This window comes from Gallinula chloropus (assembly GCF_964237585.1).
Source record: "Gallinula chloropus genome assembly, chromosome: 2".
Lineage (NCBI taxonomy): Eukaryota > Metazoa > Chordata > Aves > Gruiformes > Rallidae > Gallinula > Gallinula chloropus.
The window spans coordinates 94,040,280-94,111,959 of NC_140086.1; the positions used below are offsets into that span (position 1 = coordinate 94,040,280).

At 45.5% G+C, this 71,680-nt stretch overlaps 1 protein-coding gene across 1 annotated transcript; it reads right to left on the reverse strand.

Moving 5' to 3' along the window:
* Positions 1-6,376: 6,376 nt before the first annotated feature.
* On the reverse strand, positions 6,377-40,307 carry ADTRP (androgen dependent TFPI regulating protein; the record flags this gene model as incomplete). The annotated part of the gene is made up of 6 exons (XM_084260017.1): positions 6,377-6,420; positions 12,919-13,070; positions 17,891-18,006; positions 31,050-31,151; positions 32,581-32,715; positions 40,155-40,307. The coding sequence occupies 6 exons, from the start codon at positions 40,305-40,307 to the stop codon at positions 6,377-6,379; spliced, it is 702 nt and encodes a 233-aa protein (XP_084116143.1).
* Between the last annotated feature and the right edge of the window lie 31,373 nt (positions 40,308-71,680).

Below are 71,680 nucleotides of genomic sequence, written 5' to 3' on the forward strand. Positions count from 1 at the left end.
AACAATGACTATTGTTTGGCAGAGAGCAACGAGGAGGCTGCTCTAACGATGTAATGGTTTAGAGCCTGGGGGTTTTTCCTCAAAAAGCTGCGATCCCTGTGAGGTATGTGTGATTCAAGATCAAAACTATTTGGCAACATCCGTTTTAAAAAGACCCAACAACCAAACAAAAGAGACAAAACCCCAACGCAACCACAAACTTAAAAAAAAAACCCACCCCACAAAAACCCCCCAAAACGCCAAGCCGGAGACTGGGGATAAAAATAATGTGTTTTATTGACCTTTTTGTTCCCCCTTTCCTCTTGTACCCGCTTCTTGCACCCGCTGGGCAGCGTGACCAGCTTTCTCTTTACTCTGCCCGTGATTCCGCGTTCAGTCCGTGGCGGTGGTTGGCTGTGGGGTGACACGTCGGGCCTGAGCGTGGGTTTTCCTTTGGGCTGGGGCTGGTTCGGACCCACCGGCGTGCGAGTGAACCAGCGCCTGTGCCGAAAGCCCCCGCCCGGTGCTGCAGGACTAACGGCCGGCGTGTCTGTGCCGTTGATTAACGCGGTTTATGGGGGTGAAGCGACCCCCGGGTTGCGGCATCCCCGGACGCCGCTGGGGAATGCTGAAATAACCCGCAGCCGCATTTAGTGCTGTGCCGACCTCCCAAGGGAGCGTGTTGGGGCGGGGGGGGGGGGGAAACCTTTCCGGACTGAGACCCGGCCCCTCCTGACGCGGAGGGGCGGGAGTTTGGCGTGGGAGCTCCCACGCTCGTGTGCGCGGCGCTGCGCGGGGGCGCGCGTAGGCGGTAGCGCCCGCTCGCCCCACCAGGTGGCGCTGTGGCTCCGCGGGGGCCGGGCTGCCCTCACGCACCCCCCCACACACACACACCCCCATACCCCCTGTACCCTCTTATACCCCCCGTACCCTCTTACACACCCCGCCCAAGTCCCCGGGAGCTAAAAAGTTAGACTGCCCAAAACGTCGGGACCTTCGGTGCAGCCGGATGCTGAACTCCGGCCCGTTCCTCTGCGGGGCGGGAGCCGAAGGGGGCTGCTTCCCTTTGGAAGGCACGGTCCCAAAATGCTCCTCTTCCTCCAGAGATAGAAAAGCCTGACGGGCATAAACGCTTCAGCCTGAAGCTCCTCTTACTTACAGGCCTTAGTGCTCTCCACAACTAACTGAAAGGAGGTTGTGGTGAGCTGGGGGTCAGCCTCCTCCCGCAGATAAGTAGCGATAGGACATGAGGGAATGGCTGTAAGTTGCACCAGGGAACGTTGAGGTTAGAAATTAGGAGACATTTCTTGTCAGAAAGAGTGGTTGGGCATTGCAACGGGTTGCCCAGGGAGGTGGTGGAGTGAACGTCCCTCGGGGTGTTCAAGGAAAGGCTGGATGAGGTACTTAGTGGACACGGTTTAGTTCACAATATAGGTGGTAGGGGGATGGTTGGACTAGATGATCTTGGAGGTCTTTTCCAGCCTTGATGATTCTGTGATTCTATACGTGTGTCCCCATCTCCCACGTTGGCACCGACAGTTGGTCACGCGGAACCCTGCTGCGGCAGTGCCACGGTGCGCAGAGCTGTCATGTGCCCACAGCCCCTGCCATTTCTGACTCGGAAGCTGAAGCTGTTGCCATGATTTTGTGGAGTTCCCAAAGCTAGCCAAGGTGATCTGTGGGCCTGGCCAGGAGCAACCTGAGATCTTGCAAACCTCTGGGCAAGAGCTCCATCAGCAAGGCAGGGAGGTCTGCTGCCTGCTCAGTTGCTTTTGCTGTGGTACCCATCACCTCTGAGCCACTAAGCTGGGTGCCTGGAGGTGTGAACCCCCATCTGGAGCACTGTGTGTGTAAACTGGGGGGAATCTTCACAGATGGACCCTTTTCTCGTGTGCATGTACTGCACAGTGCACCCCTCAGCTGTGTCAGAGCCAGTGGATGCTGCTACCAGAGCTTTTGGTCCTGATGTGGAGGAAAAGCAGCAGGAGGAAAAATCAGTGTTTCCAAACACAGGCAGAAGCTGAGATGTGTCGTAGCGGGCAAACTTATAGTAGACTAAGTGACAAATGTGTCTTTCACCTGCCAGCCAGCGATGGCACCGTCACTTAGCGGCTCCACACTGCAAACCTGAATGAATACCTCAGAACAAAAAGCTGAGCATGTGTTGGTATATGTAGGTTTCCAAATGTGTCTCCTCCTTGAAGAGCACACTCCTCCCTGGCAGTGAAGCTAGTTAGTCCTAAAGTACTCCAAGGAGATGGTTCTGTTTGTCTTGGGTGCAGAAAAAGGCCTTGTTTTCTTACACACGCACTGGTCCTCTGGCTAGTGAGGAGAAGTAACTGCTCAAAGTGAAAGGAGCTCAAAGGTTTGCTCAGCGTTTTGGAAGTGTTTGATAGAAGATGGCATTGAAATACCAAGTAGTAGCAGTAAATTTTATAGCTATGAACTATTATTGGGCTATATCCTAGAGGTTTTACTCAAATGCACGTTGTCAAACCTGAGTGTGTCGAGTTTAAACTGAAGTGTATTGACATTAAATGTCTTTGAATATTAGGCTTGCTTTTCAGAAACATCAAACTCCTTCCAGGGTCAGGCCTCTAAAGACCTTTAAAAGGCAACAGTTTCACTTTAGGAGCTTTTGACCGCTGGTCAGGAGGCCTGGACTGTGGTAATTGCACTTGGGTTTTACCTGCTGTTTTTTCCAAAAAGGTAACTCAGTCACAAACTCCTTAGTTGTAAGCAGCAGCTCCAGTTCAAGAGCAGAATTTGACATTGGGGTTATTCACATGAACCTTCATAGCCAATAATTTCTTCCTCTGAGGTAACCAGATGATCAGTAAGGCTACATGCTAACAAAAATTATTATGAACCCGTATCGGAATGCAATTTCCCCCCCCCCCCAATATTTACTGGACAAGTTGCCTGGGAAATGGGTCTTAGTTTGACTCTCATGGTTGATTCTCTAAGCCTCCTCTTACCAATACCCCTGAGACTCTCTGGTTAATTTTGTGGCACAAAATATTTAATTATGCACTCTGCCAAGTGAATACAAGGTCTCAAATTGAATTTCAACCTCCCTGGGCAACTATTTTAGACACTTCGGCCTAATCTAAATGTGTATTTTTTGCATGCCAGATCCCAGCCTCATATCCATGAAAGTAAATTTTCAGTAGTTCCGCTGAAGGCTTGGAACAATCCTTAGTTATGTTGTTGAGGTCAGATTGTGACCCTGAAGTTCTGGCAGGGACCCAGACCAAGAAATTTGTGTGGGAAATTGGGGAGGGAATAAATTAGCACTTGCCTATGCTTTTTTTGTGGGAATAAACTGTTACAAAGGTGTGAGCTAAGATTAAAGCTCCTCATCATGGTGGATATGGCTTTCCAGCTGTTTCTGCTGGAAAAAGTTTGCTCAGTCTGTGTATGGGATGAGTCTCTGTCTCAACAATTTTTACTTTCCCTGACTGTGTGGCATTCCCCCTGTCCTCCTTCTCCCCCCACCCCCACCCCGCAAAGGAAAATCACTTAATGATATAAAAAGAAAGTCCAGGGGTAGGTTCTAGTCCAGGATTTTTTTTTTTTTTCTTTTCCCTCTGGTTAATTTAAACCTTCATTTTTCTCTCTGCCAAACAAAAGTGGCATGTCAAAATAGTAATAAGTAATTGTCGTTGTCATGCTGCACATTGTATCGTGGAAAAAGAAAAATAATTGGTGTTTTTTTGCCTGAGGGTTTAAGCATCAGTCCCTTGGTCTGGCTGGGAGCGTGTCATTTTCCTCCCGATGGAGACTGCGTACCGTCGAGCAGCATGAAAGGATTCCTGTACAGCTGCACTGGGTGAGTGGGCGGGCATCTCATTCAGTAATAACCTCTAATTTATACACCCATGAAAATCTACAGCTATAAATAAACAGTTCTGACTGACTTTGCATACTTAACTCAAAATAAAATGAGAGAGACAGGCTGAAAAGAGAAATATAGTATAAATGTGTAAAGGCCAGATCCTTACTCAGTGTACCTCAGTAAAAGCTTTTAGAAAAGACAGAGGAAAATGTCATTTTGTGATCAGTGATGTATGCTTTCTTCCTAACAGAGCTTCAGGCTTACAGGAGCAAAGCAAACCCAAGATCCCAGCAGTCGTGTTTGGGAATAGGCGTTCCCTATTGCTTTCCCAAAGTGCAAGACTTGGGCCCAGCTTCTCTGTGCAGGACATAGCAGAGAGCAGCAGTGCCTTTTTTGAGTCCTTTTTAAAGAAAAAAACCACCCACATGCACCCCCAACACAATTATCCTCAACCCCCTGAGGTCCAGCAGGACAGTCACCGTGCCAGATCCCGAAGGCAATATTGGAAAAAGCAGGACCCAAGGGCGAGATCTGCTGTTCCACTCCTCTGGTGGGATCAATCACAGAATGTCCTGTGTTAGAAGGGACCCATAAGGACCATCAAGTCCAACTCCTGGCTCCACACAGGGCCAGCCAAGTCAGAGCATGGGACTGAGGGCATCGTCCAGTCGCTTCTGGAACTCTGTCAAGCTGGGTGCTGTGACCACTTCCCTGGTGAGCCTGTTCCAGTGCCTGACCACCCTCTCAGTAAAGAACCTCTTCCTAACATACAACCTAAACCTCTCCTGTAACACCTTCATGCCATTCCCTCTGATTCTGTCACTGGTCACCAAAGAGAGGAGATCGGCACATGCCCCTTTGTTCCCCTCATCAGGAAGCCATGGACTGTGATGAGGTCTCCCCTCAGCCTCCTCTTCTTCAGGCTGTAGAGACCAAGGACTTCAGCCTCTTCTCCTAAGACTTCCCCTCCAGGCCCTTCACCATCGATCAGCCCCTCTGCATCAGGGCTTTGGAGCTGCTGACCTTAAAGCTGTACAAAATAATTTAAAATTTAAAAAAAAAAAAGGGAGGGGCGGAGGGAAAAGTACCCAACAAACCTGTACAGGGAGTCTCACAAACTTTTTCCTCTTTCTAATTCCTTTCAAGACGTATTTTCATTTGTCCAGCATCTTTCAACTGAATTCTTTCCACGTTCTTCTCTAGCTTCTTCACCAGAAAAGGTGTGTTTGTGTGTGCATGTAATCGCTCACGTTGCCCTTGAGAAGTGAGCTGGAGCGAATTACCCAGATAAGACAGGAGTTATTGAAGGCCCGCACGTCTTTCATGGAGTTAACTTAGTTTACAGTCCAGCCCTGGTACAATAACTTCCCAGGCTAGAATTTTATCAGGTGTTTAACACGTGAGAAGAACACTCTTATGTACGCACGGCTGCATTGTTGGGTTTGTGTTGGGTTGTTCGGGTTCTTTTGAATCGCTCACAGGCAGCTTACAACGTGTTTCATTTCTACTAAGCTCCAGCAGCATTCGTAAGAGGAAAATAACACCCCGGTGAACTGTGTGCACAGTAGCTCTAAGCTCAGGGGTTTTGGCAGTGAGGACTTGGGAGTTGGACACGCAAGAGCGGCAGCTAGTTTCAAATCCTTATTTACCCACCAGGCTAATAACAGGGATCCTTCTTTTTCGTGTTGACCCTTAAGGAACGCTCGCACCACTGCCGGGTTTGCCTGTTTATTGGAGTTTGCAAAGCAGATCTCCAGTGTTTGAGATGTTAACAAGATGTTGAGGCTAATAACAGAAATCAGCTATATTGAGCAAGATTAGTAAACATGTGAATGGAGTGTAATTATATGGCAGGCAGCTTTATGTTAAACAGTGCTTTAAATTAACATGCTTTCTGTCAAAGCAATCATACAGTCAGTATAATTAGGTTACTTTCGCTGCAAGATTAACTGAAACCAAGAAAAAGGAAGCGAGTGTTGCGTTCAGAATTCCTGTTAAAATGGAGGGGAGAGATTTTGCATATTAATACTCCAGAATGTTTCTCATTAGAACAACTTGGCTTCACGCTGAACTCTCTGAGCAGCCATTCCTAATTGCAGTCCTCGTTAGCCCAATTTGTTATCTATCTAGCTTCGAAGTCACAGCACTGTTAAAATTACCCCTCCTCTTAATTTTTTCCAGACTTGATGAAGGGCAATCCAAACAAGAGCTGGCTTGCATTCGTGGGTCTCTTACAGAGTGGTGCCAAGCTCATGAGGGAGTTCATTTACCAGTGATGAGTTTTAACCCTGGACACATCCTCACGTACGTTGTGCAGGAGATGAGAAATCTGTGTAAACAGATGAACACAGATTTTTCTTACTCGTAGCAGTTGTGGAGTTATCATGTAAGAGGCAAATATTTCATACTTTCTACCAGTTTTCCATATGTCTGATGACATAATGGCTTCACCAGAAGCTGCAATGCATTGGAGAAAGGATTTATCACAGCTGCATTTATTTTCCTCTACTTCATGGCTTCAGCATTCACGGGGAGATTGTTTGGCTTGAAGAGGAGGATTCACTTGCCTTTCCGCCTGTAGTCCAGCACTACTATCGAATCTCCTGTTTGGAGGCAGAGAGAAGAGATTATTGAGAGAAAAAAAGAATTAAAAAGACATAATAGAGAAGTCCTCTCACAGACTGAGCTTGCAGTTGGGAGGAAGATGTGAACGTGGCCCCAGCCTTCCAACATCCCCTGGGGACTGAACCCATCCGGGAGTAGGGGTAAGTTATGAGTGCATGGCTTGGTCCAGCTGCTAATGCTGAAGTGCTGTGGAAGTCGAATGAGCCTGGAATGTCCCAGGCAAGTAAGGGGGTTGAGTGACTGCTGAGGAATGATTTGAAATCTGCCATGGTCCACGTCCCTTGAAACGAACGGTACTTTGCTAGTGGGGGAAAAAGTGTCTGCCACCAAACAAGCCTAGCTTGGTGCAAAAGTATGTGAAAAGCTTTAAAAATAAAGCTAGCCTGAAAAGGCAGCAGATGGTTAATCCTGCAGCTAAGATGTCTGGAGCACCCTCAAATGTCTGGCCAGGGTGGCAGAGGACCTGCCAAAGGCCCACAGCTTTTTAAAGTGCCAGCTAGAGACCAGATGTGCTACTGTGGGACACCAAGTGTGGCAATAACCAAATACATTTGGGTACCCATACCTAAAGCATTGTACCAGCCTCTCTTCTTCCCTGCTGTTCATCATTCACTCACAGTGAGCCCTCAGGTAAAGCTGCTTTCCTTGTCTGTATACCTCAGAGGCTCTGGAGCACTAATTGCTGCATTTTATTTGTCTCCAGCCTGCACAGCATTTGCAACTGACCTGACACAGAACAAATTCCTGGCATTTCTTCCTTCACCAATGACCTTGTAAGTATTTTGTGCTGACCATATAAATATTTTAAAGATGAGGGAGAAACCCTCCCCTCCAACACCCCCCACCTCCCACCCTCCCCCCCCAAGAAAAAAACAAACCCAACACCAAACCCTAAACCAAGCAAATAAAAAAACCCCAACAAACCCCAGCCTGTTAGACCTGGGAGAGTGTATTAGCCAGCACCTGTTAAAGTCTGGCCTCCAGTGATGAAATCGTAAGCCCTGGGTTTCCAGAGATCCTGGTACTGTCTCCCTCCAGTGGATCATCAGATAAACTTGTCAGCAAGAATAGGGCATGCGACAGATGGTGCAGGTTTCCTTTAAATAGCTTGACTTCTTTACCCGAGGGGGTAATCTGTAGCTTGAGGGAGTGACAAATATGAAGGGTATAAATATGCCATCACAGGTTTGTGGCACAACGAGGATGGATGGATGAGGGGAAAGTAAATATTTGTATTTAGCTTGTAAACTCTGGGCTGTAAGTGCTCTTACATTTGAGTTCTGTTCCTCACTGGCAATATAGTGAAATTATAGATATAAACATTATTTGTTCACTGGAAGAAATAGATATACCCTGGAGTCTCCTTGCATAAAGGTACAATAGAACAAATGAAGGTATCTTCTTAAAAGGAGGCTTAGTTCAAATATCTACTGAGGGTGCTACCTGTGTCTGAAATCTGTAATTACCTGCAGACCACAAGCAGTTTAACATTCATACACAAATGACTGCTCATAAGCCTGTACTAGTACAGCAGCAGAATGACTTCATACCCCACAGCGATGCCCTTTGCATCCCTGTGCTTGTTGCTCTGGTTTCTGCAATCCCAACAGCTGCTCAGGAGGATGAGAGCATCGAGAATTCAATCGTATTACAGCACTGCTTTGCACTGCACAGGTTCATGTGCTGTCACATAGGCTGGGTGTCCCAGTAGCTGGCTACAGGGTATTAAGGGGGCCTGGTTTCCCAAGCACGTAAAAACAAAGATAAAACCCAGGGGGAAAGCAGTTGGTTCCTGAAACATGTTATATGCCTCTGGAAAATGCATTTCATGCAAAAGGTCTTAGTAAAAAGAAGAAAAATATGGTTAAGAAGATTGCTGTCTAACTTTGGCTCAGCCTTAGGTGAGTATGTTCCAGCAATGCCTTTGCAAGGTACTCAAGAGCTTGCAAAAGATCTGGAACAGCACATCCTTTCATGTCCTGGGTGTGAGGAAGTTATTCCACCATAAGTTTCCTCTTTTTCCTGAGAGCAGTGGTTCTTATTCTTCTTGTACTGCCTCATGCCTTGCTTGGCAGTATCTTTAATGCTGCCTTTGTTCGACCCAGTGTTCCTCAGCTCGCTGCTGGGCAAAGCTTTCACTTCTGGAAGGCAGTGAGCATCCAGGCATGGGTCTGTTGGAGCTGCTACCCCCTCCGACAGCCAGCGTCCCTCCCGTTCTGCCCCGTTTCTCTCCCAGAGAGCAGTTCCACCACCTGGGTGGGAGATGGAGCATTTCTCTGGACTCAGCAGAGATCTCGTGGCTGTAAAATCTTGCAAGTGTTTTGCCAAGTGTCCCTCAGTAGGTATTTAAATCGCTGGTGGGGCAGGTAGCTGTGGCTAGCTATAGCTCCCACCTGCATTTCAAAGCACTGAAATGAAGCAGCTGCTAAACGTTGTTTTGGGCTTTGCTCCAGGTCTGCTAGACAGAAGACAAATGAATCTGCTGCATCTTTAAATGCTGGTGCCAGCAAAGAGACCTCAGCTGAAATGTTGCTCTGCCTGACGTGGAGAACTTCTATGCAAATTTCTCCTGAGGACCTGGCTGTCTCACTGGGAGCAAAACCTGAGGGAAAACTGCTTTGCTTTATTTGCGAAGGGTTCCAGTTTGACTGGTCAAAGTAACGTGAGATCAGTTGCCTGCATGATGTTTTCTGCCGACTGGGAATGGGAGAAGCTATCTCACGGTTCATCTTTGGTACTCGGACCCTGCAGCCAAATTCTTGGCCGAGGTAAATTTATGGCAGTAAAAGAATCAGCCCATTGTTTCCAATTATCCTCTTTGGAGTTTCCGTATTGCTCAACATTGTCTGGTACTCTAGAAACTCTGGGATTTAAAACAACAACAAAAAAAAAGTCATTACTGGTACTATTTTCTGTCCCTCTCAGGCTGTGCAGCTGGGTTGCCTTAGTTACCACCAATCCAACTGTGCAAGGGGAGGGAGAGGCACATGAGAGATAATACATTTTTAAAGCCTCCAATACTGTATGAAACAGTTTCTCTATAAATAATAAAACAAATTTAGGGTCTGGCATATTTTGGTTGTTCTGAAAAGGAAAAACAAGGTTATATTGTTCAGTAGCCTGGGTTATCCAGCTCTCAGGAATGACACCGCATCTTTTTGGTCAAGCGCAGGGTGTAGCTTTAAAAATCACTTGCTCTGAGATAGAAGCTGCCATCTACACACTTTGGAATAATTTGGAGCTAAATACACCCTTAAGGGTGAAAAAAGAGTAAATATTTACATAGCTGGTTTCAGTAAAAGTGGTAGTGGCCTGGAGGTATAAAGGACCGTGTCAACCCATGTGAAGCATGGTGTGCTGTGGGACAGGCTTCATTTGCAGCCTACCGTCTGCCACAGGAGGTAAGCCCAGAAGGAAACCAGGCTTGCCGCTCTTGTGGAGCTATTTGTTAATCGCTTCTTGCACCTTGAAATAAACACAATTTATCTGGCACAGATTTCAGCATGCTTTCTTCCTTCAAGTTGGGAAGGAAAGAAAAAAGTGGTAGCTACCCCGGGCCTTTTCCCTTTGGGGCGATGCCTGGTCACAGCGGCCTAGGCAGGGCCCATCCGCATCAGGCCTCGCCTCTTCATGTGTGATTTTTCTTCTCTTTGGGGCTACAGGTGTTGCTGGAGAAGGTGTATCCAGGTGTGAAACCTCCCATTGAGCCATTGCATTGCTCTCTAACTGTGCCTCTGGGAGACTGAGCAGGAAGCAAAAGAGATAGCAGAAGTGCCCTTCTGTCGTAGCGTTTCTTCTGGGGGAGGGAGGAGGTGGGAAGGGTGGTGGACACACAGGGAGATGAAGAGATCTGCCCTCTGCCACCACAGATCGTTTTGCTATGCGTGTGGTTTTTTTCGCCCCCGGGGTTATTTTAACAACATCTTCTCCTTTACTGTGATGGGAAGGTGAGACAGGAAAAGGCAGGATGAAAAAAAGTACATGGAGCCATTTTTTCTGGGAGAGGAAAGGTATGTTGGAATTGCGCCTTCATTCAGTTGCAGCTGGTTTTGCTCTGGCAGTGTGGACCCAAAGATTTGTCTCAGTCAGGAACATATTAAGACTCTGGCACACTGTAATTTGGAATAGGTTCCCTCTGGCTGTGTTTCAGTGCTTATTGGGATCTCGTTATCAATACCAGCTTAAGGAAGTCCTGCTCTTCTCTTGGGTGGACGCAGCTGGGAAATAGATGGAGGGAAATGATCCTTGTTGAAAACAACCCCTGCTTGCAAGAATCAGGCATGTGTGGTGAATAGGAAAGAGTGGGAGCAGTGGGCAGGACCTTATTGAGAAGTTATTGCTGCTAAAGCCCCCATATTATCACATCGCAGCCTCAGGCACTGCAGACCTGACAGTTATCGGGGAGCAGCTCGCAGCAGCTTTTATCCAGGTACAGCAAATCCAGGGAATGCTGCTGGCCCTGGAGGTGAAAAGCTGATGACGCATGTGAAGTGGGAAGGGTTTGCACAAACTTAGCAAACCTGTAACTCGGGGACCATGCCCTGCATGTGGATGAAAACACAGCATCATTTTAACAGCCATGATTTTGTGGCTCCTTTGGAAGAATATCAGGTACCCAGGGAGGGGCCGACCCACCGCATACAGGAGGGCCTTCATAGATTGCACAGCGAACATCAACAGAGGACATTGTGTTTATACATTTTGTCTGAAGATACATTCACTGTATCACAACTGGGGGTGCTTTTCAGCCTTTCTGTGAGCTTGCCCCAGTTTCTTAGAAGTCTCTTGAATTAACATCCCTTTCGTGAGTATAGTCAGGTTTGCAAAATGCATCTGGTTTTTGCAGTTAATTTGATCTCTTCTTGGCACAACCTTTTGTCCTATCAATTAACACCTTGGAATTCAATTTACTTTAATTCTGATTATCTCTAATGTATGCATCAGTATACTCTTGGTATGAAATTACTAATATGTACTCAGGGACAAACTAACCTGGTACCAGGATGTATCAGATATCAGATCACATGTAAAGAGCTATATACTGTCCTGTAGATGATGATGATGTCTTTGATTAGTGACAGTTAACTATTTACGTGATGCCTCTTAAACCAGAGCTAGCTCACCAAGGCTGCAGCTCTGTGTTCATTTACCAGCAAGCCTCATCTCGTATCCTGTTTACGCAAGAATAGAATTCAGCCAAAATTTCCAAACATGGACATGTAGAGCAAGCATCTGATTCGCAAAGGTATCAAGTGGTGAAGTTGGTTATTCAGCACATTTGAAAGTCAATCTGCTGCTTTTAGGTAGCTGAGTACGGATGGTGAGAGACTAGCTACAGACACTTTACTTTGGCTTGACAGGCATGTGAGACTTCACAAAATGGATCAGGCATCAAATGTTCCCTGAGAACAGAGGGAGGTTGTCTTATTTATTTTCAGAGGTGTTTCTGCAGCGTTTTTTTCTTTCATCAGAAAGCTAGCTTAAGAAATTGCAAATGTTCACACATTTGTCCTAAATAAAATACACACGTTTTCCTGACAGAAACACTTTCATCCTCAAAAACCTAATCTCGAATGAAAATGGAGAGAGGAAACCAGAAGGGAAAAATAACAATAACAACACTATCCTATGCCAAACCCCACAAAGCTGCATCATCAGTTTTCTTTCCTTCTACCCGTTGAATGTGTCCTCCTAAACTTTTCTTTTTTAACTGCCCATTTGCTCAGGGAAGCTGCCTTTCATTTTCATTCGGTCACTACTGAGTAGACTACTACTGAAGAAGGGAGATGATAAGATGAGGGGGAGTGGATTTAAATTGGAAGGTGGTAGATTTAGATTGGATACTAGAAAGAAATTCTTCATTATGATGGTAGAGAGGGCCTGGCACAGCCTGCCCAGAGAAGCTGTGGCTGCCCCCTCCCTGGCAGTGTCCAAGGCCAGGCTGGATGGGGCTTTGGGCAACCTGGTCTAGTGGAGGAGGGCCCTGCCCATGGCAGGGGGTTGGAACTTGATGATCTTTAAGGTCCCTTCCAGCCCAAACCATTCTATGATCTCAAACAGTTTTGCTGTGATGCTGTCCCTTGGGCACACTAATGCTTTTCTATAAATTGTCAGTCAGTAGTACCCTTCCCTAGTTGGACAAACACTGTGTGACGCAGGTGTAAGAGTTTTAGCAAGAAAGATTTGGTTTCTCTGGGTCCTTGCTTGAGAAGGATTTCAAAACCCAGTTGTTATGCCGGTAAGAGGCTCTTCTCAGGCCACATTACAGAAACCTGGCACAGTCTTTCTTGTGGTAGGGTTGGGATTCTTGCTCTGATTTGTTCTTTGTTTATCAGTAACTACTTAGGACCTGGCAATCTCTGTCAGACACCCAAATGCCGGCCCCATTCTCCCCGCCTGATTGGACAGTCATAGGAATTCATTTTAGATTTTTTTTTTTCACATGGATAGAAATGAAAACCAAAACTTGTACTGACCCCATATCATACGGTTGAGGAACTCCCCGAAGTTGTAGAACAAGACGATGACAGCAAGGCTACCGGCAAAAAAGGCTACTAGCCCAGCTGGGCTGAACAAAGCGAAGAGAGGATATACCCACTCTCCTGTTACAGAGAAAATCCACAGGACCCTGGGCAAAGAGAGAAATGACCTTTGGTTAGGACCATTCAGTTAGAAGAACCACTTCATGATTTCTAACTCCTGAAGGGCCAAGTTATCAAAACAATCTTGATAGAGAGGAAATTAGCTCAGCTGTCGATGCATCTCCTCGGCATTTGGGCTATTTGCTGTGAAGCACACTTGAGCCACTGCTAAATTAGACAGGTTACAGCACTGGTTGAAATGCACACAATGTTCTGCTGTCACGCTGGTGGCATCAGCTATTAACAGCAGCAGAGTAACAGTAAAATGCTTGGAAACAGGGATGTGCATTTGGCTATGCTGAGTGGAGCTTATTCAAATAAGTGCTCAAACACAAATGTGTGTTTGCTCTATAGTTACAAGAGTTCTTCAGCCCCTATCCAGATCTTCATGTTCTGTGGGGGCAGAAAGAGCTGGTTCCCATTGTCCCTGTCCTGCTGCTGTTGACCACTGTTTTGGGAACAGAAACAAGTTTTTCAGGAGGTGAAAGAGCAAAGGGAATTCTCCAGCACCTTTTCTCTTGGCCTACAAGAGGGAGGAGAGAAGAAGCAGGTGGGTAGAAAACAGAGGTGTAGCTGCTTTGTTCCTTTTGTTCCAGAACCATTTGCAAAGCAGAGTTCAGAAAAGGGAAAGAAGGAAAAGAAAGATGAATATGTGTGCTTTACAGAGCTTCTGCTCTTCCACTTAGGCCCTCTCTTTCTGCTTTTTTCTCCTCTCAAAAATGTCTCTCATTGTCAGTCAGTTCACTGGTACAGTTTTCATTGTTTACAGCTTGTAAGAGAAGCTGGTAGCAAATGTCTGGACTTCATAGAAAAAAGGTCTTTGTATATTAAATGTAGGAAAAAACCACATTTTTATGGATAAGATGATATATATTTTTATTGGATATATAAAGAATATAAAAAATAGGACCAGGCTCCAATGATTGTTGTGAGGATGTGCCACAGATGGGCAGTAACTTCCCTAAAAAAGAACCTTTGGGTTCTTGTTTGAAAAAAAACCCACATCCGAGGGGTTTGCCGTGCTTTTTGCCACAGGTACTAAGATGGGAACATAATCCCGCTCTCTCTGAAGGCTCCCAGGCTGCCACCACGCGCTGCCCCACCAGCCAGAGACTGTGTCACAAAATTGAGGAATGGGAGAATGCTAAGAGCAACAACAAAGAAGGTCTGAAAAGATGTTTTTTCATGTCTCTAGTTAGGGGTAGGTCATAAGAAAGGAGGGGCCTGTGAAGAGAGATTCCCTAATCCCCACCTAAGGGGGAGACTGGAGAAGTAGAGGGGATTGGTAGTGGAAGTGCCTGGGCTGAGCACAGGAATGTTAAGTGCAGAGGTTCGGTTTTGTGATTTAAGATGTGTTCTTTCATAAAAAAAACTGGGCTTGTGAAAAAAGCCAAGAAATTTAAAGTAACAAAAATGTTAACAGCCTGCACGAGAGTCCACAGAGAAGCTCAGAGAAATGCTGAAGGTGCTAACGGGAGCCCGTGCAAGTGTCAGCAAGCATTCTTTGCTGCACAGGGCTACTGCTTTCCTGTGTGTCTTGAAAAATGACAACTGTCTTTTTATAATGAGTAACTAGATTATCTCCATCCAATTTGGCCAGCTGACATGCTTGATGTGAAGCGCTTCAGCCTGGGTTTTTGAACCTAAACAACTGACTCCGCAGGAGCACCAAAGTGCTTTCAGCTTCCTGACTTGGTGGGAGCCGTGAGTTGCCATTTTTTTTTATCTTGGGGCACACCTCCAGGTTCCCAAGCTTACTTATTTTGATCACAGAACAGTTGACAGTTCTCATGTTTAGTTTTTTTAGTTTTGCTTTGGGTTTTGGGTTTTTTTGTGTTTTCTTCTGTTTTGCAAGAGATTTCTTAAAATGCATCCCACAACTTGCAAATGCATCTTGCCCATTTCTCATGGGTAAATCACCTGTTAAATCTACACACAGGATTCAGAGGCTTTCTACTCTGAAGATTTCATTGTATCAGATTTGAATTCTTACCAAGATTTTACCTTGGATATCAGTAGGTGAGTCAGAAGCAGGTAGTGCCCAGAATTATGGGGAGGATAGATTGAGAGCCCTGGGTATAACCAGAGCTGCCAAACTGCTATAGGATACAGAACAGCATACAGACACCAGGGAGAGGTGGGGGAGTGGGTTATCCTGTCCTCTCATTACCTGTCCATTAATGCTAATGGAACCACCACATTCACTGAAGGAAAAAAAAGGTTCTCTAGGGAATTATTAAATGGGAAGACCCAGAAAGGAGAGAGGAAACATATTGGTCACGTATGAGTTCCCTGAGACTGTGGCTAATTCAAAATTAAAAGGTTGTGAACTGAAAATGAGCATGCAGTGAAGGAAAAATGTTTTGATTCCTAAAACAGGTGGAATGTGGACATATTACAAGAAAGCCGTTAATTTCTGGATTTAATTTGGTTTGGCTGTTTGGGTGGGGGGTGGGTGGGTGTTATTTTAGTTTTGTATACAATGTGGAATCTATAATGATTTCTATTCCCTTGCAAAGGTAATTTGAACTCTTCTCCAAAACACATGCAAAACTGTGAAGCTTAAGATTTATTTTATCCCAATGGGTTACCACTGAAATGGGAAAGGGCAATCTACTGCCCCTTCCTTTTTAAGATTTCAAATGCCAGTTCTAAAATGTATGTGTTCTTCACTGCTTTCGATGTGGTAACTCCAAGAGTAAGGCATCACTTAAGGCAACCAGCAGATGCAAGATCCATCCTTGCAAGAATTAACTGGCAAGCCTAACGATTCTCTCAGTCCTGGAACTGAAAGCCACCTTCCCTTCTTGAACACAATGGATGTTCAAAGCTCTAGGGAAGCCCTGTTCAGAGGCAGGTCCCTGGTGCCAGGAATCACCAGCACTTGGTTTCTCACTGCCTTGCAGGGAGAAATCAGTTCTCAGCCCATCGACACCAGGGCAGTGCGGTGATGGCAGCGACAGTTCAAGGAGAAGCTCTTTATGAGAAAGACTCTGTGTTGCTTGTTGAAACGTAAGGTGCCCAAGTGGGGTTATTAAATCACTGAGGCTGCAGCACCACCAGAAAATGAGTGCATGTGTTAAGACTTCACTGCACAAGCTAAAAATCTTTTTCTGTTAGTTGAAAGTCTCGTTTTCTGTGGCTGCAGGGAACTGAGGCAAGGAGGCAAAAAGAGAAGATGGGAGGATCCTTGCTGCCTCAGGAGGAAAGAAAGCAACAGTATTGAAATTCTAGTATCATTTATCCAGTTATCAGGGCCCTGGGATGCAGGACACATGCTCTAAAGGCCCACCTTCCACTCAGAACCCTGGTAGCGCCATGCAACATAAAGTCAAAGAAGATACTGTGAGGGAATGTGTTGATCCTCATCCTTTGATGAAGCTTGAGGTGCTGGCACAAGCTGTGTCTCCCGTGGGGTGAAATTGCCCAGGTGATAGGGGCTTTAGGGGAAAGCATGGCCCATGTGTCTGCAGTAGTCACCCAGAGAGCCATCTGGTCTCAAAGACAATAAAAAACAAATGCTGCCAGAAGACAAGCAAAACAAAGCTGGCGTGAAACAACTGGGTGAACCAGAACACAGAAAATTAATTTAGGAAGCTGTCATCGTAATCCTATTAGACTCTGGGCTGGATTAGGAGAAATGGTTCCTGGCTTGGTTACGTAATGTAGCAGTGAAGTCCATCACTTCCACAGCCACTCCGATGGCATTCAAGCCACAACAGCATTTCATCTGTACAGTTTATTTTCTATTCTGGATTTTCATTTATTGGGCTGAAGGTAGTCTCTAGCTGACAGTGAGAACTGGTGGGTAGGAATGGGAAAGATGGGTTCCCTCCTAGTCCCAGTGAGCTCTCAAAGTGAGGACAAGTCTCCTCCGTGCTGACCAGTTGTTCTGTGTTCTCCAGCCCAGGGCTTGGGTGTTTCTTGAGCTCTGGAAGGTGTCTGATAGCACAGCATACCCTAAATCTATATGGACCTGATCCTGACCTGTGTCTCAACATAAGGCACCCTCAAAGTGGTTTGAAGCATTGGCAGCTGTCCACAACGAAGACAGAGCAGGCAGTGTCTCCAGACCCCAGCACTGCAGCTGAGATGACACGGGCAGGAGTGGATGCAAGCCCAGCTCCAGGAGTGCGTAACACACACAGGGGGTGAGTGGAGGGGGCACCTGGGTTAGATACAGTTCAGTTTCTCAGGGTCACCCTCTAGCAGGTTGGAGATCAGCTGTGGGATGTTGATGGAACTGTAGGCGGTGTCCACCAGTGGAGTGGGAGGCGGTAGTGGGGCAGATGCCCTGTTGCTACCCATCCCTTTGCACCTGGCTCTGAGTATCATTTTCTATCTCAAGTTTCTAAACCCAGTCATGTGTCCCTGCCAAATACCAAACTGAGTTTTACTCCTCTTTTGCTCCTGTGACCCCCAGACCTTTGAGATTTGGTGGTTTTGCAGCAAGCAAGATGACAAGCAGAAGCAAATTTAATGGTAGAAAGGAGAACTCCAGCCCAGCAGAAATAACTCAAAGTATTCCAAAGTATGTTGCAATTTAGTTGCCTTTCTATAGGAGGCCCTAGAAGAGCAGGAGATTCCATGTGTGGTCTCAGGAGCTGTATCATGGTTGAAGAAATCTGCTCTGCCTATGTCTGGAAATAGTGTTCATGGGTCTCAGCTGAAGTTTAAATGACTTCTCTGCGGAACAGACGGCTGCCTCCCATCTGCCTGGGAAGGACCTTAATCTAAGTAGAGAGCTTGGCCTTGTTTTACAAAGTAAATCACTTGAAGAAAATGTTTGAAAGTACAAAGTTCTTACCAACTGATATACAGAAAAGCGACAAATCCTAATAGGATCAATCCCTTCTTCTTTGCTGGGTAACGGTGCGGCGTGGCGAGGATTTCCAGGAGAGCAAATGGCAACACAGCCGTGTGCTGAGGAGAAAAAGAGAGCCTGTCACTGGCCAGTCACAGTGCCTCACCTTTGCTCACTGCTGATCACAAAGCCCAAGAGTCAGCTTGTGGGCAAAGGGTTATTTAACAATACTGAATGTAATTGTATGCAAATGCACACATTTAGTTTAATTCTGCTTTTTTAAATAGTGGAGAAGTACCCCTGCTGTGATAAGAATAGACATTTTCCTGTACTGGAACAAAGCCCACCTTTCAAATGATCTGCATCACTCTATGATAGGGGAGCTTTCCTTTTACTTTTTATGATGAAATGCATTTTTTTGTAATTCCCATTAGAATATAAAGGGTAGTGAATTCTGCATGTGTTTGAGGATGACAGAAGTCTCCTCCTTGAACTCATTAAGCAATTGCTGAATTGCCTTCATGTTTTCTTCAGGTTATTACTGTATTTTGTATATTATTATTGCTTATTTACTCCAGTGCAAATGTAGCGCGTTCTCCTTGTAAACTGAAAAAAACGGTGGTAAACATAGAGAGGACTTAAGTTACCTGTGATTCAAGACAATGAAGGAACTTCAAATAAGCTTAGCCATGAGTTAGTAAAGAGTTAGCTTGCTGGAGTAGCTTCTTCTCCCCCTTCGCACCCCACCCCCAAGAGTTGGAATTGTGTTTCATAGCTTCAGTTTCAAGCATTTCTATGATGAAGACTGTCTGAGCATGGAGGATTTTTAGCACAGGGCAGGCAGCTTGGTGGCACTGACTGTTTTGTTGTGGGGAGATGCCTCCAGGAGGAATGCTCATTGTGTTGGGAGCACAGCAGAACTCCTTCTGGGCTCCCCTGTTAAACAGGCAACCCAGGGCCCTTGGGATGCCAAAGCCTTATCTTCTTAGCTGATAACAATTTGTTGGGGTGAAATTTCCCTACTAAGAGTTTTGTAATATTACCTGTGCAAGCAGATGATAGTTTTAATTTGAAACACTGAGGACAGAAACCTAAACGATGCTGGGGAACAACATAGCAGGAACAGTCAATGAGGTGCAGTGGGAGAAAACTGTAGCAACAATTGTAGCTGACAAGTTGGTTAAATTCCTAACAATTAATCAATTAAGCAAATAGATCCACAGGTAAATGAGGAAAGGGGGAGAGAAGGATGGCAGCAGAGAAAGATAGACTAACTTAGAAAGAATAAGATAGAAAAGAAAACCAAAGAACACCAAACATAATGATTTCTTTTTCCCCCTAAAGGCACAACCTGCTGGGTGTATGGTATAAAATTTCCACTTGTACAGAGAAATTGGTTCTGCTACCTTCAGTGCACACGATTGTCAGAAGCTGTGCAGAACATCTGGTAGGGTAGTATGGTGTTGAAATTTTATTGATGTGTATTTGTAGTAGGAGTTGCCACAAAGACACATTAAGTTATTTAAATTCACACTGAACTACATACAACATGCATTTAAAACATTCTTTACCTGGTTGTTAAGTGGCAGACATCCATTTTTGCCTGCTGCTGCCAAGTGACAGCTCTCTGGAAGCTACACATCCTCCTTCAGGCCCCCAGTGCAACCCCAGGAGTTGCTGTTCGTGTCTGGCTGCTCTACTACCAAAATAACCTTTCCATCTCCATTACCACTTTTCAGAGAAAGGAGACAGAAAAGGGTATTTGATGTTCCAGCTCCTCTTATTCATTGGCAGAGATTTTTCTGTTCTGTTTCAGCTCTACAGCCTACTTGGTTGATAGCAGAGGTCCAGTTGTATCAGTAAAAGTGATTCCTGGATTAATTTAACCAGAAAAATGTCTTTGGTGCATGCAGTTTTCATGTATAATCCGTGTAAATATCTTCCAGTCAGAAATCTAGGTGTTAAGCTGCTTCTAGAAAGATTTTTTTAAAAACTTGATTTTCCATAGATGGTCCATAGTTTGTATTCAAACAAAACCAAACCACCCGTGCAAGACAGAAGGGTTTGAAAACTTGTGCCTTGTCCTCACCATCAGCTTTCAGCATTTTGCAGTGGATTTATCCATTATGAAAAGTTAGATACAGGTCCTGGTTTTCATCTGACATCCAATGGGCTATAAAATTCCCTTGGGACGTATAAAATGTCCTTGCTAGTCAATTAATTTAAACACTTCTAGCAGCTATAAGCTGGTTGTTCCAGCTGTATCATTGCTGTGTTAAGAGGAATTTAGTAGGAGGGACCTGGTGAAATAATTCTTTGTTGAAGTGAACAGTGTTTAGGTGGGGGTTATTTTATATACTTATTTCCTTGGTTTGGGGTTTTTTGTTCTCAGAATGAATGTTAAATAGGTACAAGTCAGCAGTATGTTGCTGCTTTAATAGAAAAAGTATGTGGCATTCAAGAATGGTATTAAAAGGAAAACTGTGTGTAGGAGAGACATGGGAAGTATCTATTCTGCTCTGCTTGAATTGATGAGGTTTTGGCTGGCACTCTGTCTCTGATTTAAGACACCCCATTTTGACAAGTGTAGATAATTTGGAGTGTGTCCAGAAAAGGACAGAACAAACATCAGGAAAGTAGGAACAGGAAAGCAGTCCAAAGGCAAGAGTAATTTAGAATCGTGTCCTGGTTTCAGCATGGTCCTCAGCTCCCAGCTGGGGCAAAACCATGACAAATAGACTAGATGATTTGAGTTGGAAGGGGACCTACAATGATCACCCAGTCCAATTCCCTGACCACTTCAGGGCTGACCAAAAGATAAAGCATGGTATTGAGGTCATTGTCCAAATGACTCTTCAACACTGACAGGCTTGGGGATGAATCACATCAGACCCTGTGGACATTCAGCCTGCCCTTTACAATTTGGGTGTCCACAAGTGGGAAGTCACTGTCCCAACACTTGTGGTCTTTCAACTCAGGGAACTGGGCAGCCCCTGAAAATCATGAATGAGTGTGGTGCATTTACAGAGAACAGGAAAATGAGAGAGGTTTCAAAGGCTTGAGAGGTTGATACACCAATGATGTAATGGGCAAGTTCTCCAAGCCCATTTTAGGTGGAGCAAGGGCACAGTTTTTCTCAAGAGAGAGATTTAGCTTTGTACTGAGAAATCTATCACAAGGGCAAGCAGGGGAGTGAGCACCTAGGGAAGCTGGACAAGCCTTTTACAGGAGAAGCTAACCAAGAAGTGCAGTGTGATTCTGCCAAGCAGCCTCTGACCATCTCTGACCTAGCCTTGGTTTTCCTCAGACTCAGCAAGCTTACTAGCTACCAAGGGCCATGCAGGCTCCAGAGCTGGTGCAAATGCAAGTGTCTGCAAGCAGAGGATGAAAGCATCAAGAAATGGGGCCTCTCTCCTTATGGGAGCAAGCTAGCATGGATCAGACCACCAATGTTTCTACTCACTAAGCCAACTTCTCTTTCTCAGTTCATACATCTTTGCACTGCCCAACAGTATGTGGATCCCACAGGAAAGAGGGAAGAGGAGAGAAGAGAAGAGCAGAGCTTTGCATCTCATTTACAATCTCTGATTTGCCTCATGGTAGTGAGTGGCACCGTGCTGGATGATGGCAGCAGGCACCCTGCAGCAGCACACTAACATCATGAGGACAGCATGAAATGGTCACAAGGAGCAAGCTGGGGGAGGCAAAGGGGAGCCCACTGCTCCAATGCAGGCTTTGATATCGTGGATGAGTAGGAAACTGGTAGTGGTTGTGAAGGACGTTTGGGAGCTCTTCTTTTTATTTATTCTGTGTGGACTTAGAAAATGCTGATTTGCTTAACTAGTCATTTTTTGGCAGATTGTCCTACTTATGGAGGAGTTAGATATAATACTCAGGGGCACATAAATCAAAAGTAGTTTGGAAGTCACTGGAAAAGCTGAAAATTTGGCTGCTTTTGGAAATAACCAAGAGTTTAGTGGAAGGGATAGGCTCAAATTTCTTCTCTGCCTGATTCATGCGGGCTTGAAGCTGAGCTTCCCACTCCCTGGAAGTGTGCTTCCACCTCGAAGAGCAGCAAAAGCATTCAGAATTGGGGCTGCCTCTTGTTTTGTGAATAAGTTCTTAAAGGTCTTGGTTCTATCCTGATTTGGGAAAAAAAATAAAGGATTTTATTTATTTTTATTTAATTTTTCTTTTGTTGTGGCATAGGAAAGCTGCTTCCTTCCCAAGTCCTGTAGTGACACTGGCACATGACTTAAAGCACGTGCTGTCTCTTCTGTATGCATAATTAAATCATCTTTAAAATATTTTGCCATATGATAATTCAGTGTTATTTATTAAAAGACTATTAGCTTTTTCCTAGTTAGAATCACTGTGTATATTAACTAGACAATGCTTTTTATAGGGCCATTTAAACTTGCCATGTGAAGGCGTTCTTGAGACAGATTTCTACAACAGCTCTCACCTACTTCACGTTCCTCCAGGGATGAAAACTTTTCGGTTCAGCATTTTTTGGCTATAATGCTTGTTCCTCCCACCCCCAGCTTCTTTATTACGTACACATACCCCCTAGGCCCCATAAATACGTGGGAAGGAGAGCTTCCCTTGCACTTGTGCTGTCCTAGAATCTGCTGGTGACTTCATGCATTTCTGCCGAGCCCAGTTTGCCTACTAACAGTGGGTGGAATTTCTTACAAATACCTGTTGTGGTTTTGCGTGGTGGGGTTCTGGTGGAGGAGGGGGCTGCAAGGGTGGCTTCTGCCAAGAAGCAGCCAGAAGCTCTCTGCAGGTCAGACAGAGCAACCACCAGCCTGCTCAAGGCTGGAGTCACTGCTGACCAAGGCGAGCCCATCAGCAATTTAGAAGAAAAAAAACACAAGCAGACACTTTTGGGCACCAGAGAAGGGAGTGAGAAGATGTAAGGAGCTGTGCAGGCACCAAGGGAAGGGAAGGGGGAGGGGGGAGAGGAGGCGGCCCAGGTGCCGGAGAAAAAGATTCCCTTGCAGCCTGTGGTGAAACCCATGGTGGAGCAGGTGACCCCCCTGCAGCCCATGGAAAAGGCCAAGACCCCACCTGCAGCCCATGGAGAGGCCCCACGCTGGAGCAGGTGGAGATAAAGAGGAGATGCTGTGACCCGCGTTGGAGCAAGCCTCTGCCAGCACCTGCAGCCCATAGAGAGGAACACACAGAGGTGAGCAAGAGAGACCAATACCAGAGCAGGTTTGCTGGGGGAAACTTGTGACTCCATGAAGGACCAGGCTGGAGCAGCCTGGGCCTGAGAGACTGAGAGACGTTCTATCATTTATGACTGCACCCCACAGAAGTGACCCATGCTGGGGCAGCTGGTGAAGAGCTGAAGCCCTGTGGGAAAGGACTCCTGTGGGAGAATTTGGTGAAGGACTACCTCCCATGGGTGGGACCCCACAGTGCAGCAGGGAAAGCATATATGGAATGCCCCCGCCCCCAGCTAAGAAGGAAAACAACTTGTGAGGAACTGACTGAAACCCCCATTCCCCCATTCCCTACCCCTCCCTGTGCTACAATGGAGCAGGGGGAAGAAAGGGAGCGAAATCATGACAAAAGTTCAGTCAGCTAAGAAGGGAGGGGTGGGGGGAGGTGCTTTAAGATCTGGTTGTACTTAGATTATCTGACTCTGGATTCACTGTGTGTGTAGTGTAGTGTAATAAATTAAAGAGTTTCTTTCCTTTATTCTATCTTGAGTCTGTTTTGCCCATGACACTAACAGCAGAGTGATCTCTCCCTGTCCTTATATTTTCTCACTTGTCCAGCTGAAAAGGGGAGAGTGAGAGCAGCTTTGGTGGGCGTCTGGCCTCCAGCCAGGGTCAAAACACCACAATAACCAAGCGTGTTTACCAGAGCAGATGTGTGTTTATACAGCAGACACCAGAGGAAGGAGTGGTTGGCTAGGGGGTGCAAAGCCTGTCCTTTGCCTACCACACAGCTTTCCAAATAATTTCCCTCTCACAGCTGATAGATGTTGAATTTGGCAGCATCATTAATGATAGACCTTATATCATGGTTAATTGTATCTGCTAAAGGCTTCTCATATCCTTTAAAAAAAAACCAAAAAAAACCAAAAAAAAAAAAGAAAAAAACCCCCCGAAACCCAAACCAAAAACAAAACAAAACCAAAAAACCCCAAAAAAAGTATTTTCTCATTTGAGTTATTTTTTTCCATAGGTCACTAGTGCACGGGCAGTGCATATACTTTCAAGCCTGTTTAGCTGAGCTTCGTGTCTGTAAGCTGATGCATGTCTGAAGAGTGCAGCGTTTCTATGGGGCGAAATTCAAATATACAGTTTTGCCTCTTGCTTTATGGCAAACTTAATAATTAAGCTCAGATTGACACAGATCAAAACATTGGCAAAATTTGCTGGAAACAGTGACTCATTTTTGTATTTCAATTAGCAGTTTCTCATTTTCACATATAAACAGTGAAACTGTCAAAAATAATTATCGCAGAGGGAGAGGAAAACCTGTTTCACTCCAAGGTAAGGAAAAGGGGTAAAACAATAGCTGTGTGTACTGATCAGGCTATCAATGCACTGAACCGAATGAGGGAGCACTTTTCTCCTTTTAGCAGGGATCTTATTAGTACTTGTTTTGAAATATTAATATATGTGATATTATATGTGATATGTCCTAGGGAGCCTGCTTTGGCAGGGGGGTTGGACCCGATGATCTCTCAAGGTCCCTTCCAACCCCTACAATTCTATGATTCTATGATTTACTTGTCTAATAAGCTCTGCTCATTGAGGAAAGCTTTTCAACTTGCAAAATTTGTAAAGGCTAAAGTACTTTAAAAGGTGTGGGGGGTTATATAATTTATTTGTACAGTGGAAAGATGAAAGTTATGGGACTTTCAAAATTAGCAGAGATGTTGTTAACTAATCACACTTATAATTTTCATTCTGATTCCAAACATTTGATTTAAAAATCTTCCGTGGCTCCTTTTGGCCCTTATTATGATTTTTAACTTGGTTTTGTTTTCTTTGCTTCTTTTTCCTGACAAACTCAGGCAAATCTGACCTAGTTGTAAAAATGCAAAATTCTTTTTTGTTGCTCACAAATTCTGATATTTGAATACGGAGGAATAAAGTTTCTTAAATGTATGCTGAACTTTCTCCTGTGGAGAAGAGTGAAATTATAACATTCTCCTGCTCCTCTTTTTTTTTGTTTCCTACCCTATGCTGTATGTTTCCCAGGATACATTTCAGGTTCATGAGTTTAAACTGAGATAAATAGTCCTCTCTGGATATTATCTCCACTGTTTGGTACGACCATATGGAATTTTTACTTCCCGTACTTTGAGTAATTTGTGTATTTATTCAAGGTTATATCCTCGTTTTGTCGTTGAGAATGTGAGTAAAAGAAAGTTTCCGAGGGCTGAGGAGACAGGGTTGGGTAGAGTTTGTGCTCAGCTGGAGGCTCCAGCCTAGGCTGAGTTTTAAGCCCATGAATAATCTCCCCAGGGCTTCTGAGATCACTCGTATGCCTGACGCGTGCGTCGCAGTTTGACTCGGTTTGACCCCGTTTGACTCCGGAGCGAAGGAAATGATGCCTCGGTTGACCATAGCTGTTTGTTACATACAGAGATGTGTCTGCTTTCCATTAACATGTGGGACTGCAGCGCGGGGGATTTTTCAAACAGTCCCCACTGGCCAAGCTACACTCCGCTGGGTACAGTTGGGCACCATCTAGAGCTTTTGAAGACCTGCCCGTGTTTCTCCGCTCAGACAAATTCCCCACAGCACTTGCGTGCTGACCAAAACTCGTGGCCAACACTCAGGCTCGTGCCTTCTCTGTTGGCATGTTACTGCAAAGAAAAAGTAAAAACCCAGGTTGGTGCTGCCTTGTGGGGCTTATGAAGCTGGTGTTCACTGGTTGGCCCTTGAGGTGTTTACTGGGTTATTCAGCTCTTTGTTGGGAAATGCCCTCTTGTCTATGGAAACTGCCTTGGGTTGGATGCTTTCATAAACAATTGCAGTCCATGTTATCAGAGCGTAATGAAACTAAACGGCTTCCTGTCACCGTAACCTCTATTTAGTTTTATACTTATTATAATTTTCTGAATCTCTGTATGCCCTCTCCTTTCTTGGTTTCATTTTGGAGCAAATTCCCTCTTTTGATTAATTTTCTTACGATCCTGCCTTCAAATGCCTCCTTTGAAATTTTCTTTCGCAATCTGCCCTTACACATTTTTCTTCCCCTCTTTATTTTTCAGGGTGGGAGGGGCTTAATAATTATTGCTTGCTTTATTTCTTTAACTAGTGCATTGCCATATTAAGTTAAAGAAAGAATTCTCTCTTAGAGTCCCTACCTGTCTTTTATACTCTCAGCCATCAGCACATTTCCAGGGAACCAGAGATTTATTGTATGGATGGAGCGGGAGGCGCAAGGAGTCCAGTTACTGAGCAGGTGTGGTGACAAATTAGTTGGGAAGCCATTGCTCAATTTAACTCCAGCAGCACTACTCTCTGAGCTGTCAGCTGCTATCTCTTTCTGCTCTTTCCAGGTCCGTTCATGTCCATCTGAAAAGCAACAGTCTGAAAAATCTTTCTTCCCTGCTTTTCTAGGACATGGAGGTAGTTTGGGAGCACTATGGTGAAAAAAGGATGAAACATCAGACCAGTGGTATGATCAAAGGTAGAAGAGCTTCAGGGAGAACATTTCCTGCAAGCAGACATGCATTTTTTGGAAATAAGGCCCTGGCTGAATATCCTGTTGCTTACTAGCAAATGTTTTGTCTCCGTGTCAATGCCAGAATTGTAATTGTGTTTCTCCCTGACATTAGATATGTAGACTAAGAAACTGAGGTTACGCTGCAGCTGGAAGCTGACATGAGACTGAAGTGACACATCCTTCGGTGTGGAATATTTGTCTCCAGCTGTTCCTTCACAGGGTGGGTTACAGAGGCTGCACCTGTGCACACTGGGGTCGCAGCAGCCCAGGAGGATTCGCTGGCCTAACATTTGTCTGTGAAACACACACTTTCTCCCTGAGGAAATGGGCTTATGTCAACAAAAGGGGAAACTTAAAAAAACCCAAACCCTAAACCATTATGGTGCTGGGAAAAAACTAAGCATCTATGCTCCTAAATGTGTGGGGTGATTAATTTCACGTGCCACATCCCTCACACACATGCACACACACGCATTCTTCTTCTTTGCCAAAAGCTGAATATAAATGGAAGCCTACAAAGGTCCATAGTTGCCAGACAGCTTAAAATTGAGGTAGTGTGAAATGCAAACAAATTTAAATGTTTCTTTCTTGTGTAACTATGCAAGTACTATTAAACATGATAATTGTAAATATTATAATACCAATGGCAAAGAGAATCATTTGAGATGGGCAAAGATGAATGTGAGGTGGGTCTTGTGTATACACCTGGAGCAAGAGTCGAGTCAGAGTGGCCTGGACCAGCAGCCCATGCTCCACTCATTGATTTTGCACCCCTTGGTTGTTTAGTGTTGCAGCAGCTTCCTAAAATAGCTGTAGGAAAGTATAATCCTTTACGTAGATTCCCATCACATAGAAGTAAGAGTAATTCGTATTTGTATCACTTAGATTCTTTTCCAGGTAGGATTAAATCCTACTGATCAACAATAACATTTCTGTTGATGAAGCTAGGGAAGGCTTAGCTATGTGGGTCTAACACAAGCAGCTTGTAGGTATCAAGAAGCTTCAAGATGAGAGGGGACATGGTGAGTCTTGCTGCTATACTTACTGTCAGGGTACAGTGGCTTCCTTCAAATGAAGGAAAATTACTTGTATGCACCCAGGGTGCTCTTTCACACTCCTGTATTTTCGTTTTAGATCCTGGTACTGCTTAGCTACTCTTCATCGGGGCAAAGTGTGAAGGAACTTGAGAGGCTCAAGTCACATGGGATCTGTTGTCATCCTTGCTTAAAGTCTGCCACATAAGTAACCTTTCTTCTGTGCCTCCATTTACCACCTCCCTTTATTACTAGTTACTTAGTTTCTGTGATCTTCTGAACGCATGCAGTTTGTACCTGTGTGTCAGCAAAGTGCCTAGGACACCGAAGTGATGGGTTTTGTCAAGGCGACAGGGTAACATGGCTAAAGAATAAATTAGGAAAAGAGACAGTTAAACTAAACTCAGCAAGAAACCAGGAAAAAAAGAAAATTGTGCTTTTTACAAAAGAATTTGCCTTTCACGGGAATCGTGCCTTGCAGACTGAGAATACAGACCTCTTTTCCAAAAAGACAATTGTACCATTACGATTTCTGTGAGGGCATCTGGCCAATATTGATGTGTATCTTTTCTTTTGTTATAGATTAAAGCATTTCTGAGTGGTCTCTTCTGACCCACCATTGCCCCTTTTTGTTTAGCTTTCAATTCTGTCAGCCCCTTCAAAATATAGTATTCCCCTATGCTGCCATTAAGTTGAATAATACATGCATGTATGATTTAATCCAAGCTGTCTCCAGCAGTTAGTCGCCTTCTGGAGAGTATCCAGATGTTGCTTGAAAAAGGATGACTGGGGAAGAAAGAAACAATTTCACTTGACAAATCGGGCAGTGTATCTTTTTCCTCAGCCATCTACCACTTTAAAAATCTTGTTCAAATAAAGTAATTGTGCTTGAGATGTAAGTAGTTTGTTTGGGTGGTTTTCCCATCCATGAAGCTCAAAGCTTTGTATAAAGATGGTAAAACACAATTATCTCAGACAAAGAGAAGTGGAAAATGAGGCGCAGACCTTGGGTTAAACTCAGTAGAAAAGCAAAGAGAGAAGCCTGGGTAGTCTGGACTATTTGGTCTTCTTCAGATATTAGCAAGACTGCATTCTGCATTAGCCATTCTTTCCTTAAAGCAGAAAATGTTCTGGCTCAGAGTGCAAAAAAATGCCTTAAATGTAGTGTGCTTCATACCACTCTGAGCTACCAGGTGGGCAAGGATGCTTTCCCACTGTAAGAGCAGTAAATGTGAGAAAAATAAATGGCTAGTTCATTTTTGCAAGGAAGGTGCTGCAGCATCACTGCAAACTCAAGGAGCTTGGTATTCCTGAAGTGTTTTTGCATGATTTTTTTTTTTAAAGTTCACTCTTCAGTTACGTAACATATGCTTTCCCTATTTACAATGTTAAAATAGGCTGAGATTTTTTAAAAAAAACCCCAACCTCCCACTTCAGATGATATGGCACTGACGTATACACTGATACACCGATGTCTTTTTCCACCGAAGCCAGCGAGATGCTGTCTCAATCTGCCATGAAATGTCTGCAATCGCAGGGCCATAAAGCATAGCGATGTGCAAGGAAATGAGCCCAAAGCGTCTGTTTGGCAATCAGAGCTTGGAGACTGTCCCTTAAAGTGTCAGCAGCTCCCTGGATCTTCCTAGAGTTCCCAGCAGATATTTTGGGTTGGGAGAAAGAAATGCCCCAGCTAAGCCTGAAGGCACCTGTTGGAAGGTGTCCCAAAACGTGTAGGGATTGTCTGTAGTGGGGATCTGTCTACTCTGGTGGCAGATGTTTTACACTCGATAATGACTGGAAGGAAAATTTCCCACCCAGGAACTGTCAAATGCAAGATGTCTGCAGTGTATTAAGAGCTTTAGAAATAAAATACTAGGTTGTGATAGAGGTTTGCTTTATGTGAAGTTTCTCTCTCGTCAAAATAATTTTGAGGAAGAATTGTTTTCCTTTTTTAACACCTGTTTTTGACATTTCTGAAGTGGAAAAGCTTTTTGTTGTTGTCAGAATGACGCTGTTATGAAATGTAGATGTAGGTAGGGTAAGAAAGAAGTTATAACGAATACATTTGAGGGATTTCTGCAAAGAGTTCTTGCACATGAAATAAAAATGTACATTCTAGCACCTCTCAGCCTTCCCATGTCATAAACAAATGTGGAAATGGAAAGGGCAAATTCTCAGCTGTGTGCTGGGATTAAAACAAGTGGCAAAGCCCACCTCCTTCCCAGCTCCATCCTGCGCCCTCCCCTTCCCTGCACCCCCACTACCGTGAAGAATTTAAACTTCACCCAGTCCCCCATACCAAATCCCAGACCTGAAACCAGTGTAATGCTGGGGACACAAGGAATCTTTCTTTTTTGGTAGATGATGGTTTCGAGAGAGTGGCCCCTGTTTGTGTCCACAGGGAGGTCTGGACTGACACGCAAGGGCCCCGGTGGAGAAGGACTGGTGGGCAGAGAGCGAGTGGTAAGGTTAAAAGTGCAGGAGGGCTGCAGTTGTGCCACTCGGGTATCAGGGGTGCGGACATGCCTCTCTGCGCTTGGGTTCCCAGCACACGGGTCTGAAAACACAGATCTAAACCAAGGGGGCCGCTCAAAACCTCCAGCGAGCGTCTCCGGCCCCGACGCCTCACGCATTTGCCTCCAGCTGCCACAGCGGGCTGCGAAGCGCCGTACTGAAGAAATGAAGTCTGGGGAGAAATGAGTCTTCTGTGCAATTATTTCATACTTTCTGGCTTCTCTGATTCAGTCTAGCACTGAACCTCTCCCTTCTCTCCCCCTTCCCATCAGCCCCACGAGGCCTCCATGACCTTACAATCCACCCACGGTTTCCATGTTACTGTCAGCCTCCTTACACTTGACTGATGAGAAATATGTGCTTCTTCAACACATCATAAAAACAGCCAGAGCAAATGAAGGAGAAATCTGGAAAGTATTTATAGAAAATCTGTAAACAATCATTGCAATTCAGCTATTCAAAGCTGTGCACACATTAGCTTATTAGCTGCTGAGCTGTCAGATGTTCTTTGGTTCTTTCACCTTTTCGAGAAATTAAGAACGGCTTTGTTATACTCCCACCCATTTTGTATTTCATAGGCTTCTGTTTGCAGAAACAATTTCTTTTTTCAGCTACAATAACCGAGAAAAGATTTCTTCTTTTCCTTCCCCCCCCCCCTCCCTATGACTACACATCATGTCATGGACTTCAGAGGTTCAACAAGCACCAGTTCCCTGACATTCCTTGTGCTCTAAAAGGCTTCCTGAGGTGACTTCAGGCACACGCATCTGTTTGCTGTGTACAGCTCAGCATCAGATACAGGTAAGGAGGAAAGAAGAAGCCGTGAAACTCTTCTGGAAAGTGACACAACGCAGTGGTGGGATGTGCACGGCCATGTCTCTCTGCCAGAGGCAGGAGTGTTTCTTACTCACCATAGCGTGATTTAACCAGAGAGGGATGACTCCATCAAGGCTTTTGGGATAAACCAGCTCTCGATTGTAGGTATACAGTATCCAAAAGGATATAGACACAAACTGGAAGCAAAATACAAAGTGAGAGAAATTTCAAAATGAAAGACAAATGTAATTGATGTGATTTGGCTACTGCTTTCATTTCTGAGAAGGCAAAATGGTGATATCGCCAGATGTATGTATCATGTATCTCACGTGTTACAACATAACAAAGGGCATTTACTCTGAGGTGCAGTGTTCTGTGTTGATACTTTGAGCGAAACATCCTTTATAATCTACAACACTGATGTTTTCTGTGAAATCCCAGATTAGCTTTAAATTTATATCTTTATTTTTTTCATTTTATTTTCCCTTTGCAGATGGGATCTTTTGATGGTACAGAAGTTCTCCCTGAGGGATTGTCTGTCAAGCCACAGCATTTGTTCTTGGTAAGATGGTTCACCTAAAACTCACCTTATCTTCATGATTCATAAGCCTAATTCCTGAACTGCAGGTGCAAGCTGCACTGCAGGCACCCATTTTTATCCCAACAGAGGAGGATTTACAGTGGGAGAACTTAACTGGAGGAGATGAACCCTGCTGTTGGTTACTGACGCCTGGAAGCTGATTCTCCTTTTTTCTTCCCCTGACTTTGTATCTGAGCAAACTTTTTGTCTGGGGCTGGAAAGCAGGGGTGTGAGATGCTGGATGAAAGAGACTACCCTATGCCTCTGTCCTGTGGGCATGGTGAGGATGCTGGGGGTGGGGGCGATATGACAGCAGCATCATGAATACTGTTGTACAAGGAAGCTAAATGAGCCAGTCTCTCTGCCTCCATCCCTGGCAGGATGTTTTTATAGAGCTAACTTTCTGAATTGCTTGTGGGCCAGATTTAAGCCATATTTCTTTGAGATTCAAAGGTGGCTACAGACCTTGCTCATGCAGAGCAGTATCTTCACATGTAACCCGTCGGTTCTTGTCCAACCCACAGCAGCAGACAAACAGCATTTCAATAAACACCATCATCTGTGAGGGAGTAGGTGGTCTGTGGTGGATCTGATATTGGCTATGACTATAGTTATTGTCCTGTGAATCTGTGTCTTACCAGCACTTATTTAAAGGTGCACTGGGGTCAGAGAAGGAGATGTGAGGTTTTGCTGCCTCTTAGGTACCCTCTCACATCCTCCTGGCCCGTGCTGCCCTTTAGAGAAATGCCTTAAGTTGATAAATCCATAGCTATTTGGACCGTGAGATTAACAGAGAGGTTACACTCCATTCACCCTTTGGGGTCAATCCATGTTTGCTCAGGGACAGCAACCCTGAAGTTTGTGCAAGAGGCTTTGCTTTCAGCTGTGACAGGCTCAGCACCTCTTCTTCTTCTGAACAGTCCAAATCCATATTCAAATGGTAAAGGGAAGCCTACAGTTCATATCTACTTTATTCACGCATGTGTTACACTACACACCTCTAATCATTTATGCAAACAACATTGTGACATAGAGAGGTTACTTACTGTGGACACCGGGAAGGCCAGGACACTGAAAAGAAGGTCTCTGCTGGAAATTATGCACTTAGCACATCGCAGTTTCTTAATTAGTCTCAACACATCAGCCAGGAAGGACACCCCATAGAAGACAGCCTGCAAAACCTAAAGTAATTACACCTAATGAGGGAAACTCATCCAGCTTTAATTAGCACGTTCCTCAATGAACTCTGTTCTTGCTCTTCAGGGAGCTGTTTTGTTCGCAAGCTGCGAGCCCGCGTGAGGGAAATAGCTGTTGGCTAAACCTTTTTTTGCTAACTTAAACTGATTAAATAAAGTTGTTCAGGAGATGATAACTTTAACAGCATCTCATTTAACAGACCAAACAGAGGTGTGCGATGTGACTCGGAAGGACGTGTTGAAAGCCAGCTCCTGTACACTGCTTACGCTAATGGCTACATTCAGTGTACCTGAGCAGGAGAGAACAGAATATGCCAGGAAACATTTCCTGTAAGGAAATTGCTAGGTAGTTTCTCCCATCACTTATTCAACACTGACTCTTCTTACCAGGGACTGGTGCTGCAGCTGATCTCGGTGTCAAGTACCTCGAAATGCTCGAACATGAGAATTAGGTGCCAAAGTTTCCAAAACCAGACCCTCTTTTGCTGAACTCCAATTCAGGAGAGGATTTTGAATGTGTAGAAGCAGAGATCCAGACTTCAATAACTAAAGCTGAGTAAGTCAAACTATTTATAACTGATTAATTTTGGAGTTGGGGAGGGTGGTGGTGGTGGTGGTGTTTGGGGTTTTCTCTTTCTTTGGGTATTTTTTGAGAAGGTGCTAGGAGGATTTTGTAAAGAATTAGTTCAGCACGCCGTGACAAAGCAGAATTCCCCAAATCGTGTATGAAATTGTCGGAATAGTGTGGTTTAAGCCAATAATGCTTCGCTGATTGCTTTCTTTTCTCTCCTAACACGACACAGCAGATCAAGCTGAAGCAGATTTGTCAGACACACAAAAGCAAACACTAGCGGAAAAATACTTCTCCCGCTACCTTCTGTTCAGCACAGAGTCTAGTTCACTTCTAATAAATTATGGGGTGCCCTCTTCTTTTTAAGGCTAGGTTGTCCCAGAGTGATGCAATATGGGAAATTCACCCCACTGCAATCACTGGAGCAGCTAGGGATGCTTAAATGGAAAAACTCAGTGTTGCAGCTCTTGGGACGAGATCCTTTTGCCATGATCTTACTCTGAATCAGATATTTATTTAGAGCAAAGTGTTTGAAGTTGTGGCCAGTTACTTCATCAGTTTCTGAGGGAACTGAGATGGGTGGTTCTTGGGAGGGGGCAGAATTAGTGCAATGCTTTTCCATCAGAAATTTCTCTATTATCAAAATATCTGAGGGAAGGAGGGGACTATGATTTCATCATGCCTATTGTCAAACAAGGGTTTCTGCAAGCTCTAGTTTGCAGAGACTGAGTCTTCCAGTGGAGCAAAATGACCATAGTTTCCATGACCCAAGTCCCTGTGGTTAGTTACCTCCAGCCATGCCCGCCCATTTTCTGGATTCCCAGCAGAAGGAAAAGCTGCATCCTTCCTTCCCTACCCTTTCCATTGTCCAGATGGCTGCAGCAGTAGATTGCAGCCAGTGTCCCCCTTCACTGCACTGACCCACAGCGGTGGAGGTATGGTGGTGCTGACATAGGCTGGGTGACTGGTCCTGGATCACTCAAGATGAGGTATCAGACCTTGTGTCCTACCCAGCTCAGCTGCAAAAGCCCCATGTTTCTCCTCAAGAGCATGGAGCGGGCAGCCACATTTTTAGATTAAAAAAAAAAACCCAGTGGAGTGGTTTCTTCAGACCACACATATGGTTTTATTCAATTCTGAGGCACCCAAATAAGCCCCTTTTAAATGTGGGTTGGTTCCCCCCCTCCCTCCTCCCCCCCCATCACAATTATCTTCTGTAACTGCAGGCACAATTTCAGTCAGTGGGGATTCAACCCTCCAAGTCACGGACCTAGTCCAGAAAAGTCTGTAATGGGGCACAGCCTACTTGAACCAAAACACATGTTCAACCCCAACATCTGCCCTAGTCCTTGGCCTCAGCAGGACACCAAAGCAAGTGCTTGAAGGGCTAAGAAAATCCTGGTAACAAACAGAAGCTCTTCTTACACCCTGTAGAGTCAGCAATAACTTTCTGTAAAAAGCAAGAAGAATGAACATGAGGGTGGTGACAGTCTGGTGACACATGGTGACTAATTGCCAATAAGGCAATTAGAGGGAGGCCTGGTTCCCAGAGGATGGGACTATTATTATCTTGTTCGTGGTCAGCCTTACATTAATCATGAGCCATGGATAGGCTTCCCCCCCCCTCCCTCCCCAATTAACTAAAACAAACATTTCTGAAAAGAAACAGTCCCAAAACAGCCACATTGCCAGTTTGGTAAACATTCTGTCATGTGTAGGGGAGGACGGCGTTATCTTCTGTAGGGAAAGTGCTTATCTGAACATGTAACCTGATCCATGTCTCTGGCTGAACATGAACAACTCCTGAAGAAGTTTGAACTCAGTCTCAAGAGCTTGTTTTCACTCTGCTCATAGCTCTACCCTTGTCTGTTGCTGTGGGTGCGAAGGGATTTTGGTCAGTTTGTGATCACCTTGTATTTTCAGTAGCAATGGAATAATAGACAAGGAGTTTCCAAGCCAGGAAACTGAACCTAGCTAGAAGCATTCCCAGCATTTCAGTAATGCTTAGGCTATCAGGATGCACTTTGAGTCAGAGCTCCAAACCTGTGCTCTTCCAGGTTTATCCCTGTAAGAAAGGTGCATCCAAACCTCGCAGCTCTTCACTAGTGGAAAAATGTTAACATTAAAAAAAAAAAAAAAAACATGAAACTATCAAATTATTCCAGATGTCCTGTGAATTTCCCAAACAGCAGCAGCGCTGGCGCTCACAAAATGCATTGCAGCCACTCGTGGCATATAAATCCACTCGCTGTAAATAAAGAGGATCCCCTAAAGTATTCCCACATGAACAGAAGGAAGACTGGAAGCATTCAGAAAGCTAACCATTAGCCCAAAGAAGAGAATATGGATATGATTATCTCTGTTGGAGAGATGCTGCTTTCTTCTCTAGACTCCACAGAGCTCCATGGTGCTAGGTTCTGTAGAAACGCTTAATTTGGCCAGATCGATTTTCCAAACTGAGAGTCCCAGTGACAAAGGCAAGCCTTAATTTTTAATCTGCTGCAGCGATCAAAGGGGTGTTTCTGTTTAACTAACCTGACATGATTTACTTTCATGTATAAGATCTCGCCATATGTGTATATTGAAGTCTGCAACTGGTACAAATAAAATTGGGCTCCAAGCTCTGCCCTTAAGGGAAGATAAATTCAGTATTCTGAGCAGGCTACGAGGCATAACCGCCAACATTTCGTGTAGGCACGCATCCATTCACATGATAACAACCTGGGAAATATGTATACTAAATACTGGGTCTATTTAGAAATAAATAAAAGAACAGCTTTCAGGAGGATTGAAAATATTTCAGTTATGAGGGACAAAAGCGCAAGGAGGAAAATGGGGCAGGAATACAATTAAAAGGGTTTTTTTTAAAGATGCAATGTGATCACTGTGCAATGATTTACTAATACATTTACAGCAGTGAGCAAATTTTTGTGAGCTCAGATATTTCAGGCAAGGAGTGATCCGGCTTGTACTGTTTTGTGCAACAGACAAATGAATACAAACCCCATTTTATCCGTCATTCCTGCTTGTTCAATAATTGGTCAATGAACTCCTTTGATACAAAGCCCACTTAACTTTTTTTTTTCTCCTCTTTTCCCCTACAAAAATATTTCCTTTCTGAATCCTGATTACTATGACCATTAGCTAGATAAATGAATCTGAAGGAGCGTCAGAGCTGTAGCTCTCCGGGGAGCGTCACATGACTGGCAGGGAATTGAATGAAGTGCTGAAAGTGGGTCATATCTAGAAGAAATTCTTCCAGTATCCCTCCAGCAGAGCTAGGAGTCAAGCTGCATTCCCATCCCCTGGAAAATGTCACGTTTCCCAGTATTTCCATTTCAGATCAGAGTGAGACGACCACGGCAGCTTTCTGCAGAAGAATATTTTTAAATGCAATTCCGAAGAACTAAGAGGAATTTTTTTGGGGGAGTGGGGGGAACTTCCAAGCAATTCAGATGGCCATTGCCAGAAGGCAGGCAACCGCGGTCTGGCAGGAGACAGGCAGAAAAGCTGGACAAGCACTCCTGTGTGCCTGGCTCTGGGGGAAGGCCTCCAAGACATGGCCCAGCCCTGCCCGGTGTGGCACAGCAGCTCTGATGAACCAGCACAGCCCACTGGGAACCTTTTACCTGGTCTTCTTCCCAGGACTGCATCTCCCAACACATGAGGAATTTCCTGGGACTGCTTCCAAAAGCACAGCAACGTAACAAATCCGGTGTGCAACTGATGGACATTCCTCTGGTTGACAGTCACCTCTTGTTCCTTGATGTCCCTCAGCAGCAAAAGGGGGTGGTTTAATGCCAAATCAAGGGACAACTGTTCTAGGTCCTGTGGAGCCCCTCAGGGAGCTCCATGCCCCCTGGGGCCACGCTGTCTTCCTACCTCATAGAGCGTCTCAGAAAATTTTTGCCATACAGAGGTACTCACAAACGCCATCCAGATCAAGGGAGAAGGGAGGGTAAGAGCATTTTTCTCCCCGAGGCCCCCTTCCCTTTTTGGTCAATCCTTTCTTGAAAAAAAACCAACACTCCACATCTGCAGAGGAAGGACTATTGGCCACGAAGGAGTAACTCTGCACACCCTGCCCCACTGCCACATTTTCTGTGGGAGAGATCGGCAACATCGTCAGCCCAAACCGTCTCCCCGTTGCCTGACAGCTCTGTTTCAGCATCAGAATCGGATCAATAAGCAGTTAAAAGATGGGAGACAAAAGACTGGAGAAGCAGAGCAAGGGCCCCCTGCTCACAGAGATTTAATGAGACCTGAGCTGTTCAGCAGATCCGTAAATGAGCTGGGGAAGGGAGTGAACACCGAGGTGGTGAAGCTTTGTAAATCTAGGGTTTTTTTCTTTCTTTCTTTCGATTTTTTTTCCTGTCAAAGCAAAGCCTGACTGCAAAATTGCCAAAGAATCTCAGCATACCAATTGTCTGAGAGATCAAATAGCAGGCAAAAATCAGTGTTGGTAAATGTGATGCAATGCATTTCAGAAAAGAAAGCAACTTCCATTATGTATTTTTCAACAGCGGGTTCTAAATTAACTACGGCCACCCAGGAAAGAAATGTTGGACTCACTGTGGATAACTCTCTCAGTCTGCTGGCTCCTTGCTCGCCAGTAATCAAAAAGGACAAACAGAGAGTTAAAAATCATTAAGAAATAAACAACTGACAAGGAAACACCTTTAGGCCCCTGTATAAATCCATACTGCGCTGATAGCTCGACCATGGCAGCCCGCCCTACTTACCCCTTCCTGAAGCTAGAAGAACTACTGCAAAGGGCGACAAGGAATTTTTAATGAAAGAAGCAGCCCTTTGTGAAGAGAGATGAAAAAGGCTCAGACTTCCAGCTTGCAGAGAAGAATAACTGAGGGGAAAAAAATCTGGTAGAGGTCTCTAACGAGTGGCAAAGTAAAAGCGAACAGGGATGGACAATTAAATTGTAAGACAGAAGTAAAAGGGCATCCAGGTTCTCAGGAACAGTTGGTTTACACCAACAAAATGAACTGCTCTTTCACCCAAGGCATGCTTGCGCTGGGACTCAAGTACCACAGGACAGGGAGGTAGCAGAAGTGTAAATGGGTACAGTTTTCATTTAAACAGATGAAGGCAAGACTTTGAATGGGCATCAGCTATTACCTTGGCCTGGATTAATTTTCTGGCTGGGTAAATAGGTATGCCATTGTAAAGGTAGAGCTGTGGAAAGTTCATTTTACACTTACACATGTTTTTGTCCTGTGCAGCCGTTCTCTGATCAGCCACTGCTGGTCACTAAGGGAAGCTGGATGCTAATGTCAATGAGCATCTCAAAATATTGGGAGATGGGTTACTTGCTTTCCCCTTTTGATCTCGTGTTTTAGAGCTGTGTCATATAGTGGGTGATAGGTCTTGTTACAACAGTGCTGGGGTAAGGAGATGCTGTTTTGCCTGAGGATATCGTTGGTAGTTTAATGGGGCCAGCTTTACCCAAAAACTAAAGGAGAGGAGCTGGGCACACAGGGAGCAGCTTGTCTTGGGCTTTTCTAGTGGTGTTTTAGTCTACCAACATACGTCCCAGCAGGATAAACTGAATATCCTGCATGCTGTTGAGCTCTGGCCATTTGATTGCTGGCATTCAGAAAACCAAGATTTTTAAAATGTCACAAAAAGCCCAGGTGTACTGATGCAAAGATAACATAGCAACAAACCATACATATGCCACCCTAAACACAGCGAGGTACATGCCCGAATCCTTCCACAGCCGACTTGGTGCTGTGGTTCCCCGAAGCCTGGGCTGTCGCAGCCACCTCACGTGCTGTTCACTGACCCTTGGTTGCAAATGTTTCACAAAAACCACAGGAGGTTGGAATGCACCCAAATTTCCCAAATCCCGAGGGTCTCCAAAAGCCCCACTTTGTGCTGGGGAGCCTTTAGGCTTCCAGTGAACTATACTGCAGGGTGTCCCTTCCAAAGAGTAGAAGATAAACATAGCTCAGGCCAGACCTCCCCCTGGTATTTCACTCTGATGGTCATACAGAATGAACGGAAGGCTACTGCAGTTATCCTTCAGATTCACGAGCATCCCTGAAATACGTCCCTCATAGGAACCCTCTCCACACACCCAGCCTTTCCACCCCACTACCACCACGACCACAAGCCACTGATGAAACACTTGGACTACGAACAAGCCTTCTCCCCCAGGGTACTTCAGGTGCTTTCATTTTGTCTTCTACCTCGTGAAACGCCAGCGTATCGGGAGAACCAGGACACGCCATGGTCTACGTTTTTTCTGTGTCCTTTTAGGAAGTGCAGCAAGCGTTTGACAGTGCTGTTAAAACACACGTAATAATGTCACGAGCATCTCGCTCTGCGGGCCAGAATTTCTTTCCCTCCTTCTCTAAACCGATTGCCAAACTAAGCGTGTGCTCCACGAGGCTAAATTAGCACCCTGTTCTGTAAATTGCCAGGGCATAAAAGCCTATCAAAAAAATTGAAGTCAAGCTCCAAGCAGCATTATAATGTGTACTGAATTAAGGATTAAATAAAACACATCAAACTTGAACGCACCCTGACTGGACGTACCCCACCTCTCTGTCCCTCTCCTCGCTGATGGCTTGTCTCTTTTTTTCAGAGGGGCAGCTAGCTTCAGTGTACTTTCTGAAAGCCAAGCACCTTGCCAGCTCCTACTCTTTTCTGCCTAAAACCCACGAAAGCATTCCACAGCACAAGCGTGGATCCCGGCGTAGTTTCCGCTGGGGTATAAACCGTTACAGCAAGCAGTTTAACAGCGGCAAATATACCAGCTGCATATGTCTTGAGGCACAGATGGCAGACAAACAAATAGACATATTGGTATCACTGTACAACACGATTTGCTTACCAGATTGAGGACTGTCAAATATTTCCACTGCCCACCGTAAAGGAACACTTCAGATGGCCGCTCTTCTGTTCTTACGTGCGTGATTGAATAGGCGACGAAAAAATACCAGACAAAAGCAAGGCAATGGTACGTCGTGAGAGTAGAGACTTCCATGCTTTAGCTAAGAGCAAGCAATCATCAGCCCAAAAGCAGCTTTTCTCTTAAGGTCCCCAGTCGCTGTGCATGGGTAGTGGCAGGGCAGGGGGATTTACTTGGGATCAGGCTCAGGACACGTTGCCACTTTGCTCCCGTCGGAAGGAATATTCACAAGGCTGTGAACTTTGCTTCTGTTTGTTTCCCTTTTCACTGTACAGCTAGGCTGGGGAGGGGAACGGGAACGACAAGAATAGGCTTATTCCCCGGATTTAAATGCCTTGCTCAAGATTAGTGCAGATTAGTTCCAGAGTTACATAAGTTTTTGGGTTTTATTTTTTGCAAAAGTGTGTGTGTGTGTGGGGAGCTTTGCTGTTGAGTTTGTGTAACGGGCTGTCACGCTTTGGGTAGCGAGTGAAAACGAGCAGCGTTCCCCTCACTTGCAGCTACGGGTGCAGCCATGTCTCCTGCTCGGCTTGGGAAGCCTCTGAGACTGTTTCTGCCTTGTGCCAAAGGAAGAAGTGGGAAACCTAACGGGCTGTGAAACAAAAAAAAAACCAGCTGATTTGTTGATAGGCTATGGAGGTGGCAAAGAAGCTGAGAGGATTTGTAGGCAAAGGTCCTTGGGCTTGAAAATCACTGCGAGTACTAACTTTTTTTTATTTTTTTTATGTGGGAAAAGGCTCTGCTGCCTTTGCACTGCTCCATGCAGCTGGGATCCCCCTTCACAACCCTGCACGGCGGGTCGGCCAAAGCCCAAGTGGCTCTGAAGCTCTGGCAGGGATGGAAGCACACGGCAAAGGCCTTTTCTCTGCACAAAACCTAAGCACTGAGCCGGGCATCTCCCCTACCTGCTGCTGGCTGCTGTTCACCTTCAGACAACTCTTCTCTGCTGCGAGATCATCACGCCAGTGGGGCTGGGGTGCAGGCAAGAAGAACCAATACTCATGCAGTGATCCTATAATGAAGGGATCCAAAAAGTTCCCATGGAAATGTTCGTTTTCCCCACTCCTCCTGCCTCGCCAAGCAGCCACTGGGAAGCACTGTCATGGTTTTGTGTGGCGGAGTCCTGGTGGAGAAGGGGGTCTGCAGAGATGGCTGCTGCAAGAAGCAGCCAGAAGCTCTCTGCAGGCCCCAGAGAGTAAACAGGGCATTTCCTATTTGGGCTGGAATCTGTGTTACAGCCGTGCTGCCAGTGGTGCCACCAGAGTGTTTTACAGGGGCCGTGGCAGGAGTGGGTATCGTGCTCCATCCCCAGCCCGGACCTTCCCCACGCAGGACAGAGAGAGGGGACACCCTTCTCACCCCTGTGGGGCCCATCCCTGTGAGCTTCAGCCAAGCAGACAGCATCAAGAGATAGCTTTGTCTCTTTTTTTCTTTTTTTTTGCCCTTCTAGCTGGCGTACAGGCAGCATTGAGCAATCTGCTCTGTTTTGGTTTGTTTGGGGTTTTTCTCTTGCATTTTTTTTCCCCCCTGATACCAGACGTAAGGCTCCATGTATGATGATTTCCTATGAACTTAGAGAGCAATGTGCCTGCCTGTTGGGAAACAGCCCTTACGCTGAGGCACTTCAGTGTCCTCCTGTGTTTCACTGACTTCTCCCCTAATTTAGATTACCCGCATCTTCATTCTCCAGGCATTCCAGCCATCAAAGTCCTAATGAAATATTTCTGCCTTGCTTAGGAAAAATAAAGATGTAGCTCCTTTTGTGGTTGTTCGATGTTGGAGGAGAAGAATCCTTGCCAGGAAAAAAAACCCCAACAAAACCCAAAGCAAACAGAGAGATAAAGAAAAAAAATAAAGAAAAAAGAAGATGGGAATATGTTTTATGGACTCTAACAATGTCTACCGGTCTTTTCCTAGGAAATTCAGCAGAAAAGAGTTTTCAATTGCCTTTCCAGACTTTCTGAGGAGGGGCAGTGCTGTCAGGAACTGCCTCCTCTGCTCCTCCTTGTTAAGACTCATCCCTGTGACAAAAGGCAGGAACAGAATAGGACTGTGGCATGGAAGGGCCCTTTTTATTAGCGATTTGCATATCAAAGGCACCAAGCAGTTAGCACTTAACAAGTTATCTTCACACCATTCTTTCTGAGGTCTTGCTGTAGTGCAACTTTAAAAATGGGAAGGCATGTGCTTCTGCTCGGTAGGTGCCTGGATTCATGCAAATTAATGCAAATATATGCAAAATGGAAAGGTATGTTTTTTTCTTTTCTGGAGGATCTTGGCCAGTATGGCTGGGAAGGTGTCAAGTACGGTGACAGTTTTCTGATGTGGACACCTGTCCCACAGACCGAGACCATCTGCTTTGTTTTCCCATACGTGAGAAGCTAGATACATACCCTTCAGCCTAGCTAAGGGCTGAAGTTAGGATGTAGAAAAATGGCAAAGAAAGGATAAGCACCATCCATAAGGAACTGAAGTTTGATGCCCCACAGTTCATAGAGTCTTTCTTATTTCTCTGCAGCAAGCAAATACACTGACAAGGTCTGTGCCATCTCTCCGTGAGTATCAACATCTACTCAAGGTACAGTGGAAGAAGAAATTCAGCCCCCAAGTTTTTGCAGGGCGTGGAGAGGAGGAAGAGAGGAGTGCATCTGAGCACAGGCAGATGCGCTGCTGCAAATCTGGCAGAACAGTTTAGGGAAATACCATTTTCCATCTGCTTGAGTACCACACCTCAGCTCACATCTGCTGTGTTCCCAGTCTGCTGCAGGGGTGCATGAGATTTGAGCAGCGACAGCTGACTGAAGCAAGGTGGGAGCTCCCACTTAGTCCACTGACATGGTTCAGCTGAAGAACAGTAACAAGTAACTGCAGTTGGAAATCAGCTCGTCACACAAAATGTCCTCTGCTTACGTCCTCTTAAGGGGAGCAAGTTAGGCCAGCTTGCCTGATTTTGCACTGAAATGGGCTTGGTTTACTGGTGTTATCAGTATGGTTTGGGTACAGAGATGACAGCAAAACAGCATGAGCTGGTGCTATCCTAAACTGGCATGTATGTTTGTAATGTCATTGGGTGTCTCTACTCCATCATTCCCATACAGCTCTTGGCTATCATCTCAGCCTGTCTCTAACAGGGCAGCTGGTAAAAACAAATATTTGTACTTCCTCACAGGCTGGCAGTTTGGTCAGAGACTAGTTAGGCACCTTTTCTCATATTCTTCAATACCTCTGCACTGCTGAGGTTTGCTCTCTGTTAAGGCAGCATCCAACCGCTGGCAGAGCAAGGCAGGAAATCGCTGGCAGGTGGCAGCAGTTAGGGCCAGGTGGGAGGAAAGGATCCAAAGCCAAGCTAAGCCCTTGGAAAGGATTGGGGGGAGGAGGGTTAAAAGGTGAAGCTGGGCCTTTACTAGGAAGAAAGAATAAAATAATAAAGTCACAGAATAAGTGGCTGATATGCAAGTGGGACTTGCCTCAGTCAGAGGGATTTTACAGGGCAAAGGAAGCATGAAGTGCTGGGTAAGTACAGTCTTATTCTCTCTTTCTGGTACTTGTTTCTAAGGTTAGTGCTGTTCTATTAACTCACGTGTGGGTTTAATGATTTATTTATCTTTAATTTGCTTCTCTTGTAAGCTGGCTCATGTTAAGGGTGGTATTCCTTGAAAGTGGGACCTGGGGCTGATCTCATACAACCTTCTCCACACGTTGCATGTCCAGAGTTAATGGACCTCATCTTTGCTATGTCCTGCTTTAGTTGCAGGTAGCGCAGGGCTCTGTGCAGAAGAAATGTTTCCTGATAAGCATTAGTGAGGAAAGCTTTTTAGCATATAGTGCAAGGCTGCCTGAGCTATATGACCCTGGGGATGTCTGTAATAATGATTCATTCTGTGGTGGTCCTGATGTATGAAATGAAACATAATTGACAAAATTGCAAGCCCGGCATTGTCTGCTCCAGGCGTCCTCAAATCCTGCAGCAAACTCCCCATAATCACGTGGTTTAGTGTAATTCACAAAATTTAATTCTCTCTGGTTTTATTTGTCTTGGGGTTTAGTAGCTTTTTTTTTTCCACCCCCTCACCCCCCCCCCCCCCCCCATGGGTCTGCGTTTTCCAGCTCTTCTTCATAGCTGTGTGAGTGACAAGCGTAAAAATCTTTAAACTGCTAATAAAAGCTGTGGGCCTTGCAGCAGTGCTAGCAACAACTAATGAAAATTGATAAAAATGTCGTGAAATATTTCACTAAAAATCTGAGACCAGCCAGAGTGGCAGCTATCTATCTGCTGTGTATAGCAAGCAGGAATGTTAGAGGGTTCAAAGACAGTTTATGCATCCTCCTGCATGGGTCTCCCCTCTTTATCTTGGGTGACTTTCTTCTTTTCTAAATATATATATTTTAAGGAGAGGACAGGAAGTGGTTTGTCTCATCTTGCTTGTTCTGAATTGTTTTTTAAAAAGTTTTTCCAAAATGGCAAGACTGGGAGGGCTTTTCCAGTCCTACAGCGATGGCCGGTGTGTGAGCAGACACTGGATTCAGGAGTTGGAAATTTCAGAGTTTCTCCCTCCCATTGAGTTTCATTGGCATTTAAACTTTGTTTATTCAGACTGCTAAATGAAATGTCACTTTGATCCAGAAACAAAACTTCCTGTGTAACAACGATTTGACGTCCCTGATTCTTCTAAACGAATGAAAATTATGATGTTAATCAAAACAGAAACTTTACAGCTAACAACTTTGCCTCTAAAAGTAGGTAGGTCAAAAATGAGAAACACTTGACTGGAAAAATGTTTGCCTATCTCATTACCTCCAGTTCATAGTGGAACTCAAAAATTGTGAACCCCAATAGTGTTTCCTTTCTTGGCAAAGCGAATACTGCTTAGAAATAAAAGGCACAGTTTTCATTGACTCTCAACAGCTTCCAAATGCTTATATGCTTTTCAAAAAAGTTCTGTAACATTTGTACCCAATTTTACCTTTTCCCTTTTCTGTCTGCACTGCACAATTAATCTTTGACCGTTTACAAGGATGTGTGCAACCAACCTGAGTTTTGGAGCGAAGCAAACATGCCACAGTGCACTGGGGAAGAGATGGCAAGGTGTTGCTTAGATCTTGGATACACAAAGTATGACTGCTGCTCATTAAACTCCTTGCTGCTAGATAATTGTGGTGTGCAAGCTAAGAAATGGGTTTGTGTTTCAGTGGGGGTTTTTTCTTTGCCCTTTCTAGAGGGATCCGAGAATGTACTGACTGGTCTTGCAAGAACTGTATTTGATAATGTACTGCATATCAAAATGCATGATTCCTGTGGGGTTTCTTCATCTACCTCTGAAACTCAGCAGCTTCTAGGCCAGGACATAATAACCCTCTGACAGAAGGGTTTCATAAGGATTTATGAGTGGATATAGAGAGCACCTTGTTGGACTGGTGGAATAAGAATTGCAAGTATCAGAGTGGGAAAGTCCGGGAAGTCACTCTTCTTTTACGACTGCAAGATGACAACATCTGTGCCTCTGTTCTCACTTGCAATTCAGAAGATTAGCAGATCTAGTGTATGTTGCTCTTGACTTCTGTGGTCTGTTCCATGTTCCAGGGAATCATCCAATGCTGGCCCCACCAATCTGTGCTTTCTGAAGTGGTGCAGTTTACATGCAATTCTACTTTAAAGATCAGATACCATTACAAAAGGGTACTAGAGAATAAAAGGAAGGCCTGTCTAGAGCCCCTACTACTGCAGTATCTAAATCTGTTGTCACAACCTCTGGTACTTAGGTTGCAGCAAATGCTGGGCAGAGGAAGGAACTGCTTATGTGTGAAGTGCAGCCCAAAGCAGTGGAATGGTGCATCCAGGGTCACATTGAAAACCTCTGTTGAAACACAAATTAATGATTGTTCTCCTGAAGTCCTGATAACATCTAAACCTTGTTGGAGGAAAGGATGTAATGCTGCAAGAGATGTTGAGTAGGTGCTGGTTCCCTCCCTGCCACTGGTATCATCTTGACAGATGACTCAACAGGTCATAAAACATGCCACATCTCAAAGAGCCTCTCCCACCCTACTAGATGCTGGGGACCTTGCAGGTTGGCCAGCGTGGCTATTACAAGGATCTCCTCTCTGTGGGGATACTAACATCCTTTGTCCATCAAACCCATGTCCCATTCCTGCTTGTTACCAGATACTGAAGAATAAATGTTTCAGTCTGGCAAGACCTCCAAGTACAGTGGTAAGGCATCTATTGTCCAAAACTCTGTGCTAAAGCGGTACCTGCTTCTGACACACAGCACCCATCTGCAATCTGTGCTCCAGCAGTGCTAGAGGTGATGGAGGGGGCACTAAGAGCCCACTTTATCTGCTCCTCAGCCCTGCCCTGTTTGCAGACTGACCTCAGCATGCAGCTTCAGCTCACCCCTGCAAGGGAGAGATGCTAAGAAGAGCCCTGTGATTCCTGCAGCAGCTGTGGTTTACTTGTGCATCTGCAGGCAGGGCCTCTTTGCTTGTTGTAGCGGGCCACAGTCTCATGGCCTGGGTTGACTCGGTGGTAGCATCTCAGAGAGCATTTTGCTGTAACTGTTTAAAAGGCCAGCTAGAACAAAAAGGTACCCTTCAAAAGTTGAAATAGGTAGAGATAAACTTGGGTGAAGAGGAAAAATCCAACAATGCTCCAAAACACAACCCCAACGCTTCTGTTTATTTTTGACAAAATCCTTGACAAAATCCACCTTAACTTTTTTCTGCCACTGTCAGTCCCATTAAGTGAAGCACGTTGGCACGTTTCCTTTCCTCACAGCTATGCTCAGTGCTGAGGAGGAGCACCTCTAGCTTTTGCAGCACTTCATCTGGCTGTTGGTCAGATAATCAGATGTATTTGTGAGGAATTTGAGTTTGGAGTAAGGCCATTTGCTACAAATCTCTTGGGCTGACCCCTTCCTTCTCACTGCTCTCTGAAAACACGTTGTGTTTAGTTAAGGCTAAATGTGTTTGAAGGATCTGAACTTTCTCAGTCCCGTGCTTTAGCCTCTTAGTGAAAACATAGGTTGTTCCTGTATGTTTCTGGGGTCAGCTGGTGGAGGGAGGCGGTGAGGCTCCCATCTCAAGGGCCTGAACTTCTCCTACATTCTTGCTTCCTCAAAGTGGGGGTGAAAAGAAACCTGCCCTTGCCAAATTCCAGATGCTGGTTATCAGCTAATTCTGCTGTTAGCTGTTTGGGCAGGCAGACAGCTGCCTGTGGCTGGCAGCGAGCTCGCATTCACCTGCGGCGCGCAGGGCAGAGCTGCCTGCTTGCTGTCAGCAGAAGCTTTCTGCTGTGGGAGCTGCGGCACTCCGCAGCGACCTGCGCTGCTGCTTTCTGCTTGGACGTTTCAGGACATATCGTTGTCCTGGCTTTGAAGGACAGCTGAGCTTCTAGACAAACGGTGTTGGGGGGCTACTGGTTAGGTGGGAGCTGGTGAAAAGACGAAGAGCAATTCAGACGAAGAGTTCAGAGAAGCCCATTTCTTCCTGAATCGTCCCCTGCAGTAATGGTGCTGCCCATGGTAACACCTGCTGATGCTGAGCGGTGCTGTGACAGGTGGCTCCAAGGGGGACTCTGCCTTGTGACAGCTCCTGTTGCTGCTGGTGATCAAGGCAGGAAGACATCCAGGGCAGGGGGGGAGGGGGAAACAATGGAAAAATAATCAAAAGGACCCCAGAGCTTGGTGAGGCTTTACATGGGTACAATGAGCACCAGCCTCGTGTAAGCTGGAGTTTTGCTGGGATGCTGAGGCTGATGCTTTTCTTCCTGCCAGGTCTGGGTTTCTCTGCCTTCCAGCAGTGATTTAGGTTTTGAATTATAGGGTGTCTGAGGGGACCTCCTGAAATCAAGTCCAACCCCCCTGCCAAAGTAGGTTCCCTAGGACAGGTTGCACAGATAGGCGTCCAGCCGGGTCTTGAATATTCATCTCCAAAGAAGGAGATTCCACAACCCTCCTGGGTGGCCTGTTCCAGTGCTCCATCACCCTAAAAAAGGTCAGTGCCACTATGGCATGCAGAGGAGTGCTGGTGCCACCTAATGAGGTGCCAACGCCACCTCTCTCTGGGCACCCTGGGCTGCCAAGAGGAAATATCGGCCTCTGCGTCATTAGTGACAGCTTCATGTTGTTGAACTAGTCTTTGATCCCTTCCTCCTCTGCAAAACTGCGCAGTGGGTGGTAAATTAATCCCTGGAGTTCAGCCCAGCACGTATGCAGAAAGCACAGGGGAAGAAGTAGATGATCCTGTGCTGATACCAGGAGCCTAGAGCTTGCCTGCGCTCCTTAGGCTTTGGCTTGGTGTTATTCCATTGACCTCGGTGGCAGAAGTTCTCATTGGCATCGATGTGCACAAGCACAGTCCATGTTTCTCTCCTCCTGCCCGCAGATGGGTTCATTCAATAAGCATGAATCCAGATGCCACTGCTCTTTTAATTAACTGTGCAGTCACTGCAGAATAAAATGGCCTGGTTCAGCCCACCATAGCTGCAAGGAAAGGTGATGATGTCAGCTAAGTGGGCTTAGGGTTATGAAACCAGACAGTGTTTTTATGCAAGTTTCATGATGCAACGAGGAGCAAAACAGAGGAGAATCCAGGCTGGCTGTAGTAATGGATGAAGACTGAGAAATAACCAAATAGCAGATGCAGTTAGTAAAAGGAAGGGACCTGGAGTTCATACCAGAATGGGACGGACAGAGACTGCCTCATTTAAAGGATGCTTGTTCCCAGTTTCACTTCTTTTACTTCCTTACATTTTTCTCTCTGTGTCTTGCTGTCTTCTCCTTTGGGATGTAAATTGCCAAGCTCAAAAGCTAACATTATTTTGGTATGCTTAAAGGGGCAAGAAGTTTTGCTTTTATGGGACTGGGAAATGGAAAAATACACTCTTACCATATAAAAGGCTGCAAGTTTTGTGATCTGCTAGCTAGATTGGTGTTGGAGCTGAAGCATGCTTGATGCTGTGCTAGGAAAAAAGACTGTGCTGAGAATCCCAGTGATTGGCTCGAACTGCTGTCTGCTGAAAATGCCTAGTTCAATCCCCCGAGCTGTAGCTAGGATGCAGCACGTGACTGCAGCACATGCAGAGGATGCTTTGAAATGCCTTCCTTTCTTTCTCTCTTTTTTTTTTTCTTCTTTTAAAAAAACACCAAAAACTGAGCTGCAAAGCACAGAGTTCAGGAAGGCCAAGTATCACGAGTGAATATTGCTGACTGTACAGCACGGTGAAGGGCTGCTCTGAATGATGTTGGGCCTCTGTAGTTCTTTGCAGCTATTTGATAACAAGCTTGAGCAGAGCATCTCTGCTCTCCACGACAGTTCTTCTAGTTAAGAAAATGCATACTCCTCTCAAAGAGCAATCTATATGCCCTGGCAGCTATTTTCAAGTAAAGCTGTATTTCGCTTCTTAAAGCATACAAGTTTAGGCAGCATACGTTCAAGCCAGAATAGCTACTCTAAAGACGGCGCCATGGGGTAATGACTTCCAGACTGTCCAAAGCTGCATTCCTTCAAGCTTCTCCATCAGTGGAGCAGTAAAGACTCTGAGAGCCACCTGGGCTGCATCTGTACTGTGTGGGAGGTACGCACTGCGGTGCACCCCACGACCCTGCTCCCCTGGCTGGGCCAGATGGGGCTTGCTGTTGAACTTCCCTCCTGCCGCACGCCTGAGTCTCCTTCCAGTGGAGCCAGGAAATGTGGCGTGACGGTGTTTGTGTGCGGACATGCAGAACGGGCAGGAAGGACTGTGGAAGAGGCTAGGGTTGGATCATGCAGGTGGTGGAGCAAATGTCAATTAGGAGAGGTCCTGTGAAGGACCGGAAGGGCCCCTGCCCAGGACAGCGTGCAGCTTTAGGACCTGAAGCTGGCAGAGGGATTTGCTAGTGCAGCTCTGCTGGAAGCCTGTTGTGGAGGAGACCTCCTTGAGCAGAGTGAAATATCAAGCAGATCCAACTTGCACCTTCATGAGACAGGAGCTTGTTTCCGAACAACAGAGAAGTCAGGGCATGCAAGGGCTTCGCTATAGATTACTGAAAACATTACCTGTGGGGAGTAATCATTTAATTAAAAAAAAAAAAAGAGAAAATAAAAGCTACGCTGCATGGCATTGCAGTCTTCTCTCACAAAACTATTTTTTGTGGCTCTACACACACCCACCCACCCACACCCCCCCACCCACCCACCCAGAATTCATAACTGTGCTGGACTTGCAGAAGTCATTCCAATACTGACTCCAGCTTAGGGGGGAGAGAAGATAACAACAGATTTTATCAGCAAGCCCAGTACAGTGGGGAGAAGCAGTCAAGCTCTGAAAACAAAAGCCCATCCTGAGGTCTGCAACAGAAGCCTTGCACATCAATGCACAAGGACTTTGAATACACACAGTCAACAGCAAATGGGATATCTTGTTTACTCTTTGGTCTTTTGTTCTAGATATATAGTGAAAATATGAAATAATGCCAGAAACACCATGTGGAAAACATGTAAGAGAATATAGATTTAAGTGAGCTCTTTGAACTGGCTCAGTAGTGTGGTGGTCTGGGCATCTTTAAATGGTGGGTTTGAGGATTGCTGTTGCAAGTCTGAAGCTAGACACATAATTCTGCGGGACACGTACGGACTCTTAAAAATTTATTTGAAGTGTGTTTCTGCACTGGAGGGAAAAAAGCCCTCCGTTCTGCGTAATTGGTCTCACTGAGTGCACCTTCTCTTTCAATGAGCCTCACTGTTTAGCTTTGTGTTTAGGCCATGGAGAGGACCTTGGCAGGCAAAAAAGATGAAGTCAAGGAATGACAAATACCCTGAAAACTACAGGAAGAAAGTAGGAGGGCAAGGAAGAAAGCAGCGTGAAAGAACGGAGAGAGGAAATAACAAACAGTGTCCAGGAAGCTGCAGTATATTTTTTTCAAACCATTTTCCATTGACCAGTGCAAGTAGGTGGCTATGTCAGGAGCAGCAGTTCAGGGGGGCCTTGTTACCTTTTGGGTATCGTTGCCTTTAAGAAGGATGTGCTGCTAGGGCTGTTGCTCTAGAATCGAAAAATGACGTGGTGAAGCAACGAGGGGGATTTTTTCCTTCTGTATTCCCTGTATTTTTATGCCTGTGTGTGTGTGTGTGTGTGTGTGTGTGTGTGTGTGCATACGCATCTGTCTAGGCGTAAAACGCCTGTGACAGGAGGCTGAATGGCCTAACGTGGGCTGCTTCATTTCTACCAGAACAATGCTAGGACGGGTTGGACTTCTGCACGGAAGGGTGGTGTTAATCACTCTTTAGTCAGTAGTCGCATTTAACTTGTAGACTGCTTGTTCTGTGATTAAGCCTCTATCTAAAGCAGGGCGAATTGAAAGCTTGAGTAAGTCCAGTGTATCAGCCTCATCCCCAAACCCAAGGCCTTTGGTGACATCAGTAACTGATTTAAGCTGAGATGAAGGCACAAAGAATGAGCAGAGGAGTAATGCACAGTTGCCCATGTTAAGTTTCTGCTGCCCCTGGCAGATTCGTACAGAAGAGGCTGAAAGGCCCTGCAGAGGCTGTAGCCTTCTTCCAGTTGGAGAGATGCATTAAATGAACATGTTCCTGTTTGCACAAAGTTGCATCCTTCTCTGGAACTGATAAACTAGCCTCGTGGGAATTTGCTGTTCATCACTGGGCCCTCCCCTCCTTCTAGTCCTTTCCTTCCACTTGCAGCCTGCTGTGGGCTCTGCACTCATATAAGCACAGTCATTTCTGTTCACTCCATCCCCTTCCATGGGGATGCTTTGGGCTGCACCTCAGCGGTGGCCTGGGGAGAGCCATCACTGGGAGATGCCATGCTCTGCCTGAGCTTGGGCCAAGACCTCCATGGCTCTTTCCTGCCAGCCAGTAGAGGAAAATCCTGGGGCTGCTCCAGGAGATGGAACACATGTGTACATCCCTCCTGTGTTGGTAACATGGGCATTGAGATTGCTCAGCAGCATCATAGCTACTTAAAAAGGAGATTTCTTGTGGTCTTGGGTATTTTGGGGTTTTCGGGGGGGGGGGGGGGGGGAGTGTGGGTGGGTGTATTTTTGTTGTTCCCCACCTCCCTGGCCTCTTTTTTCTTTTCCCCCTTCCAAAGTTTCAGCAGCCAGTGTTCATCTAACTGTGCACATGTGGTCAGCAAATTGTTTTTTCTGAAGGGGGTAACTGTTGGGTTTGACAGCTTTTAACAATTACAGATGCGTTATGCTTGTTAAATGGAAGCAGTTTGATGTCTTGCCCTTTCTCTGGTAGTTCAGCTTTTTGGCATTACACAATTCTTGCAGAAATGGCACACTTCGAGGAAACCTGTGGAGGGGGCTGATTTCACACAGACCTTCTCTACTGGTGCCCATGTCCTCTGCAGCTGGCTGTCTGACCACTGCCAGTGCTGGCCACTCTGTCAAAAAGTCATGGGAGATCATTAGCAGAACTTCTCCTTCTCATCTTGTTAATTTTCCACCCAGTTAGGGGTATTTTTTGGATTAGGAGGGAGAAGTTTCCAATGCTGGTGGTTTGCTGTGAAGGAGTGCAGTTATAGCCCAGTAACTTTAAATTCAAGTGAAACACAGGAAGGAAGTTAACCGGAGATATATATGTGTCTGATATAAGGATGCTATATGCTGTAAAGGACTGCCATGCAAGCTGCTAAATGGTCCTGTCACCTCCTGACCTGCCCCCAAAAGTCAGAAGATCCTAGCAGCTGTCTGTGTGGGTGCTTGGTCTCTTTCGAGGTGTTAATTCTTTCTCCATTGATCATGACAGTTTTGCCCCAGGGCTTTCACAGAAAGCTTGCTCTCCTGGTGCTACTGCCAGGGACCTGCTGAGGTCTGTGTGCCCTCAATGGCAAAGCCGACTCATTTCCCTTCTTGTTGCTACTCAACTGTTGAGGTGAAATAACAGCTAATGGTAATCAAACTCCTCTCTGTTAATAGAAATATTTTTTTTTCCCCTTAGCAGATGAAGGAGGCTTTGTTCTCTCCATGTAATCCTATCTCGTCTCCACTTCTGGTGGAATCTTCCACTGGGGACAAACCAGTTTTATTTCTGTGGTGCAGAGTGGGGGAGCAGAGAGCAGGCATGCTGCTTCACATTTGTTTTGTTTCTGTTTTGGTAGGCCATGTTTGAAAGGCACTTGAAGCTCATTGGCCCAACGTGTTTATTTTGGAAAGCATATGATCCCTATTAAGCTACAGTGGTAATTGTATGTGACATGTATTTTTTTTTGTGGATAACTTATGATGTGGGTAACCCAGATGATGATACGTCTTGCAAAGAAGATGCTGCAGTGTACCAAGATTGCCTTACAAAGTGAGAAAGTGTCACCAGAGAGGAAATGGAAATGTTTGCTCAGGGGAAAGAAACAACCATCTGACCTTGTGTACTCCTCTTTTTGTAACTTTGAGCCTTTCTTGAGTACTCTGTGTACAGGCTTCCCTTTGAGACTTGAATGCGTTTGTTTGCTCCAAGTTTGTGGTAGGGACAGCAAGGAAAGGTGAGGTGACCTGCATGCAGCAGAGCTGGTGCCTCACCTGCAACCTTCATCCACCTGTGTACCAGCTGCCAGTGGTGCTGCCCCATCCTCCTGAGCTTCCCATGTGAATTATCATTGAGGTGCTGCCTGTTTGAGAAGACACTTCTCAGGGTCTTCTGAAATGGTTGAATTGAGGATGCTCAGATGATGGTGTCACGTTGAAAAATGTGTGAGGAGGGGAGCTGTGCTTGGACAGGATGCTCCAGTAAGGTGTAAGTGCCCGCTGACTGGGGCTGTGCAGCCAGCAAAGGATGTCTGTGGCTGCCATGCTGGGAAAGTGGTCTTTGAAATGGAGATGGCTAGGCAGGGCTTCTAGTTTTCCTGGGGTTTGGTTTGGGTTTTTTTTGTTGGTTTGTTGTTTTGGGGTTTTTTTTCCTAATAAATAACTGTGAAGTCTGGAGAGTCTGCATCTGCCTGGAGTCTCTCAAAGCCATCACTTTCTTGGGAGTTATAGTTTTTATTCTGGGAATGATTCTTGCTGTTTTAATCCAGCTTCTCATCCCTCCCAACCTCCTTGGGTTTTCGAGCTCTGTTGCATCCCTCTTCACTGCCTTCTCCTTACCCCTTTCAGACAAATTACAGCACAACTTGCCTCAGTTAAGAAAAACCGGGCTGTACAGGATTGGCCAAGGCTCCCAACTTGTTATGTTAAGGGTGGTGAGGAGGAAACGTGGCCACACGTTTTTTGGAGTCTATTTTGGAGGCAGCTTACTGGTGCCCTGCCCTGTGCCCAGGCCCTGACACAGGCTCCAGCTGTGCTGGGGACAAAGGCAGTGGCCTTGTGAAGGAAGGAAGAGCCTGGAAATCCCCAGTGTGAAAGAGCCAGTGTGTTATTTTATGTCAACCTGGGAAAAATGCAAGCTATGGTCTGCTTTTGTGTGTGCGTTTCCCTCCTCTGTTTTTTATTTAGAGCAGAAAAGTATCTCCAGGCCTAATTTAAAAAAAAAAAGAAAAAGAAAACCCTGAACATTTGCATTCCTTTCACTTCACACACATGTCATGATTTGGATGTTCCTGCCATTCTAAAATAGTGGCTTTCAACATGCATAAGCTGAGGATCAAAAACCCACCAGCAGCTGGGATGGTTCAGTGGGGGGACGGACTGGGTTTCCCAGAGCTGTGCCCTCCTCCAGGCTTTGCTTTTCCCTTTTGCCCTTCCCTTGGTGCTGTGAAGGGGCCGAAGCCTCCGAAGGTCGATGGTCTAGTGCGACAGCTGCAGATCATCTCGTATATCCATCCTCAGGGCAGTGAACTCTGGGGCAGAGCGGAGAGGCTTGTTTTCTTGTTTTGTTTTCCCCAAGCATTGCGCAGGCTGCGGTCTGCTGGCTGAGCCCTGGCACATTGTGACTCAGGGCGCGGGTGATGCTTGAGGGCTGGGGAACCACGCTCCTACGTAGGCGCTGGGCTCCAGGCTGGGGATGTTCCTCCCACCGTGGAGCAGCCAGGAAGCTCCCCATCACCACGAACAGCGGATGGGCATGAGGCATACGTATTTACAAGGTCTTTGGGAATACAGCTGAAAAACAAACTGCCTTCCCTTTCTCTCTTGTTTTGTTTTGGTTTTTTTTTTTTTCTTTTTATCTCCTGCAACACTTAAAAGTCCCCTGGTGCTTTGCCCTCCCTCGTAATGCTCCCACAGCTCCTCTGCCAGCATCTCCCTTAAAACCAGAGCCGAGCAATTACTGCTGCTGCTCCCAGAGGACAATCCCAGCAAGAGGTCCCGGGGAGACCTCCCCGTTTGCCTGCCAGTCAGGTTTAGGGAGGATGCTGTGCTGGGGAAACCCCATGGGGCTCCTCTGCTGGGGTAAACCAGCCAGGCGCTCCATCAACCTTTGGCTGAAAGGTGCTGTACGCTCTGTGTTTGTGTGTGTATCTGCCTGTGCGCGTATAGGGAAGATATTATTTTGTGGCATAAGCCCTCATTACCAGCGATGGGATTTGTGTGGCTTACAGCCCCCAGGAAGCTATTTGATGGCTTACTCTTAATTTGTAAATCTTTGAAGCCAGTCGCTGTACCTGGTGATTAAGGTCTTTTTAGCCATAATCTGGTAAAGCGAAAACAGAGGCCTCTCGACGGCTTGTGTGAAAAGGCCTCTGAGCGAGTCCCGTGATTCACGGGCCAAAAATAACGTGTTCCGTTTAAACAACGGTAGCTCCGCGGTACAAACTGACAAAAGCCAGTGAAATTTAAAGGGATCCTGTCAAAGTGGGTCTAAAAATAACTGCAGCCAGCTGTGTTTTGGTGAGTGGGCGCGTGCGCTCACATGCTGCGCTCCTTTTGGCCTGCTGGTTTTGTCTTGGGTTGTTGTGGTTTGGGTTGTTTTTGTGTGTGGTTGTTGTTTTTTTTCCCCTCTGAAACCGGCTAGCACAGCGTTTAAGCTTTGCCATCTGGGTGCTTGTATGAAATAGCCCTCTCCTGGGATAGAGGGTCTGGCTTTGGCATGGGAGAGAGATCCCTTTCCCACTGCTCCCCTCCCCCCCCCCATCCCTGGCCACGGGATAGCCCTCTCCCTTGTCTCTGAGAAGGGTTATAAGTCACCAGTTAGGGATTTAGCATCCTGAAAGCCTCTTGCAGTGCTGTCCTTTAGCACAGCAGGATGGTGGCAAAGCAGGGCCTCGTTCACACCGGGTAGGTTCTCTGTGTTTCTAGGTAAGGGGGATCTCCAATGTCTTGGCTGGGGAGGGCTGCTTGGAGCACGGCACTGTGTGACCAGAGACTCCCAAGCAGCTGTCAGCAGTGGTAGGCCGCAGCCCGTGTGGCTGCAGGCACGCTGCAGGGTTTGTCAAGAAGTCTCAAGATAGATCCGACTCACCAACCCCCCATGTGTCTTCTCCTCCCCCCTCCTTGGATTCTGGAAGTGTGTCTTTTTCCCAGGGAGTGGTGTGACTCCCCCTGCTATTTCACGGGTGCTTGTAGGGACTCCTCGTCATAAGACAGCTCCTGTTTATAGGACAGGGCTCACTTTGAAACTGGGATTTCCCCCTCAGAGCTGCCAAAAATACCCTGCAGCGTAAACAGGGGCAGCTCTGCCAGCTTGCACCTCGCCTGACCTTGCCTTGCTCTTCTCAGGGAAACAAACCTGGGCTTTCTCTCTGTGTAAATGGAATCGCTCCCCTCGCCCTCTCTGCCTCCTGGGCACATTAAAAGATGCATATAAGGTGCGTGTGTGTCTATGCGGTGCAGCTGCTTTGCAGAGCAGAAGCAGGCTTGGCTTGGTTTCCTCATCTGAAGCAGAAATTGGAGACGGGGAGTTGGGTATTTCTCAGTACCATTTGCTGAATTTCCCCAACTCCTGGTGTTTTTTTGGGTGGAAATGGTAATAAATAGCTGCTGGGGAATTCCCTCCTGCAGAAACCTTAGTAAAACACCCCTGCCCTATCCTCAGAAGTAGCGGCCTTGTTCACTCTTCCTTCTCCCACAAAGCCACCAACTTTCCTGCTAATCTTTCTGTCTTCTTGAGGTTTCTATTGCAGAAGTCCCTGTCCTGAGGTTTCTCCATTGCTGTCAGTAGGAGGTTGAGCATCTCCTTCCCCTTTGGGTAGAAGCTGCAGAACCCACAAGACCCTGAGACCTTCCCTGGTCAAAGGAAGGAGTCTGGACAATGTGCAGCATCTCAACAGCTGTCCCAGAAGCAATCTTTCACTATCATTTCTGATTTAGCTGGTTTTGGTTTTTTCCATGTGGGATTTCATGCTGATTCAAAACAACATTCCCAGTTTGCACTACTCTTGCTCAAAATAATTACAATAATAAAAGTCGCTACAGAACTGATTGTACCTGACTGACTGAGGGGAAAACTGAACCAAAGGTAGTTCTGAAACTGGAAGTTAAACAACCTCATTTTAGTACACTGAAACTATAAATACTGTCATATCAGACTTTTTTTTTTCTATTTACAACATTTGTTTCCTTTATGTTATTTCCAAAACAAAATGTCAGTGGTGCTTAAAGTCTTGGCATGACTTTGTGCTTCTCTGCTTTTGTTAGAATGCTCTTTTCTAAGGAAATCCATGCTCTTTCCTTGGGTCTTCTACTGAATGCTTACAGCTTCAGCTGTCACTCATATGGAGGTCATTTGTGTATTTTGTTGTAAGCATACAAAACCATTGACTACAAATCTGGCTAGTAACAGGGTACTTATACTGATGTTTGCATTCCAGTAGTTGGCTCTTTTGTTTGGTTGGGGTTTTGGGGGATCTTTTTTATGTTCTAGAGCACTTTTCTTTGGCTCTGAGCTTGTGAGTGAGGCAGCAGTGTCCAAGGATGAACAGAGCATGTGGCCTGAGAGGAAGTGTGGCAGATAGTCAGAATATCATATAGTCTCTGATATTCTTGCAGGTGTACACTGAGGGGGTGAAGTAAGAAACCATTTTGATCTCATTACTGGCGGTGAAGTGACAATGGAGTTCAAAGGGACTTTTCATCTTAAGAAGGAGAAAGGAAACTTTCAAGATGTTCCTCTGAAAATAGTTAAATGGAAGACCCCCAGTCTGTGGTCTTTCACATCCATTGATCTGATCCCAGGCAAGAAAGACAGATCAGGAGGAAGAAAATAATTCTAAAGGGCTCTGACTTGGTGTCAGTAAATTGTCCCCTGTTCATCATCATGAATTCATTATTTACCTGAAAAATCAGAGGACAGAAGAAGTGTTGCAGAAAACTTTGGAATTTACTTTTACAAAATTTCTACCAGAATCTTCATGGAATACATCCACCTCTTCTCTTTACTTTCTGCGAATGGTTTTATCCTGTGGAATTAAAAAAAAAGGGGGGGGGGGGGGAATGACACAAAAAGCCCCAAGCAAATATCAGTCATCCCAAAAAAGCAGATTCTGAGTTAATCATAGACATAAGTGGTTTTTTTTCCCAAAAAACATTGAGTTAATCATTCAAATACAGCAAGACAGTGGCTGATTTGTGTGTTCAATCAAGGCTAATCACCACAGCTTGAATTTTGAATATTAAATGCTTGTGGAGTCTGCTCTCAAATTATCTACATATTTTTTTGTCATGTAGATTTATTTGACGAATTATGTCAGACAACACATACTTCTAAAAGTGGGGATATTCTGGTGGGCAGCCTGCAAACAGAGGAAGAGTCGGGGTATAATTTCCTGTGAATAGTTTATTAATTCACAACTCTGATTCCAAGACCTACAGCTGTACCCACTGATGTACAGATGAGTTTTTACTAGGTACGGTTTATGGGGGAGCCATCTCCCTTTGAAGTTAAGGCATCAGAAGCTGATACCTGCTGCTACAGTGCAGAGCTTGTTCTGAGGAGCTGCCTACATAAGGCCTGGTTGGTTTGCCTGTGTCTTGCATCTCCTCCTTGTGCTGCTGCAGACTGCAGCCAGGTGAGGCAGGCAGGGTGAGTAAAAACGTCGTTGGCGTCTTGAACCTACAAGAATAAAACAAGCAGCCTTAACTATGTAGAGCTGATGGTTAATCAAGTGGAACTAGGAATTAGAAACCGCCTCGCTGAATCAGAGAGAAGCAATGGCCTGATTAAAGAAATCAAAGTGAGTTGGTAGGTGAGAGCCAGTAAAATTCAGGACTCCATCAGCTTGTGAAATCAAATTAATTAAATACTGAATGAATATGGAAAGCACCATGTAAGTCTTTGGGGGGGGGGGTGTTGGGTGAAAAGATATGGGGGGGTGTTTGTGTTTAGGCTTTTTTATTTTTTTAAAGCATGGCCAAGATGCTCTTGCTGTGTTGCTCAGAGAGAGTGAGCTGCATTTTAATGGAGCTGGACTGACTGGTGATCTTCATGGGATGCTCTGGCTTTCCCTTGGAGCAAAGTGATTCAGTACCCCAGAGCCTTGCTTGTTGACAGTGCTTGTGGCTCCCAGTAGTGGCAGGCAAATTCTGTGGATGTCTTGTACTGCGATTCCCTTCTTGTTTACCACATGCAGGTGGCTGTCCTCTTGTTTGCTCGTGCCCCTTGGCTGGGTGGCATCATGCAGGAGGGGTGTCTTGTATACAATACAAACATATCCCCTCCAAGCCCACCTATGGCATCAGCTGATTTGAAACGTGGATTTAGACTTTCTGATGGGTTTTAGTGATTTAAGGACAAGAGTGGTGCTATGTTTTAGACTTGGATTGCTTACACAATAGATGCACAGTTAATTGAGAATTTCATATTTTGGCACAATTTGTGTTTGTGGAAAAAGCCTGAAAACAACCTGACAGCAATGAAATGTATATGGTAAGAATGATAACATACACAGTATCTTTGCCAAAATATTAATTTGAAGTAGTTTTGTCAAGTGAAATTTCACCCTAGATTTCTGTTAGGGACAAATCCTGAAAGCACTAGAAAAACTTTTACAGGGGACCCCATTGTCATCTACTTCCCGTGACCTCCAGAACAACAAGGGTCTTCTGACATTGTCATCATCTGCATCCCTAGGAATGTGTTTGTGATTTGCCACAAATTAGGCAATGATAGGCAAAGAAATGCAGAAAATGCCTCTAATTTTTTTAGAAAATTCCGATGTCGACAGCTGGTTTTCATACAGGGCTCTGTCCCCTCCCTGCTTCAGCATTTGCAGTTGAACCCCTTAGTGAAACTTAAGTGTAAATAAAAATGAAATGAACTTGATTATCCAATCTGAGATTAAAGAAAAACAAAAACCAAAACCAAATCAACACAAGCCAAATCAATCCTGCTGTGTTTTTTTTTCTTTTTTCATTAATAGGAGTTTCAATTATCAACCTGAGCAAGTACATTTATTATTATCCCATTTATTGTGGCTGTTAAAGTCACACCATTTTTTAAACGAAAAATTAAGTATGGTAACAATTGGGATAATCCAATTCTAGTACAATACAAGATTGTTTAAAAAGCACAGGCCCCAGTTCTAGATCTCCCCACTACTAGAGGGTAAGAGCTGGAGGCTTCAGTCCTGCAAGAGAAACTCATGATTTTAGCCTCTTGCTGCCCCAAGTCACCTTCTTGAATTAAGACTTGCTTGCGCCACAGGGCAGTTCACTGTGCTGTGCTCTTCCCATAGTCTCACACAGGAAACTTGAGGATTTGTTCTCAGCCTGTTGAAGCCCATAGAGATTACTCCAAATTATTTCAACTGGCGCTGGAGCAGGGATGTTACTGCACCCAACAGGAAAATGAGAAAGTTCTGGGGAATCTATGCTAGCTTCCAAAAAGTATGTGCTTACGGGGAAGGTTTCCTACATGAGGGGCAACTGCAAAGGTTGTTACCACCAGAAGTCAGAAGAGTTGAAAAGCTGGTAAGCTTCAGTATAAAAAAAATATATATCCAAAACCCAAAACAAACACCACCACCTCCAACCCCTCAACCAAACACTAAAACCCCCACAACCCCCTAAAAAAATCCAGCCACGGGGTAGTTACCTGGATAAGGAGAGGATGCAGAACTGTGCTCGCACATGGTAGCAAAATTTGGAAACACATGCGTTGGTGGCTGAAGGAATCCCCAAATAGATCTGTCGGTGAGGGATCTGGTCAGATAGCCCCATATTTAACCACTTCTTAATTTGTACACGAGAGTTGTGTTTCCCCAGGGGAAGAACAGCAGGCTAGTTGAACTGAAACTCGCTTAGTTGTTCCTTTGACCACAGAACCGTCCATCTGGCCCATGTAAAATTTCCAGGTTTGGCACCCCTGCTGCCCCTTGTGATGGGATAAGGTGTTCAGAATGTCAGCTGTGCAGTTTTTGGGTGTCTCAGAGAAAGGATCCTTTGCCTCGGTAATCCCCTCTGAAGACCTGGTGCCACAGGCAGCATGTGGGTGTGTGAAGTGGCAAAAAGAAAAAGGGGAAGGTGAAAGAGAAAGTAGAATTATCTGTTTTGCATGTAAGCAGTAAATGATTGGTTGGAGTCGTGGGAGAAATTAATGTCCACCTTGGCCTCATGGTACCTGCAGGCTTGCTTGATCTTCCCTTGCACTGGGACCAATCCATGGTCTATGGGAATTACTCCTTGTGGAAGGATGGTTTGGGTAAAATAAGGCACTTGATGTATTTACCCAAGGAAAACAACTGCTCTTAAAGGCATGATCTCCATCTTTAGAGATACTGAAAAGTCTTCTGGACATGGTCCTGGGCAACCATCTCTAGGTAACCCTGCTTGGGGGGCGGGGAGGGGGTGTGGTTTGACCAGATGATTTCTACTTGTCCCTTCTTGCCTCAACTATGCTGACATGTTTCAACTTGGGTGTTTTCACTTGCAAGGAGTCTGTATCTTCATTAGGAAATGGTGGGTGCTGGTTTCCAATGTGGGGGAGAGAATAATAATGAAGCAGAGAATGGCAGAGCCTTTTCAACGCCTCAGGGTAACGAAGTCCCTTTGTTTTAGAGCATGCTGTTAGTAATTGTGTATGTGCTTTCCCTATTGATAAATGTCTCCCTAACTCTGGCTGCAACTTCTCATAACGGGAATATCAGTGAAAAAGATTAAATACATGTCTAGCAGCACAGCTAAACTAACAAAAAAACCCCCCACCCTCAATGCAGCCTTTTCCAACCCAAAGCTTGGAACACAAAAGGGGAAAACGTGCCAGAATCCACTTCATTCCTCTAAAAGCTGTCCTTTCTCTACGATTTCGCCCGCTCTGGATCAACTATAGGAAAAAAAAAAAACCAAAACCCAAAAACCACCAGGACTTTGACTTCTTTTAAAGCTCCTTTTCAACGTCAGGTGCTGTCTGCCTAGGTTTTCTCTGACCTTTGCAATGCACACCATGCTTGTTAAGTTAGAGAGAAAGCATCGGCCCCCTTTTTACATCTCGCAGGAGTGATGGCTGAGGTAAGTAATTAATAGGTACCTGATGGTATCAACTTCACCTGGCTTGCTGCTAAACAAATTGTTGAAGGCTCAGGAGACCTTAGAGTGGGCTTTGCCAAAGGCAGTGTGGGGTAGTCACTTCATTTTGGAGAGAAGTGGTACAGGAAGCCAAGGACTAGTTGGGGGGAAAAAAAAATTTGAAGCCAGGATGAAAAGCTGAAACCCCACAAAAAAGGAGGGTATTCTTGGTTTTGCAAAGAAGTGCTTTTGCAGAAGTCTAGAACTGCAACATCCCAAACTCTTTGTCCTTATGGGGGGAGGGGGGTAGGGGAGGGGAAGAAAGAGTTTTTAACCTGTCGCTTAAGTAGAGCAGGGAGTTTGATGGCATCTTTGTTTCTTGCTAAGGAAGTATGAGATGTGGCAACAGGGAGGAGTGTTATGGAGTGACTAATGGAAAGGGAGGTACTGTAATTTGGCATCTTCTGTGGCACATGAGCAATCATTTGAGAGATGCTTTTTCCATAAGGATGAACGTCAGCAGTGCTAGCAGTGTTTTCTTCTCTGGTTGTAATCAGCACTGCAAACAAGGCCCCAGACTGTATTCACAAGGGACTCTATGTATAAGCATGGCATACAATAGATGTGCAGCTTGAAAATGAAATTCACAGAACAAGTCATCTTTCTGATTGTTCTTGTTACAAAACAATCTTATGATGATTCCAGTATTTTACTGAAATGATGATGTGTTTTTTTCCCAAGCTGAAAAAAACCCACCAAAACCAACCCAGAAACACACACTTCTGTTGCTGTTTCATTTCCCCTGGAAATGAAATGTAGAGTTTTCAACCTTGCAGATCAATAGCTTTTCAGCATCTTCCTCCTCCTTGTGTTTCCCAAATGAATGCATGTTGTTTGGAAGCATAACAAGAAATAAGACAGAAAATTACTGCAGAAAACTTGAAGCAAAGTCTTTCATTTAAGCAACCAGTACAGGAAGAAGCAATAAAATCTGATTATTATTATTTTAAAATATACTTTATTTTTCCCCTTTTTTTCAGTAACAATGCTGCATTACTGTGCAGCACTCTTGATTTGTGGGTGCTGGGCTGAGCAGGCCCTTTGCTGATGGCAGGCAAATAGCTGGAGTTGGTGCCTCTGAGGAGCACACCCCACAGTGGCACTTTGAACAGGTTTAACGTGGATGCCCCCAGCTTTTTGCTGCGTGGCTGACACTGAATGCTTTGGGCAGGTTTTGGTGGTGTGTTAATGTGAACGCCCGAGTGCATGCGAAGAGATCCCAGCAATGTTTGAGCATTGCCAGAGAAATAAGATTTACCCATGGCTGCAGAGAGGTCTCCAGGAAAGTCTGAGTTTTTCTTAGAGGGAGGAAGAGAACCTGGCCAAGTTTTTCAAGCAATAATGCGAGAGCATTTGTTATTGTAAAACTGCAAAACCTGACAGCGAACTTGATCCTCTTGGAGGGGGGGAGAGCTGTCTACATGGTTTCTCTTCTCCTTCTTTATTCTCACTTGGGGCTCTGCACCTCTAACCTGATATGTTCCTTTCCCTCCCACATCCCCACGTGCAGCCCTGCCTCGCCAGACCTGCCTTGAAATGTATTGGTGTCATCACAACATCGTTGCCTTGCACAAAACTGCATCTGCTGGAGACCCTTAGTAGGGGCCTTAGAGCGGTGTGGTGCTTGTAGTGAGTTAACAAAGCTCTGTGTGTGTGTGGTTTGATGTGTAGAGATCACCTAGTGGAGCTAGGCAGCAGTGGAAACCAATCTGAAAGGGTGGCCAAGCTGAGTACTCTTGCTGTACCAGCTCTTAGAGTGGCTTTGGCAGGGTGGTTGTTGAGGGGGTGGGTGGGCAGGGTGCTCTGAAAAGCAGGTTTTGGAGCAAGGGGGTGACTCTGCCCAGCCCCATCTGACATTGTGACATAATTGCAGTCCCAGTGGCTGCATGCACATCAGGTCCACCTACCCTACCACTCGCTGTGCCTTTGGTAGAGGAGCATTTGCAAGGAAGAGGGATCTGGTCATCACAGTGTAGATGGTGCAAGGGTGACACCGCAGGTTTCCTGGGGCGAGGACTTTGATTCTGTTTGCAAGTGGGAACTTGTGTCCAAGGGCTGCAAGAAGCTGTCTGCTACCTGGAAACCCCTGATACTGTCAGGAAAGCTGAATCTGTCCCCAGTACCACAGGAGAGACACTGGCCATTACGCTATTCACTGTCCGCTCTGCTCTTTGGGAGACAGCAGCTGCTACCACATAGTGCCAGATGGCTGCCTTACCTCTCCTGGCTTGAGCTCTGGGGCAGGACCTGAGGAGAAGACCTGGATAAGTAACCAAGCAGGCAGGCAACTGCACCGCACCCCACCCTGGCCTAGAAGGGATGTCCTTGGTGCAGGACAAAAAGGAGCCGGTCTCCAGGAAGCACATGGTTGCCTGGATGTGGTTTGCTTTGGGAAGCATGTGCCGTTGGGAATGCCAGGGGTATTTTTACATTGCCTTTCCCTGGCACCTGAGGAGGGAAGCAATGGCTCTAGGTTTCACAAACCTCTGGTGGGTGGTTTTGAGGACCCAAAAGGGAGGAGATTTAAGGAGTGATGGTTTTCAGACAGCTCTAGACCACTTCAACTGCATAAGACTCATTGGGCAAGACTTGAAGCACTCCAAATAACAAAATTTTGTGTTTCCAATCTTGGCTATGTTTTATATGAGGCATCACCTTGGATGAATGTTGCCTTTTATTCAGGACAAGTTGTCTTTTCAGCAGTGTTTAAATGGATTCTTAATGCGAATTATCATGTTTTATGGTACAGCCTCTGAAAAGGAAAGAGAGGCTTTAAGAAAGCTTTTTGCTGGCAGTAAATTAGATCCAAGTTTCTGTGATAAGCTGTAATAGCTCTGTAAGAGCAGATGTGTTTTATCAATTTAAGAACACAGACTGAGAAAACATGTACTGCGTTGGGGCTTTTAAAAATGTATCTTCATGTTAGTGTGTACACAGTCAACAATAAATCTATAGAAGCTGTTATTGTCTTTCAGTTGAAACATGATGCAGCTTGCACTGTGTCTGTTATTTACATATAGGATGACAGAGGAACTTTTTAAGCCACACATTGCTTTTTAATGCGAAGCTGGGGACTGGTGGGAAATAAAGGGCTATTGGCCTGGGTTTGGCCAAGGAATATGACACCCTCTGGGGCAGATAACCCACCCGTGTGCTGTTTTGTAGACCCACAGAAAACATGGGAGAAACCTCTCACAGCTATCTGCAGCCCAGTCTCCTGGCAGGGCAGCCTTCCCTGCTGCTGCAGCCGCAGCTACGCCTGGTGTGGGACATGCTACTGACACCGCTTTCATCTTCTTCCTTCTCCTCCTCCCAAATGTCTGTGCTCCCAGCCCCCAGGGAGAGCTGTGCTGGACCTGCAGCTGTGTCCCCACGCCAGCAACATACATACATGCATCTCATCTCACCCAGAGAGAGGGACAGCTCTGAGGTGGCGTGGGAAATGCCAGCTAGGTTGTCCAGCCCTGTAATGTTGCGTCCCTAAAAGGTCAGTGTAGTCCCAGTCCCCCAGGCGCTTCTGTGGTGGCTCATATTTGTTTGAGGCTCCTCAGAGGTAGCTGGCTTCACATCTTCTGGGTGTTACATGGTGTAAGTATGAAGCACGGCCCTCTCCCTTGCCTTGTCATCTTCGTCTCTTTCCCAAGTGTCAGTCTGCTAGTGAGGCTTTTGCTCACCCAAGCTATATAGGTTGCTGAACACTGACAACATTTTTCTTGATTTTTAAGGGGTTTTTTTCCTTGACAAGAGAGTATTTTGAAGATTAAGTGCTCAGTTTGGCACAAATTTGTATCTGTCTTTTCAAAGGGGCTGTGAAAATAATCAACAGACTTCTCACTACTTATTCTCATCTAAAAAAAGCAGGCAAACAGGCAAAGGTTTTGCTAAATGAGGGATTGATTTCCTCACCTCTGTAGAACATAGGGCACCTGTAAATTGACAGACACTGCCTTGAATCTCTAGGATCTTGCTGATATAGCTTGAGTGACTCTTGTGAATGAAATAGTTTGCCAGGAGAACTTGAAAACAATTTGCTAGAATTAGACAATTAAGAGAGCAGAAGAGCAGCTACTTGAATGTTACTGTTCTCTAGCATGGTTTTCTCAAGGGAACAAGACTTAGGCAATTGTGCTGGCTGCCTTGCTTGGACCTCTCAAGGTTTGGATCCTTCAGTCATTTTAAAGCATGTTTTTCAGAAGGGAAAAGATTTGGGACATTGCTAAATTCCCTCATTCATGTGAAAATCAGCGCGTCCATGAAAGAGAAAGACAAGATGTGTGCCCCAGTTCAGGCAGCATCTTCCACATGATCACATATGGTGTTAACTGCTTGAGCACCCGCATGAGACTTGACGAACATCCCAACCACAGGAAAGGCTTCCCTGGGAGTTTGAAATCAATCACAAGACACAGATCTGCAAGGAGCCAGATTATGTTAGATTGGGATGCCTGAGGGAGGAGTTTTCAAATGTCTAAGTTTCTCCTTGCCAGAGCCATCCCTATTTTGTTTGCTTTGCTCTGTCAGCCCTGAGAAATTTTCCTTGGTATTGAACATCTAGGAGTTTTCCCCAAGTGAGGTAATGGATGCTGATGGAGGAGCACGATCAGGACAGGCAAGGAGTTTTTCAGAGACCCCACTGAGATGAGGTCAAGTGGCACGAGGAGGTATTTTCTCTTTCTTCATTGCCTTATTCAGTCTTCTCCTTTCCACCAGCTGGCAGACCTGCTTGTGAGGTTTCCAGGCCAGCTCCACTGATGTAACATGACATTGGCCATGTTGTTTCCTACCTTAATCACATTTGTTTCTGTTTCATTCTGTGGTTGGACTGAGATGGGTTGCCCAGGGTTTGTGGGCTTTCCCCTTTGGTTCCTTCTTTCAGTGTGGAGGAAATTTGCAACTTCTCCTTATGGTGTGACGTGATATGGATCACAACTGTCTTCATGAAAACTCTTTTGTAGTCCTTGTTCTGCCTTAAGGTTCATGAAAGCAACCAAACCAGACCTGTTCACACCTAATTGTTTGGACAGCTGGAACTGGAAATATCGACTCTTCAGGCAGAATAACCAGTAGCCCTGTGGTTCAGGCATCCCTGGGGAAAGCCCACATTAAAATCCCCTGTCTGCTTGATTTGGAGTGGGAATTTGAAATATATCTATCTGCTGGGGTGCCCTTTGCTGCTAGAGTGCCGTACTCTGTGTTGAGGATGAGAAGCTTTAGACCAGACTTGAGCCGAATAGAAAAGCTGGCAAAGGCCCATATAAAATACAGCCTCACCTTATCTTGCCCCGGCTCCATCCGTGTCTGATCTAACTGCTCTTTGGCCACTGGGCTGAGTCATCCTGCGTATGTTTCCTCACCGAACCGGGCTTCTCTTTTCTTCTCTCTAATCTCTGATGCTCCTCTGTCCAAGTGTTGCCTCTTATTATGAGTTTCTGTAGGGCCTGCTGCTGCAGGCACTGCTGTGAGACCTCTTAACTTTATTCTAAAATGCAGAATAACAGCCCTCATGGAGTCTGTTAGTCATCTGTAGAGGCCCAGCGGATGTCTGAATAGGCTTAGGAGGAGATATTGTAGGCGTTGCAGAAAAAAGCTGCTTGCTTCTTCCCTGGGCTAAGTAGTCTTCTGGGTGGCCAGGAGCTTTGCTGGCAGGGAAACATGATGTTTGCCTCTTTTGCTTTACTGGTTTTGGCCCCAAGAGGCAAGAGCCAGGGACTGTGGTTTCTGCCTTTGGTGATTAGTTTCCTAAATCAGTGTCCCTGGCAGACAGATGTATCTACATATTTAGTCTGAAATGTGGTGATGGGGGTTCTGCTTCATCAAGGTGCTCTCAAGGAGTAAAGATTTGCAAAATTTGATTTTTCTTCTGCATTGTTTGAGGCAGGAATTTAGTTTTGCCTTGGATGCAATCCCTGTTCAAAAGAAAATCTCCACATGCAAAACAAAATCCCGACGGGGTGAGGAGGGAAGTATTATCTGTAATCACATATCATAATTGTGCAACATCATTAACTCTGTTTTCTGCCACAGCAGAAACTTTCAAGAGCAGAGCCCAGACACATAAAGCTTCTCATTCCCAGGCATTAGGTATCTTCTATGCATGTTGAAAAGAAGAGAGGTGAGAGGAATGACTCTGTGATTTGAGAGGAAGAGAAGCAGAAGACTTTCTTAGGACTAAGCTTCATGCACCATCACGCACCCCTTCACCAGAGAAGGATGTTTGCTTATTAAATACCTTGAGCATCACGGGTGTTAGTGTTGCTACTAAAAGGTTGAGACTTGCGTCAAAGTGTGCATATAAACCTTGACTAGAGCAAGTGAAATGGTAAATTCAAAATGGCCAAACAAAATTCTTGGCAAAGCCACCGGATGTTATTTTGCTTGGGAAAATTCAAGGATACACGACCTCAGGGTGAGGTAAGCCAGAAGTCCTCTTAGAGAACAGGACAGACCTCTAAAAGTTTCTGTCACAAACACGGACAGCACATGACTGAGCATGAAACAGAGCAGGAATACATTCCTAGATGTCCTTCTGTTTGCAAGCTTTTCCCACCATCAGTATTTTTTATTGAAAAACCTGGATTACCGAGGCTAAAACTGCTCTGCGCCTCCACGCACGACGTTTGAGTTTTGCGAAACTGCAGCTTTGCAGGAGCAAGACCTCTGCCCCACCAGCACCCTGCACTCAGGCGATGGAGGAGCCCCGGCCGCTGCTGAGTCACCACCGTCACACAAACAGGTTCTCTGTTCTCACGGGCGGGAAAATATTCGTCCGGGTGGTGTTTGGACTTTCTGTGGCTCCAAGGACGCTTCTGGGGTTATAAATAGCAGTGGTGGGGCTATTAAAGAGCCTCAGGCTGTGAGTAATGCTCTGTTTGAATAGCGCGGCAGATTTATGTTTTTATTCCCAGCTTACGTCCAGCGTTTATAATCTTCCCTTCCTGCAGTTCGTGATGAATTTGCAAGGGAAAAGATTTGCCTTCTCGTTGCGTGAACTGGAACGATCCCCATATGCTGGGCCCGTAGAGGTGTCTGCCCAAACACATGCCACATCATACTTTATCCTTCTTCTTTTTCCTGGGTTGCTTTAAAACCCAGCCTGAGCGCTAATTCTCTACTGACTGCCTCTGAATCTCACCCTCCTACGTGCCATCTCTGACAGCGCATGGAGGAGTCTTCCCCCTCCCGAGGGCTGGGAAAGAGGGAAGCGGAAGGGAAGAAAGCCTCTGCCTGATTCCTCTGCAGGAATGGCTACGGGCGTCTGATCTGCAGCACGTGGCAGGTCACGCTGAGCACGGCCAGGTCTGAGCTTGATGTGGGTCACCCGCAGCTGGCAGGGTGCGGGCACTGGTAGTGTTGCTCGTGAGTGGGAACCCTCCCTGCATTGGCGTGCGGGGATGTCGTGGGAGAGGAAGCGGAGGAGAAGGAAGTGAAATCCTGGATTTCCCCAGCAAAGCCAGGCCCAGGGAGGGGAGGCTGGGACCCCAGCAGCAGGCAACCAGCACCAGGCTGATGTTGAAGAGGTAAAGCACCAGGGATGTACTGCCTCTCTCCCTCCACACGTGGCTAACGCCCAAGGTAGCTGTTCTAGCTGTGAGCTCCCCTGACAAGCAAAATTGGGGAAGAAAAAAAAAAAGAGGAGAAAAAATAAAAAGCCACAAAATCCAATGCAGAGGAGCTGATGCAGGTTAGACCTTGGCATTAGGGAAAATATTCAGCAAGGTTACCTCCTGCTGGGTTAGCTAAAAAAAAAAACCCACAGAAGAGGAACAAAATTAAGCTCAAAGGAAAAGTGCAGATGTCTAGAGACAGATGTGTGGATTTGAAAGGCCTCTTCTTTAAAGTGAGGAGGACTCTAGGGTGATGTGCAAAGGCTAAAATATATAACGTACAATATTACTCAGGAAGATCTGTAGATGTTGAAGTATCTTTCAGGATTGGACTTTGGGTGGTTATTTGTAAATAAGGGGAGACAAGAAGCCCTACTGGCACAGACCGCATCTAGCGAGAAACAGCATTAATGATGCCTCAAGATTTAGTGGCTTTTAATGATGATCTCAAACCTCAGCAACAGGAGCAGAAATATCTGTCAGAAAACATACTCTCAAAGCAATGTAGAAATCTACAACTCTTAGTGGGATCAGAGGTGGCCTTTGAGGAGCAACGGGAAGCAACTAGGAGCATTAGAAGCATATTTGAAAAAGCCAATGACAACATTTTTGCCCCAGATATTCCCATGTGTTTCAGGTAGGGGCTGTTTTATTGATGCATACAAATGTTAACAATTGCACCATAAGAAAGCACGTCCAGTCAAGCAGAAATCTAGTCTACATACCTTGCCTTCACCTCTCTCTGATTATTTTGCTCTCTATTAAATGCTTGGTTGGATTACTAATTAAAAGGCAAAAAAAAAAGAAGAAAAAAACAGCTTTCCATTTGCAATCATTTCAGAGCCTTAATTTCCTTGGAGGTCTAACAGCATGTACTGTTGACACAGCTCAAACATTCACATCTCAGTTATCCTGAAAAAGCCCTGCAAACACGATAATGAACTTAACACGTGTATCAACGTGAGAAGTCAGAGAGGCCAACTCCAACCTGTTGCGCTCCTCCAGCAGCAAACAATGGAGGAACATGCCCAGCATGGGAACATCTGTGCAAACAAACATTACAAAAAATATTGAGACATCCTGCCCTGCTTCAGCGCTGTGCTTTGTCACAAGGGGCTGTCACCAGCGTGCATCATGGCCCAAAGCTTTGAAGGACACTGAGCTCTGGGGATGCGTTGTAAGGTGGCAGCTGTTTTTCCACGGATGTGGCAGGGTTGGAGATGAAGGGAAAGCTCTGCATTTACCTGGGTGAAGCCAGCAGAAGGTGCTGTCAGGCACAAGACCATCTGGTGAAAGTAGCACAGAGGCTTCACATTGCATTTGTCTTACTTTAAAGCACATTAGCAGATCTGCATGTGTGTGTGAGTTCATACCTGCTCATCTCTTTTCTCAAAACACACCATTGCTGCTGTGGGACATTTCATTTCCTTCTGCAGAGACCATGATCCAGTGCCCATTCTTTAGACAAATA